Source organism: Boleophthalmus pectinirostris, unplaced genomic scaffold (assembly GCF_026225935.1).
Source record: "Boleophthalmus pectinirostris isolate CB_2022bp ecotype Guang Dong unplaced genomic scaffold, ASM2622593v1 HiC_scaffold_20, whole genome shotgun sequence".
Taxonomy (NCBI): Eukaryota; Metazoa; Chordata; class Actinopteri; order Gobiiformes; family Gobiidae; genus Boleophthalmus; species Boleophthalmus pectinirostris.
The window spans coordinates 19554525-19625750 of NW_026571153.1; the positions used below are offsets into that span (position 1 = coordinate 19554525).

Sequence of the window (71226 nt, forward strand, 5' to 3'; positions counted from 1 at the left end):
CTGGTTCAAGATCTGACCCTGGTGCTTTGTCACTGTCCACAGTCACTTCCACAGGCAAGGTGTCTAGTATTGTTTATAATTAGCTATTTACATTGTTAACAAGTAGCAACAAACTTTAAAGAAAAATGTCCTTTTAATTATTGGCAAGAATAAATAATAATAAAAAGTGTTTTCTTCATCCCTTGTTTTGCCAGATCTCTTCATTTTAATAGGGAAAAACTACCAAAGTCAAAGCAGTGGGCTCTAGACAAAACCTTTTCACACTGTTACAAGAAAGCTCTATTAAACAGCAATAGGCCACACCAAATGAAAAGGGTAACAGCTTCATGAGTGAACGTTTAACCTATGGAGCTCTGGCCTACTACATTCATCTGATTTCCTATAGTTGCTAAGGAAAGGAAAGGATAGCACAGTGGCTGAGTGGTTAACACTCCAGCCATTCAACATGAAAGGTCAGGATTTGACTCCTGGGGCAATTCTTCAATTTCTGTTACAATGAAACGTGACTCTGACTGATCATTGGAAAAAAAACAACAACATCAAACTGATACCAATAGTCCAGGAGTTTTTTACTCTGACCTCAACAGCAATAGGTGTTTCCTCAGAAATAGTATTATGCATCACAGTGTGCCCCTGGATCCCATGCGTTTTTAGAGAGGGACACAGTGCAAGAAAGTACTGACATGAACATTTCTCCCAAGAAGCTCTCAAAAGCGCCAATGTGGTATTTGAATGTTTGTTCTGGTAAATTTGAACAGTTTCAAAATGTGGATGGTTCTTCAGTACACGTTTCAGTTTTACTTCATGGTCAAGGTCTCAAAAGTCTTGTTTCCACTGGCACGGTTTGCTTGGGGCTGTCTTGGCAGGGAACAGTTAGGAGGGGTCACCACCAAGGGAGCGTTTCCATTCTTAGCTATGTGATCTTGTTTGGCTGCATCTTTATACACAAGCGCTCCACACTGGATATATACACCGAGTAAATTTGTTATTTTTAAAATTTTATTTTATTTACCTGATTCCAAGCCAAAAGGAGGAAGCAATATTTAAAAAGCTTATTACATTTATAAAACTAATTTACTAGCTTTCACAAACCCTCTGGAATATCACATGCATACCCATAGCTTCAAAACAACATAAGTGAAGGTCTTTTATACAAAAAATTATTAATTTATTTTAAAATAAGTTTTAAATTATGTTTGCAGTCCATTGACCTGATTAACATAAAAACCAACCCCTGATTTTGTGAAAGTCACCTGCCAGATAAACAGCTGCATTATATTGTGCTGACTGTAACCTTTTTATATCCTTATATATCCTATCCTTTATATCCTTTTATATATCCTTGTTATGATGAACACAGCATTAAAATATCAGAGATGGAGAGCTGGACACTGGTGACATAAATCTACATACTCTTTGGACCCAGATATGATTTTTTATTACTTTAATTTCATAACCCATAAAATCCCTTAATTTCAGGACAACACCATTATGCAAAATCCTTAAAACTAGGTGGTTATAACTAAATGTGTATATGTAGTGTCACTGGTGGAACTGAACACTGTGGTGGCGAATTATGTAACTGAGCTGGAGAATGTGGAGTATGAAGAGGAGGGGGTCGAGAACTGAACCTTGGGGAACTTGCAGTGGTTGATATGAATGAACTGGTGTCTATGAGTGAGGTCAGGGGTGAACCAGGAGAGGGCAAAGTCGGTGATGTTGAAGGTGGTCTGTAGGTGACAGAGGAGGATGGAGTGGTTACTGGTCTCAGTGGCAGATGTGAGGTCCAGGAGGATGAAGAAGTTGAAGTTGTGAGAGTCGGAGGAGAGGAAAAGAGCAGGAGATCAGAGCAGGGCTGTCTCAGTGCTGTGATGGAAACAGAAACAGACTAGAAGCATTCAAACAGGTTAATATGAGGTGGGATTTAATTTGTGTGGCAATGATACATTCAATAAGTTTGGAGAAAAATGGGAGGTTAGAGACAGAGCTCTAACTGGCATGGATTTTTTTTTTTTAAAGAATGTGGGTGATTTTATTAATAGAGTCATGGGGATATCACACTCCCTCAGTACACTTCTATATGGTCAGATCATAGACTGCATATATAAATGGACATAACCTGCATCATCAGCATGGGCAGAGTTATAAAGGATATTTGTAATGCTTTGGATGTTTACTGGAAAATGTCAAGTTCAATTGCATATTGCTGAAGGACAACTGAATCATCAATCTTTTAAATAAAGGGCTATTGTGCTGTAAAATGTTTTGTGGTTTCTCAAAATTAAACCAGGTTGTGGTATCTAAGAACATACAAACAAACTGCTTTACACAGAAGTGAAAAAACAAATAATACTTTTAAGAGTTAAGATGTAAGTTGTATTTTTTAAGGCACCAAAACTAAGAATCATCACATAATTTCAAACCTGTAATTACCAATGTCTACTGAACTAAAGCTAAAATAAGGTAGCTGTTAACTTGAAAATGACCACTACATGACATCACAAGGTGGAGCATTTTGAGCTTTGGAAACCTAATTAAGTTATTTCACTAACTTATGTGTGTGCCTTAAAATGGTTGTATCATTTTTACTCTCCAGATGCAATTCCTGGGGTGGCATTATTTTCATAGTTTAGTCCTTTTATGTATGTTAACCGTTTCTGTTAAGCATCACAAACTGACAAAAAAGCATGCCTTTCATTTATCAAAATTGTAGTATTTTTCCCATAAGCAGCAAATATCTGCAGTAGTATTTAATGGCAAAATATATGTTTTATCTTTTTAAAAAATGAACCAATAAGCAGATTTTTATAAGGCCTTTTGGGACGTACTGGGAGAGGATCTGTTGGAGGTCATTAGGGACAGTCTGCGGGGTGGCCGCCTACCTCTGAGCTGTCGCAGGGCAGTGCTCGCCCTACTGCCAAAGAGGGGGGACCTGCAACTGTTGAAAAACTGGAGGCCGCTGTCGCTGCTCTGCACGGACTATAAAATCCTGTCCAAAGTTCTGGCATCCCGGCTCCGGGAAGCAATGGCTTCCATAGTCCACATGGACCAGACCTACTGTGTACCTGGCAGGCTCATTAGTGATAACATCACACTAATTAGGGATGTTTTGGAGGTCTCCAGCTCATTGGGCATCAACCTGGGTCTGATTTCAGTAGACCAGGAAAAGGCGTTTGACCGGGTTGAACACCAGTACCTTTGGCGGACCATGGCCGCTTTTGGGTTCAGCCCTGGTTTCATCGCTTACATCCGGACACTGTACAGTGACATCATGAGTGTACTGAAGATTAACGGGGGTCTAGGTGCTCCTTTCAGTGTGGAGAGGGGCATCAGACAGGGCTGCTCCTTGTCTGGGATGTTATACACTCTGGCCATTGAGCCGCTCCTACATCGACTCAGGTCAGACCTGCAGGGGGCGCAGATCCCCGGGTGTCCGTTCCCCTTTAAGGTCTCCGCCTATGCTGATGATGTAATGTTGTTTGTGAGCTCACGGAGGGACATTGACTGTGTAGCTCACATAGTTCAGCAGTTTGGCCAGATTTCCAGTGCCAGGGTTAACTGGAGTAAAAGTGAGGCCATTTTGGTTGGGGAGGGGCTGCAGGGTGTCACATTGCCAGGTAGTTTAGTTTGGAGCACTGGGGGGTTTAAATATCTGGGGGTTTTCCTGGGCTCTGACAGTCTTAAGAAAAACTGGGATCAGACAGTGGAGAATGTCCAAGGCCGTCTGAACAGGTGGAGGTGGCTTCTACCCAAAATGTCCTACCGGGGGAGGGTGCTTGTGATCAACAACCTGGTCTCCTCTGCCCTGTGGCACAAGTTTATGTGTGTGGACCCACCTCCCTCTCTCCTGTCTGCAATACAAAAAATCCTCGTGGACTTCTTTTGGGACAAACTGCACTGGGTTCCACAAGCGGTGCTCCACCTCCCAAAGGAGCAGGGTGGACAGGGACTCATCCATCTGGCCAGTCGGGGAGCTGCTTTCAGGTTGCAGTTTCTCCAGAGGCTCCTAACAGGTCCAGAGGAGCTGCAGTGGAGAACTTTGGCTGTGTCCATCCTGCAGAGGGCATGGGGACTGGGCTTTTCTCTGTTTCTCTCTGACCACCGACCAGACTCCCTCCCTCCTTTCTATCGTGGCCTGCTCTCTGTGTGGAACATGCTGAGGAAGCAGAGGCAGGGGAACATCTCACTGCACTGGCTCTTAAAGGAGCCCCTGGCTTATCCTGGCTGGGTGCAGCCTGCGTTGCGTGACCGTTTCACCTCAGGGGGGGTCCTCACACTGGAGCAGCTGCTGGAGAGAACTGGACCTGATTTGAGCAACGCAGAGACTCTGGCCACTCACCTGAGCCTGAGGTCTGTTCACACCCTGGAGCGGCTCCTGTGTCACTGGAGGCAGCGGCTGACGGAGCAGGAATGGACTCTGCTCAGAGGATTCAGCTCCAGGTCACTGTCTCCAGCCCCTACTGACCCCTTCCCTGGCGTCATCCTGAGTCCTGACTTCATGGACTCCACTGGCCCCCTGTTGTCCTGCCCTGTGTCTGCCTCCCTGGAAGCAGCCTCAGGAAAGACTTTTTACAGACTGATGGTCCAGGCCCTGAACCATCACAGACTATGTGCTCGCCCGGACACTGTGTGGAGAGCTCACCTGGGCCTGGCTCCCACCCTCAGTCCAGCCTGGGGCTTTCTGTACAAACCCCCCCTCACCAAGAGACAGGGAGACCTGCAGTGGAGGCTGCTGCATGGAGCTGTGGCAGTCAACTCCCTGGTCCATCGCATGAACAGTGATGTGGGGGAGGACTGTCCTTTCTGTGGGCTCAGGGAAACTGTGTTCCACTGTTTTTGGGAGTGTGTGCGTCTGACACAGTTGTTCCAGCTGCTGGGGGCAGTGTTCAGGAGTGTGGGGCAGGTGTTTAATGCTCAGGTGTTTGTGTGTGGGCTCAGGTTCTCTGTGAGGAGTAGGAGGAGGGGCCAGCTCCTGAGCTTCCTGATAGGACAGGCCAAGATGTCTGTGTACATGAGCAGGAGGAGGAGGCTGCAGACTCAGAGCTGGTCAGTGTGAGACGTCTGTTTGTCAGGACGGTGCAGGCCAGGCTCAGGCTGGAGTTTGGCCTCTACTCCATGAACAGTGATGAGGAAGGATTTGAGGAGCGCTGGGGCTTTGGGGGGGTGTTGGCCTCTGTTAAGGAGGGGCACCTCTGTTTTGGACCCCTGTTTTTGTAAATATTGTAAATAGTGTAAATAGTATGTAATGTCAATATTTTTATATGTAAATAGCACGAGGTGTGGATGCAATTTAGTGTAAATGTTTTTTGACAGACACAATAAAGGTCTGTTAAAAATCAAATCAATCTCTGTCTTCCTCTCTCTCTTTCTTTCTTTCTCTCTCTCTCTCTCTCTCTGTCTTCCTCTCTCTCTCTTTCTTTCTTTCTCTCTCTCTCCGTCTTCCTCTCTCTCTCTCTCTCTCTCTCTCTCTGTCTTCCTCTCTCTCTCTTTCTTTCTCTCTCTCTCCGTCTTCCTCTCTCTCTCTCTGTCTCTTCCTCTCTCTATCTTTCTTTCTTTCTCTCTCCCTCTTTCTCTTTCTTTCTTTGTCTCGCCCTCTCGCTCTCTTTCCCTCTCTCTCTCTCTGTCTTCCTCTCTCTCTCTTTCTTCCTTTCTCTCTCCCTCTTTCTCTCTTTCTTTTTGTCTCTCTCTCTCTATCTCTCTCTCTCTTTCTTTCTCTCTCTCTCTCTGTCTTCCTCTCTTTCTTTCTCTTTCCCTCTCTCTCTCTCTCTCTTACAAATAACCTATATTTTTATGGAATCATGCAGGTGATGAAGAAGAAGCTTGGATGAGCAGTGGTACACAGTGGCAAAATTGTTGCTATTTCCTTAAACAGGAATCTTCACCCACATTTCCTAGAGTCTACGTGTGTTGTCTAAAGGGCAATTATTAATAATAGGTGTATCTTAGGTCACATTTACTCCCATGTCCAACTGAAAATGTTGTACATTATTATTATTATTATTATTATTATTATTATTATTATTATTATTATTATTATTATTATTGTGGTGTAGCTCACATATCATGCACCTTAAGTTATCTGAAAAGTTAACAGTTAATCTATCTACCTAATAAGTTAATTAGTGTCACTGCTTATCTTGAGTAATAAAGCAATTAAAAAAGCAAACATGATAGTGGAATTTGAACTTGATGTTGCTATGTTCAAACTAAAAGTAAAACTAAAGTTTCTGTGTGTGTACAAACTAAAAGTAATGTGAATGGAACAGTGCTCTTCCTCTTTTCAAACTGCCCTGAAACACTGAGACCTTTAATTAAGACACAAAGGCAAATAAGAAGTGCAGTGGAAATGCTGCAGCAATCAGCTGCAACTTGCCTGGACGAATCCAGACTCATCGCTGTACCAGCGGCTGAATATATGGAGCTGTACACTGTAAACCCGAATTAGTAATCATTACTTAAACTCCCAGGGTAACCCGTTGCAACGAGATGTTGAGTTTTTGCAGAAACAAAAACTAAACAAATCAAGTTTTCACAACACACAATTTTGAGTGCAAGAAAACAAATACTAACAAACTAAGATTGTAACTACTAGTATTTACAAGTAATTAACTTACAAAAACTAATGTTTATTAGTAACTAATAATTATCTTTTTAAGCAATTATAACTTTCTAAACACATTCTGGTTGCCTTGTTTTATTACAATTTTAATACTAGTTAATTATGGTGTTTATTACTGATCTTTTTAAGAAAACCAAGCACAATAAGTTTCTTTTGTTTATTGCAAAAATAATGCATTCAACTCTGAATACAGTTAACATTGTACAATACAACAGTCTTAAACATTGCTGTAACTTTACCTTTTAATTAAAAGTGCCATTTTAAAACACTGTTCTAAAAGTTTTTTTTCTCATGTAAAAATCAAGGCAATGGCAGCAAATCAAATAAATTTACAAACTAAAAGTCAACTTTTAGTTTGCGTTTTAGCCACCAACATACAACAAAAATAAAATACATATGTTGGATTTTACAAACAGTTTGAACCTTTACCTTGTGTATTGCACAACACAGTATATAGCAGCATAAGTTTTTTTTTTTTTTTTTTAAACCATTTACCAGCAAAACTACAAATTAGGTAAAAAAAAAAAGTTCTGATCAAAATATAATTGTAATAACTAAAGGAAAAAAGTTTTCAAACAAATTAAGATCTTTTTAGTTCAATCTTTTATAAAGTGATACTTTTATATGAAGTAAATGGTTGCTTAATCACAAAACTTATGGAACTAAAACCATTCTTAGTTGAAACTGATTTGGAACAATAAGCTAGTCACAAATGGCTTACACTTGTAGTTGGTTTTTCAGGGTTTGAATTCTTGACCTCAACTCAGTGTTTCCCAAAGAGAAGAAAACCTGCTGAATGAACAAAAGTGTATTTCGGAACCTTTTAGGATAGTCGAGATGCAGTCCGTACGTGAGACCAAAAAGGAGGCAGATAGTCTCTGGGAGGTTGGACAAATTGTCCATTACAACTTGACCCTCAATGACAATTTTTAGACTTGAAGGTCGAAGAGATGGGGATCCACTTTCTTTAAAGAGCATCAGGATTCCAATGTCAGTTTGATCGAAGGACTCATCGCCGTCCTACAATAAAGAATAAAGTAACTAAATGGTATTGTTTGGTTCCAGAGCAATGCGTCGTCTCAACATTCACTCTTTGAAATTTAAAATGTAGCTAAGAAAATCATTTGTGGAATATAAAACCTATCCTATAGAGCAGTGATTCTCAACCCCTATGAGTAGGGCTGAGCAATTTGGTGATAATTGAAACATGATCTCAAATCTGTGACAATCTGCTTTTTTGATGAAATGGTCATATCGTGATTTCACCTTTTTCTCAGTTTAATGCAGCTCTCTGTTCAATTAGAGACCATTTTTACCATCCCGTTTGCCCACCCTTACCTATGAGGTAAGGGCGAAAAGAGTTCTGATGGTCCCCAGAAGGTATGAATGAAAATTTTAAAATGATATGTCTTAAAGAAGGTTTTTATATGGAGTGGCAAATGTAGATTCCCATTTGAAGGCTTACAAAATTAATTAATCTAGGCCTGTATTCTTAAAATAAAAAAAACATAAAACATAAAGCTACTTCAACACTTCGTTGTAAACCTGCATTTTATGTTTGGGGGTCGTGAATGCCTAAAGTTGTTATTTTAGAGGTTAAGACTGAAAAAGTTTGAGAACCACTGCTAGAGAGGAACAGAGGAGTGTTACAAATTCAAAAGTACATTTAACAAAATATACAATTAATACTGCACATGGGTGAATAGGAGTATAAAGAAGCGACAGAGCGAGACAGGAGCGAGAGACAGAGAAAGAGCAACAGAGAAAGAGTGACAGAGAAAGTTAGCTAGGCAGAGATATAGTTGACAAGATAGTAAGAGTTAGAAAGATAGCAAGAGAGACAAGACATAGCTAGGTAGTTAAAATGATTTTGCGTTAAAGAGCCAAATAGAGAAAGAGACTGATAGTTAAAGAGATGGAGAGAAAAAGTTGGCTAGAGAAAGATAGATGGTTAAAGAGATAGAGAAAAGAGCCAGAGAGTTAGGGTAAGAGAGTTAAATTTATATACGAGTTAGAAAACCAACTAGAGAAAAGGAGATGAATAGAGTAAAAGAGACAGAAAAAGAGTTAGCGAGATAGTTAGAGATGGTTAGAGATATAGAGAGATGGGGAGTTTGAGATACAGCTAGACAAAGACACAGAGAGATAGCAAGAGAGTCAGAGATAAATGCATAGAAAGAGTTGGAGATGGCTAGAGCAAGAGATAATCAGAAACAGGGAAAATATATGGCGCTAGAGAAAGAGCTAGCCAGAGAGAGAGAGAGAGAGATTGAGTTAAAGAGAGTTGGAGATGGCAAGAAATAGAATGAGAACTTACAAAGCTTGCTTTGAGAAACTCCTCAGGATGGTCTCCTAGAACATGAGGAAGTCCTTGGAGCGCCACAGTGCGTTTTTCTGTTGGATCTTGTGACTGACAGATAAAAAAAAGGTTAGTATTGATTGCAATCTTTATTTCGCTTATCGCTTCACCCTAAAGTCATTACCTGCATTTGTTCCAAAAGTGAGGACAATTTGGCACCCACAGTTCCTTTTTTGCATTTAAACATTTCCAGACGACGGGGGGGTATGCAAATCAAGAGAAGAATAAAACCCCTGCTTCAAGTCCTTTCCAACTATTCTTCTGAACTCTAGGCAAATCTAAAAACACACATACAATGAGCAAACCATACTGAAAAATAATAGTGAACCAAGAAAATGTTACGATTTACCTGTTCTTGTGAAAACAGAGCTGGCCAGGGTTTCATGAGAACGCCAACTGGTGGTGCTGTCCCCAATCCAACTCACAGGTCTTAAAGTGCTGTTTTAAACGTCACCAAACAGAGAGAGATCATAAATACATTAACATCCGAAGCTGACACTAAACATTTAGCCAACTAATATTACATTTCGTAAGTGGACAAAAATACTGTACATTAATATTGAATTTACAAATCCCAACAAATAAAAATAATCAATGTTATTTGCAAAAATGTAATTCCCCGAGCCCTACTCTCATGAGCCACTTTAGAACAAGAAAACGCATACAAGCTCAAGTGTTTAGGTTTACGTCTGTCGATAAGACGCCCTGCCCAAGATGGCGGCCGCATTTCTCGCGCTCAGACAGCCTGTTCGGAGTCTACTCTTTATATGTAATAGAGCAAATCTACACACACTCGCTCCCTCTCTCCCAGAGAGCGCAATCAGTGTAATGCTAGTAGTACAACTGCACCGAACTCGACTTTAACCCGCCTCGCAGTCAGTGTACGGGAGGCGCAGCTCTTCCGGACAGAACTTTCTCGTGCGGCCGCTCTGCTCCGGTGGCTGCGCGCACTTGTCACATTTCTCCCCCGTTTACCTCACACATGCCCCGACACCGTAGCGAACACTTAAGCGCTGGAGAGAGAGACGAGCCGTGTCTACAGCTGTGTGCTATATCTGACCATGTAAATTAAGTTTTTGCCTGCACGGCTGCACCAAAGACGTGTTGTTTAATGGCGGGCGTAGATCACATAAAGCTACAAGCGAACACAGCTAGCACAGCTAAAGTACAATTAAGTACCGGATATTTTAGTTCAAGATAACTCCAAAACGTTTTGCATCAAAATACAAGTTTACAGCATGAAGTTGAGCGCTTGCAATTTGTATTTCCACGCCATGCTGCCACGCTCAATGCTAACGATGATATTCGGGGCTGTAGTCGTTTCGCAGCAAAATGCATTTTATAACTTCAGCTGTGACTCTTTGGGCGAATTTAGACATCAAAAGACACATAAGACGTAATGTTAGCAGTGAAACATCTGTGTACTTACCAAGTCAGACACTCATTCAAAAGGACCGTGATTCTGCCGTCTTCTCGGCTGTTCAGCTCACAAGCCCCTCCCACCGCGTATAAAACCTAAACACCTGAGCTATCACCACTTAGAATGAATAGTGCAGGCAGATACCTGATTATATGAGCATTTACTACTTGTTTACTTTAGTAATGGTCCCGCCTTTGTAAAAATATGAAATTATAAGCAATGATAGCTTGATTTGTTATGCTGAAAAAATAGTGGGGTTTACAGTGTATAACAAATACAGAGAAATATCCTTCTGGATTTCCAGGCAAAGCTGCAACAGTTTGCTGCAGTAAAACTTTAATTTCCCTCAGGATCGATAGAGACTCTCTCTCTCTCGCAAACATGATAGTGGAATTTGAACTTCATGTTGCTGTGTTCTTGTTGTAGTTTAAATATTCATAAGTAAAATATAGCATATTCAAACAGTGACAATTTTTTGTGGGTATAGTAAAGAGGACAGCACTGTCTCAAAATCTTCAATTGAAAAGTATAGTCAAAATGAACAAAAATATGAAGAGAAAATATGACTTATTTTGACAAAAGTACAGATAACTCAAAGGGTTTCCCAGAAAACATGTGATCACGACAAATGACCACTCCCTCTGACAAAATTAAAAGCGAAACCCTGTGACTACCAGACCGAGTGAACCAGACTGCAGAAACAAAACTGTGCACTCAGGATTAAACAGTGACATGGAGCGTAAGTAGAAATTTTGTACCTTTTTGGTGCTGTGATTATTTATTATTATTATAATTATTATAATAATAGTTATTATTATTAATAGTAGTAGTAGTAGTAGTAGTAGTAGTAGTAGCCGTAGTAGTATTTTTCCCATAAGCAGCAAATATCTGCAGTAGTATTTAATGGCAAAATATATGTTTTATCTTTTTAAAAAATGAACCAATAAGGATTGTGTACTGAAAAAAACTTGAGCAGGAAAACGCAGCTGGGCAAAAGTCATTTCTGGAGAGGAAGGAAAGTTTTAAGAGAGAAAGTTTTAAACTGTGAAACAAAACCAAAAGCATAAATGATTTGATCGACACTTCAGGTTTATCCAATACTGAGCTGAGTTGAGACATTCAGGTGTATGGGTTGATATGATAGTTTACTGAAACATTCCCAGAGGCTCTGACATTACTTTAATCAGTCTTTTTTCACAAATTACGTATTATATCATATCACTGATAAGACATTAGCCTTCTTGAAATTTTGTTGACTTTTGTAAATTTGATTACTTTAATTAAAATCATAATCATCCAGTGTGTGCAATAACTACATAAATAAATAAAAATATTTCTTTGGCCATATCGCCCATTCCTGATCAAAAAGTAGTAGTAAAAGTAGTTCATTTTCATTTTTGTAGTAGTCCAAAGTTATTCCTCACTTACTTTACGCATTCTGAGAACCCTAATTATTCACTGCAATTCACTCAGATTTTCTAAGTGCTTTTCACAGTGGAGTTTTTCTGTCACAGTAAAGCTAACAGCAACTAGCATGCTAACTCGCACTTCTTCATTATAGCACAATATGATTTTGATGTTAGGAGCTGCTTATATACAACATCTGTCACAGGGCAAGAATTTCCCCAGATAAAAAAATCTGGTACAGGACCGTTGAGAGAAGGCAAAGAGAAATATTAGGTCAACCTATATGTCTGTAGTGTTGTGAAACGCAACCTGTTTTATTCTGTTCAATTAATGAGTTTCTTCTTATGTGCAACATTGTGAGGACTTTTTAAAATATAATGTTTTGTATAATTGTTAATCGCTATGGCAATAGTCCTAATTTTTCAAACCTGTGGATACAACTTCAAATTTTGTGTCAGGCATAAATACTCATAAATAATTCTTTCCATCATTTCAGAACAAGAGACAAGGATTATTTTACTGGGAAAAACTGGATCAGGAAAGAGCAGCCTGGGCAACACTATATTTGGAGAAAAAATATTCAAAGCCAAAAGTTCACCAAAGTCTGTGACCAGTGACAGTAAGTTTGATAAAAAAGTGATTGAAGGTAAAACCATTCGTCTGATCGACACTCCGGGTGTTTTTGACACAGACCAAAACAAATCTGATCTAAGTGAGAAGTTTTATAATTGTGTAAAAGACTGTGCCCCTGGACCCCACGCATTTCTGCTGGTGCTCGAAGTTAAGAGATACACTCAACAGGAGAAGGATGCAGTCAAAGAAACACTGAAATATTTCTCAAAAGAAGCTCTGAAATTCACCACTGTGGTCTTCACTCATGGAGACCAGCTGGAGGACGAGAGGATTGAGGATTGGATTAAGGACAGTGAAGCTCTGTGCGACCTGGTGCAGAAATGTGGAGGTCGCTGTCATGTGTTTGATAATAAATACTGGAACAACAGTCAGGACCCATACAGGAACAACCAGTATCAGGTCACAGAGCTGCTCAAGACCATCGAACAGACTGTGGAGAAGAACGGAGGAGGATGCTACACCAATGGCTTCTGGCAACATATTAAACACATGAAAATAAAAGGGGTCCCAATAAAATACCTGTTGTTAGCTTTACTTGGTGGAGCAGTGGCTGGAGGAGCTGCTGTTGTTGCTAAATTGGTATTTGATGCCTCATGGGCAGTTACAGCAGCAGCGGGCATAGGGAGCGGTTGTGCAGCAGGTGCAGTGGGTGCATATGTTCTGGCACCAGAAGAAGTGGGTGCAGTGGTTTCTAGTGCAGGCAGTGAAATGAAGAAGGTGACAGAAAATGCAGTGAATAAAGTCCTTAATTTACATAAAGTATCAGGTAGTTCCTGCATGCTCGAGGCAAACAAATCAAAGACAAACTAACAATCATATGAAAGGAAATAGTCCACTCTTGTTTTTTATAGTAACCACACTGACTTTATGTGATTCACTCATTGTAATCTGTAGTGCCATCATTAAACAGGTGTAGTTGGAGGGGAAGCTTGGACAAATGGAAAACTTTACTCATAACACTATATTATGATTATTTGTGTAAATGAATACCAAAATTGTGTATAACATGATCATAATCTCCTGCCTCTGTACTATTTAATCAAACACACATTATGTAGAGTAAAAATTTAAAATAAAATTTAATTCATTTTTATTTTATTTAAATTTATTTACATTTTCATTGACCCTGTATGAATAGAAACTACTCACACTATTAGCCACAGTTACTTTGAGATCATTGCCATATAAAACACAATTTTTCCATTTTCAGCAATGTTATCATGTGACACCCAGGCAGTAATGAGATTTCTAGACTTCACTTTATTCATAATCAATGAATATAAATCATGTTCATCACTTTGGGACCATAACAGTTCAGTTTCTACACCTATAGTCATGAACACATGTTTATATAGTTGTTCAGATGAAATGTATATTAATCCTTTTTATATTCTTACTCTTATATGCAGTTTTAAACTGTGGATGTTTATTGGGACACTTCTGATCTATGCTTTTTCAATACTGATGTTATGGCGCAACAATGGAGGGACCCAAAAATGGACTTCAGACCGGTTAAAAAAAATGGAAAAGGAGAATTTATTTTACAAAGGGCAAAATGAGGGCAGAAGCAGGGCTTGGAGGAGGGCAGGAGGAGGGCAGAAGCAGGGCTTGGAGCAGGGCAGAAGCAGGGCTTGGAGTAGGGCAGAAGCAGGGATCACTGAAGGGCAGAGAACGCAAGTAAGAAAAATGTTTGGCAAAAGGCAAGCAGCAAAAACGTAGAATCTAGGAGCCAAGAGGTTCACCGCGTGCAGGTAGGAACAATCTGGCAGAGTCTCACAGGTGAGCAGGTGTCAAGTAGTGGCTCTTGATTGCTTGCAGGTGCGATGAATCAGGACCAGGAGACTCCGCCCAAACACACACACACACACAGGGAGGGGAGCACCAGCCATGACAACTGAGGTCTCAATAGTACACCAATGCTACGCTGTGGGACATGCAACAACAAATGACACATTACACACAATCAAAATCAGTCTTCATTTGGATGTTAGATCTAAACTTTAAAGGGCCTATACTACACTCTTTTATGATCTATGTGATAATGTTGTTTCCTAATAAAAGTTATAGCTGGACTTGTGTTTTGTTTCATTCACACATGTTGAACACACAAACCCTACATATTTTGGCTGAATTCTTCTCTCACGCAGAGAACACTCACCTTCACCTTGTGATGTCATGTGGTAATACAGGAAATGCTCCACTGTGTTTTTAAGCTCCATACACCTTCACTAGATTCATTTTGATCATTTCAGCTTTGGAATTGAGTATCTGTATGAACTAAAGGGAAAAGCTGTTGACTTGGGTGTTGTTCTTTTTCTTTGTCTGTATAAAGTGTTAAAAGCCATACTATTCTTTCTCTAATCCTTTCTCTCACAGGAAGACTCTAGATACTTTTGGGTTTGCGATTTACATGTCTGCTGTTTATTTCACATGCTAAGTGTTTGATCATCCTGACCTGTACTCAGATGCTAATGTAAAGGTGTTAATTAAAGGTGTTACATTGCTGAGCTAAGAAAGCCAAATGGCCGGCCAGACTGACCTAAATGCAAACTGTTCTTGGGGCAGTGCTTGGACCTCAGAGAGTATTTAAGTGTTGTTACCCCATTGCTCTGGGCTCACTGCTATCAGAAACTTTGTCTGTCAGTAATGGGACTGTTTGGTGCAAATGTAATAAACCAATATAGACAGTCTTTTTGTATGTATTGATATTATTTTACAGATAATTTTCACAACACTTGAAAACTACCAACATATGACATCACTACATTCTAACATGCTTAAAGAGTCAATGTTGCGTAATATAGGATCTTTAAGTAATTTTAAGTGTCTGATACAAAAAAGACTGGTTATAACTGAACAAGCAAAAATGATTCATTGGGGAACAATGTTGATTATTCCACTAAATACACTCGTCTGTTCATCTGTAAAGCACCAAACACTGATGTTAGAGAAAGAGCATACATCATCATTAGATTTATTGTGACTGCTGGTGTCAAAAGTCTGCAAAAACATTTATGACTGTGAGTTATAAAAAACATTGATGTGTTCTTTGAAAATATTATAAAAGTGAAACCACAAAATGTTTCAAGCAATACTCAACCAACATTATTAGTAAACAGTAAAATGTATGCTTAAATAAAGAAATGAGCATGTGTAGTTAAATGTTTATTGCAAAAGAAAATGTAATTCTGAAGACAAATAATATTAAAATTTGCATTTGATTTCTTCATGTTGAATTTGTGCATTGTAATTTATACTAAAATAATAAAAAATGAAATGAAATAAACATTTATGTGTAATAAATATAACATAACAGTCAGTCAGTGTTTTTTTCACCACTTGAATTTTCCTGAGAATGGACCTACAAAGTGAATAAAGTTTGTTTTAGTCTCATTAAAATAAAATACAGAATCCATTATAGAACTCATAGTCCAGATTTCCTCACCTTGTCCATCATTTTTCCGGCGTCTGTTTCGGGGCAGAGTCACGTCCAGACGGTACAAAGATTCTGCAGTTTTTAGGATCTCCTCCAGTTTACACTGCTCCTCACAGTCCTGCAGAGAAACAGAAAAGTCAACTATAGATTGAGCTATTCCCTTTTTCAGATGATTTCACAGCCTTATATCAGTCCAAAGGTGGAGTATTAGACTTTATTCTTATGAGTAAATGTAGTTTATAGTAAAGGCAGCACAATTTGTTACAATTATGTTATCGGTTTCCTCTCTTCAAACTGCCCTGACTGAGGCTGTAAGAGGTATGCAACTGGGTTTGAAGTTTAAATATTGTTTTCTAATCATATGAAATTTAGTTTACCTGTGTGTTTGATAGAAATCGGTTCCTCCTCTCCCTCTTTGCACTGCTGTTCCGTGAGCTGATTTCTTCCCTCCCCTCTCTCCCTCTCTCTTTCTCCCCCTCTCTTTCCCTCTGTCTCTCCCTCTCTCTCTCCCTCTCCTTCTCTCTCTGCTGGAGGATGGTCTGACGTGTGGCTCTGTACTCCAGTGAGAAGTCACTGATAGTTTTGCAGAAATCCTCTGCTCTCGTGTCCCGGACCATAGATCGAGAGTAGCCCAAAAACAACAGGAACGAGTGAAACCTGCAGACACACACACAGAGGAGAGACATGCACACTCAGAGACTCCACTGTTAATCTAAACCACTAAAATATTTTACTGTAATTTTTGTCAGTGCCATATTTTTGCTGAAACTCCATAAAAGCAAGATAAAAGTGATGGGAAAAAAATGGTATCACCCCCGTGTTTACATTTGTCCTAGATAAAAAGAACAATGACGCCAAAGGAGAAGCTGCAGTTTAAAAAAGCAGTGTGACAATGTGAAATAAAGAAAGAAACAAAATAAATATATACACTACAATAAAAAAGAGGATGGCAAAACATGTGAACTTAACTGAACAATTTACTTCAAAATTATGTCAAAATCTTATGGAATTTTTGTCTTGACCCGTATAGAAACAACCCTTTCCACCTCTTGATGACCCTGTGCTTTGAAGGTCTCAAATTTTAATTTCAATGACACCACAATGTGACGTTTCGGGCCAAGCCATTCTTCAGACATGAAAGATTAAGTACCACACATGTTATAAATAAACCCAGGTTTGATCACTTGACCTACCATGTGACTACAGTATATATCCAGGATGCCTCTCTTTTTATTTATGCATACATGGGCGTTAAACAAATAAAACAACCTAGTCGAAGTGGTGATGTGAACTCCACTCCTTTAAAAAGAAAGGCATTCTAGATATTCACTCTGGGGACTCTTGCTCAAAAAGGTCTCAATGAAGATTTTGACCTAAGTGTTTTTGTAACTTAAAATGTTGACATAATCATCACTCCTGTCTGTGGCTGTATGTGTGCCAGTGCTGATGTAAATATCATGGTCTTGTGATAGAAATTCAGATTGTGGAAAGATTTCTCTCAATCTGTCTTTGTGTAAATTAATGTGATTTTGACCTGAGACCAGACCGCCACAGGAAAATATTGATTATGATTGATTAAATTAAAATAGTGATTAGTTTATCTTTTAGAAACACATTTGGTCTTGTAACTAAAACTCACCCTGGAATTCCTGCATGTTTATGGTCAATTTAACACTCAAACACATGACCTTAAACCTACAGTTACCTGTTGATGACCCTGCGGTGCACAGCTCTCAGAACCTTCAGCCTCTCCTCACACTCTTTAAGAAACTTGGGCAGTCTTCGTCGCATCGCTCCATCTGTGGAATGCTCTTCATGGCTCCTCCTCCTCTCTCCTCTCCCCTCTTTCCTCCTCTTCTCATCGGCCTTGTCCAGCACCTTCAGCTGCTCCCATGAGGCTTTGCACAGAGCCTCCAGCTGAGTGAGGTTGGACTGGACCAGCGAGTAATCACACTTTAGAATGAGAAAGTAGAAACTATCTTTTATTTGAATTCATTTTACATCAGCAAATATATATATATATATATATATATATATATATATATATATATATATATATATATATATATATATATATATATATATATATATATATATATATATCTACTTGTCTATGGATGTTCTTATTTTGCCCGTAAAGTTCCACAGTATGGTATTAAAATAGAAAGAAAGGTTTAATGGCAAGTTTGATGGAGGATTCAAAACTTGAAAAAGCGGTAAAATCTTGAAAATTTAAAAAACTAAGTGTATCCTTTACCAGAAAAGTTACACAATGCCCCTTTAAATGAAAACTTCTAAACATGTATTAATCTTGACATGATACAGTACAAGACATGAACAAGGGCAAAGTACTGACCTTTCCTGCTCTGGTTACTGAGGTGATGTCAGAGAAGAAGTCCGAGGATTGTGGGTAAATCTGGGTGAGGAGGGAGCAGACGTGATGGAGGAGCGGCTGTCGGGAGTGAGTGTCTCTGACCTGAGACAGTTTCCCCAAGTAACTCAGTTCAAAGCCTCGTGCCTGGAGGAAGAGACAGGACCAGAATCTGAACTAGTGTCAACTTGTCTTTAAAGGTCCTATACTATACTAAATGGATTCTTTTAATATACAAATAAATAAATAGCAACAAAAAATATACTTACCCCAACTTGCAAAAAACTGTGTCTTGAGTATCTTCTCATTTTAAGAATCAGTTTATTAGAGTGAAGTGGCGCCATCTTGTGGCAAAGAAGGTGCATAAACTAAAACTATAATTTGGTACAATGGACCTTACACTAGTCCCCATGTTCTGCTCCCTGTTTTGTTGTGCCATTGTATTTATATTTTGCAGCTAATGTTGTCACCATTCTCTGGGGGTCTGATGCTAACCGTAGGCACTGCTCTGTCTGAAGTTCTGTTTGTTAAACTTAAATCTGAGTTTTATTTTAATACAATTTGACCATAAAGGACTGATTTAGAAAGTATAACAGGTGAGCAAACAAACTGCAAATATTATCTTCTATTCAAACCGCACACTCACTTTGCATCCGTTGAGGAAATTCCCGATGGCCAAGACAGTGGCCAGGCATCTGAAGGTGGCGCTGCCCGACAGCTGCTCCATGGCCAGTTTCAGGTGAAAAAGAGGCTCTGCGATTTCCTGTTTACATAAAATAAATGATATACATGTTTGCTTGTTTCAGTGGCTAAACAAATAGATAAAAGAGTGGTGAATAAAAAGTACAAAAATATTTGAGGAAACTTGTTAATCAAGCAAGAGTAGTAATGTAATGAGTAATGTGTACAGAAGTTTCACAATGTCAGTTTCAAAATGCTTTAAAACATAACAAATGCTTGTTAATAATGACTTTTTAATTTCCTTTTAAACTCGATGTGTATCTCTATGTGAGTGATGTACCTCATCATCTCATACATAAATAATAGCAAATAAATCAATCATCAATCAAACACAAAATTGCATTTGATGTGTCAGTGCAAGTTTCAAATAATTTGATATTGTCAAGATACAGCTTTGTCACTTGTAGTATAAACAAAACTGTTGTGTTTAAGTGTGAAGTGAGTTAGTAGGAGCACCATTTGAAAACTACTGCAATTTAAAAGATCGCAAAATAAATGTACTTGAGTAAATTGAGTAAGAACACGCCACACATCTGGTTGGACAACTCGAGAAATTGGGTACATCATCTTTATGTTACTTTAGTTGTGTTGGGATTTACTCTCTCCATGGAGTCGTAGTCGAGAGCAAAGGCCCAGAGCTGGAGCCTGGTGTTGAGGTGAGGCAGCTCCCCCAGGGTGAGGAGGCACTGCTCAGCCGGAGCCAAGGGGCACAGGGGGGTCCGGGCCTGGGCCTCTTTTATCAGACACATCTCCTCCTCTGTGGGCACAATGCTCTGGAGACGCTGGGACAGGAGTGAAGGTTACCAAGCTGAAGCATCAGTTCCACCACAAAAATAATTGTGTGTCCAGACATTTGAATAGGACGTGTTATTTAAAATCAACTTTTATGATCATGAACCACATTATAGTAGTGTTCCCTCATCAGTGGGTGAAGTGTCTTGCCCAATGACACGAAGACATTGTGCATCCCTTCATATTAAGCTCTGTTACCTGTAAGTCCTCGCGGTCCAGTACGCTGTTGTCCATGCTGTAGATGGCGGGCGGCAGGAGGCGAGGAGGGGGCAGACTGCTCAGAGCGATGGTCACGATGTTTGAACGTTTCACCCCCAGAACGCACACGCACGGCTGCTTCTGAGGACACAAAAACACTGTGTTTAAACAAATACAACTGTGCAAGCAGCACTGGGACCTTGTTGCTGATAGTGATCGTAACGCAGACTGGCAGCCTTGCTTCTGTCACTCTGCCCCAGGGCAGCTGTGGCTGCAATAATAGCAAACCATCACCAAGTGTGGCGTGAATGAATAATATAATGTAAAGCACTTTGGGCATTTTGAAAGGTGCTAACATACATTCAGTGCATCATTTTTATAATAATGTGGGTGTATGATGCTAACTGGAGGCACTGCTCTGTCTGAAGTCCTGAAGTGTCTGAAGTTACTCAAGTTAGATTTTAATCTGCACTTTGTTTAACACAGTCGTTAACTTAACTCATTATAGGCACCTAAACAGAACCATGAACACCTGTATAGATGACAGTTAGTCTGATTTCTTGCTTTGTTTTTGTTGCTTATTCATCAAACAAAACAAAAAACAATTATCTTTTCTTTCTGCATCTCACTCTGATTCCATCACAATAGATCCAAGCTTATAACCTGGCTATCTTAAACAACTGCAGTCTATGTTTACCGTGAGATGTGTTGTCGCTAAAAAAAGAGGAAACTGTAAACATGTTCATTGTTTTCAATCATCTGATGGACAGATTCTGATTATCTGACCTTCTGTGCACAAGTGACACTGAAGCTGGCCCCGCCCCTTTTGCTCTCAAACAGATACTCCAGTCTGTTGGTGTCCACCTGCACCGGCTCTAGTCCCGCCCATATGGTCTCCGCCCCAAAGCGTGTGAGTCTGGGCAGGGCGGGGAGGACTCTGCAGCGCCCTCCAGTGTAACTTTAGGGTGTTTCCCTTATCCAAGGATGGGACAGGGACGGGAGGGGGCAGAGGAGGAGGAGGTGGTGGAGGAGTGGGAAGTGAGAGCCCTCTGGAAGTATCGCACTGCAAAAATAAATTATGAGTTAGAATGACATGCATTGGGAAATTGTTTATTGTTAAGACATCTGCAAGTTAGAAAGTTGCAGTTATCAAATTGCAAAATACAACTTAATATAATGTTGTGTTTTGTTTCATACAAATGTTTAGTTCTTCTCTGTTTCACCTTGTGATGTCTTGTCATAATACAGGAAGTTCTCCACTGTGTTTATTAACTCCATACCATTTAACTAGCATAATTTGTAAACATTTCAGCTCTTAAATTGACAATCTCTACACAACAGAAAAAAGTAGCCGTTAACTTGAAGACGGTGGAACAGAGCATTTTGAGCTTTGGAGATATAAACAGACTAATAATAAATAGTTACTCAAATGTGTGAATGACACAAAACTACATGTATGTTTGTGAGGAGGTAACACCATTCTAACATGACATAAAGCACACAAGAGCCAGTTTTGTGTAATATAGGAGTTTTAACTGTTTTGATAGTAGACTGACCGGTGGGCAGCTCTCCTCTTCGGTGCTGTCCTCTTCATCCCACAGGTCGGTGAAGTCCAGAGCGTTCAGACGGAGATGCACAGACGGACGGAGGAAGTCCACAGTCTGCTCAAAATCCCAGCTTAAGTTCAAGTCTCTGGTTTGGTCTGATTCCTTCATTGTCTTAAAGTATACTCTGTACTTCAAAATGCAACCTATGATTTTCAGGGTCTGATGGAAGACACAACAACAAATATTTTGTTAAAAAAAAATCTAAAAATGTCCAAAAATGTCCTTGTCTCTTGGTTCAGCTTTGAAATAGTTTTCTTGATCAATTTCCTTTGTCCTATCAAGTCATCTTTGGAACACAACAATTGCCTTGAATCATCACCATCTGTTTTCAAATTTCACTTGCAATTTTTAATATCTTGCTTTTAAAAATGTCCAAAATTTACCTTAATTTCAATATGCAGTTTTGAGATTACAATAAAAAGCTTCTTAGTCAAGCTATTTCCAAACAAAAGGGAACCTTAATTTAATATTTTGAGCAGTAATATTCTCTCACAAAATTGGGTAACACCCAAACCAAAAATTATTCTTGAAGTGTTTTTCTTTGTTGATGCTTGGTTGATTTTAGATTTTTTTTCTTTTTTCTTTTGGTCAAGTAAAGTCATAACTTACATACATATCTTTCTAAATCTTCACCTTGTTCTCAAATTTTACCTATCAATTTTCATTTTCTTCTTTAAAATTCTCTCCAGCTTGGCATTCATTAAGTTTAATCCTTGGTATGCAGTAAAAATTTGCACAAAAATCTCAGATCTTCCTTCTTCGCTGCTGTCATCTCAGAAATGTTCCATGGAATCTCTTCTCCGTTTCTTTGGCAACCACAAAAATGCCGAGATCACACGTTCAAACTATTTATTTTCTTTGCACTGCCACTACCAAACCTGTAATTGTCCTGCATTCAAATCTACTGTCCTTTTCTAGGCCAAAAATAGTTGTTGCAGCCTTCTTCGTCTTCTGATTGTAGAACACTGCACAGTTGAGACATTTGTTGATTTGTCCATTTGTTAATCTTGGTCGCGCCCTTTCCTTCATTACATTACCTTATCAAAGTAGCATCTCTTGTTTGTATTGGGGCTTGGGTTTACAGTGCTGTATCTGTCTGAAAATCTGAAACTTCCTCTATTTTGAACACATTAAACATAATTATTTCAAACATCTTGCCTATTTTTTTGTGGAGTTTAGCTATAATTTTACTTTCTGGTTGGACATGGGCAGCAACGGTTACCAAGCAAGCTGGAAATTGCACGACAGTTATAATTCAACCAATAAATAAAATAACAACGCTTTTATTTATTTTGCTAAATCAGAGTGTGTAGAGTTCAGGAATTTTGGATAGAATTTCCGTGTTGATTCCTTTGCTGTATTTTTGTACTTTTCTTATTTCTTTTCCCCCACAAACTGCCACATAACTGATGTAAAACTGTGATAAATATTTACCACAAGTACTATCCCACTTAACTTTAAATAATAAGTAATAATTAGAAAGACCTGAATACCTGCCTTATAAATTTTAATCAGCTGAGAGCAAACACATAAATAAGTTCATTTCGAATCTCACTAAAAAGACCAAAACACAGCCAGAGCCTCCAGCGCTGTTCAAAGTTTCCTGGTCATGGGTTATTTAGCGTGTGGACGTGCTGCAGTGGTCAGTGCAGTCTCTCTCTCTCTCCTCCTCCTCTCTGGCCCCTCCGTAATGACTCTTATCAGGCACAGGCAGCAACACAAGTCCCCAAGGATGCTTCAAAAGAGATGAGTTTGAAATTATTATTGCTAAACATTCTTTGTTTGTGTGTCTCTGGTTAAAAAAAAATAATAAAAAAATAAAAAATGCATACAGTGTTGAGAGCTGCTTCAGTATAATGTGAATTTTGTATTTTGTGTGAGCAGGTATTCATCACATTGGGGACTAAAATCTGTACACATTCATTTTGTATTATGGAGCAAAATTCAGATCCCCATGAAGCAAATCCTTTATTACTATAGTTTAGATCCGGGTTAAAATAAGTTCACTGTGGTTACAGGGGCAGTCACCACCCCCACCCCCAGTCCTCACTGGTTTTCGGTCGGGGGGGAGACCCAGGAGGGGGTCTTGCCCAGGGTGCCCATCTGTGTAGGATCGGCACTGTATGATTATTGGGGTCAGCCTCCAGAAAATGAATGGAAGATTATGTAATGTCTGTCAGCTTCTCCTGGAGGCGGCCTGAAAAGAGTCTTAAAAGAGAGTCCATAAGAGTTAAAGTAGTTCACAGACATGTCTCTTTATTGGCTCCAGTAGGTACAGGTCTCAGTTAATTTACATGATTTCCCCCCCCAAAAAAAAAAAAAAAAATTGACTGAGGGTATAACTGTTTTTTGCAGGAAATTCACAGTAATGTTGACCCAGACAGTGTTATCATAGATTGGCATATGTTACAGAGATCAGACACTCCCCGTTTATGTCTCATATACATCACAAAGTCCATCATAACACGTGCCAACCTCATTGACACTTTAAAATTCAGACATTGACTTCTCTTTATGACACATGTCAAAGGACATTACACAGCTTCCATATTGCATGGTGAATTAACATGAATGAAACATTAAAAACACAGAGAATAATTCTCACATGTCCAAAAAAAAAAAAAAAAAGCTGTTACATAATAAAACAATAACATTTTAAAGATGATGTCGATAAAAATTGCGTACATGCCAATATATGCTAAATGATAGTAAAAGATAGTTTAATGTCATACTGTGGAAATTTGATAACATCTTTGTGGAGATAATGTATACTGTGGGTGGTATACTGTAGTGCACCTTTATGTTTACAGTTATTGTGCTGCAAATCTGGGTGTCTGGTGTAATGACTCGTGTATTTTCAAGCACAGTTTTGATATTATTTGAAAAGTTATACTCCTTTATTTTGACACTCTCAAACGGAAGTCTCTCTTTCATTCTTCAATTCCGTGGACGCGCGTCTGGTCCGGCCGCGCGCTCCCGCCTCCTCTCTGTCTCTGCTCGTGCCCGCGCAGTCTCTGGTCGCGCTCGTTCACGTCTCGCCGCCGCGGATCCGCTGCTGCTACGATGCCCCACATCCACCACCATCACAACAATGTCCATCAGTGCGAAAAACGTCACCTTTACGACGCTTTTTACACGCATTTTACACGTTCGGACGGGATGCGTTTGAGGTACGTTGTTTCGGTTTCTATTCCCCGACCATCCTGCAAAATCGTTACACTTTTTTATCGGTGAAAATATGAATCAGCAGCACCGTCATTCATGCTCATCCTCTCGTAATGTCACAAGTTCCGTCGGATGCCCTGGGCTTACGTAACGTGGCGAGTGGTGCGGACGTAATGATGTTTTAGACCCAGGTTTTGTTAATATATACGACTTCGCTACACGGATTATTGTGGTGATACGTCTGGGATTCGTCTGTGCATAAAGAAGAGACGTATAATATAAAAATTCGCGTTAAAATAAAACACCTTTATCACGTAAAGTGGACTGGACAAGACAAGTTCAAAGCCTCGTGATTGGTGAAGAAAAAACTGATATTATGGAAAACAAATTGAACCAAATTGGGATACTTTCAGACATGTCCTGGTTTGGTCCTGGTTTGAGTCCAGTTTAGTTCTAATGTAGACTTGGTTTGGTCCTGGTTTAGTTTCATATATTGATTTATATTGATTAATTTGGGAGGCTATACATTTCCTTTGCTGTATAATGCAATTCAGACATGATTGCTATCCTTGTACAGTGTCTGTCTAGAAATTATATGTTGGCTAAATTAAAGGTACACTGTGTAACTTTTCCGGTAGGGGGACTGGTTGGTGTGTTTATTGCTCAGGCCTATTAAATACCTTGAGAAACATGTATTCTTACCGTGAGCATACTTGCCTCACAGATCTGACCTGTCACTTGGTCTGGTGGTGTTATCTGCTTGTCTCCATGAAAATATATACTTTTAATGTAATACTGTGGAACCTTAATGCAAAGTAATACCATCTCCATGGAGACAAGCAGGTGCTGCACCCTCAATAGTGCACCTTTAATGTAATAAGATTGAAAAGGCCATACATTTTGAGCACATTTTCTTGTGTGTGTTTACTAAAATGTGAGGCTTTATTTTATTCATACCTAATGTGCCTATATATTGTAATATATTATAATAATTTATGACATTTGTCTCTATTGCCTTGCCCTTATTAAATATCAAATATCAGGCATTAAGATTTCAATAATAAAAATTTATACAATCAAAATATCAGATTCAAATAGGGTTGGGTATCATTCAGAAGTTGCCGATACGATACATACCTTGATACATAGGCCACGATATGATACAAACAGTATGTCGATACAGTGAGCTTACGATTCAATGCTATTCAGTATGATATATTTCAAATCAATTCAATACAGTTCAGTAAAAAAAAAAGGCTAAATCATGGCTGTAATACTAAAAGTCTTTGTTAAACCACTTCTTGTGTAAAGTTCACATGAAACACAAACATTTTAATCATCAAAACAGTGGAAATGTCAAATGTGTCGCATAAACAAGTTTCCTTCCACTAAACAAGCAACAAAACTGTAGCTCTGTTATTTAGTAAAATATACTAAAAAATACTCTTGGAGATATATCAACACAGGAGCCCACAATATTGATACTGTATCATCACATTAAACGATATGATATATATTGTCTATGATGAGAACACTAAAAAAGCACGAAGAGCAGCCTGGAGAACAGCCTTACCTGATCTGTGCCTTGTGTTTGTTACAGGTGTGTGAGTGCGTGAGAGGTCGGGGGTCATGGAGAGGTCAGGGGTCATGCTGAGGCGGGAATCGGACTCACGTGGTTTATTTTCTTCTGGAGACACGTCAGACAATGACTATGAGGTGAGGTGTTGCTATGACTATTTATAATAGAAATTTAAGGTTATTGCAATAACTTTTAAGTAGATAATTATATTGAAACATCATGCAACATTAGTTTACTGCAGATTTCATCAAGTAATCTGATTTGATGATATCGTTTGAAGGTTCTATATTACACAAAATTGACTCGTGTGAGCTTTAAGATATGTTAGAATGTTGTTACTTTCTCAAAAACATACCTGGAATTGTGTTTTGGTTCATTCACACATGTTTGAGTCCTAATAATGGAAATTCCAGGTCTGAAATTATCCAAATGTGATGAGGAAACATCATAATATAGTTCAGAAAATAGCGTAATAATATACCCTTTAAACCCTTATTTTGTTCTTGTAACTCACTGGTTTAAAATCTAAATTTGTGACAATCTTATGCCCCGATAATCTTGTGTTTACCAATGCAAAATATTTGGACAAATAGTGTTAGGTTACTCCACACATGCAACATTTGAACTTTGAACATATTTCCACTATTAAAACATGAATAAGCCAACCAGAATCACACTTTTTGACAAAACTTTACAAAGATGAGTGGATCTGAAGCAGAGGGTGTGATTGACAGGTGATGTAACCAGTCAGAGAGGTTACCTGTATATATTTTCAAAAGGAGACGTGTTCTAAATGAGCAGCAGTGGTTGGATCGTCTTAAGTTAGGACAGTGGTTTTTCACGCTCTGTGGTCCGGTTCCAGACCCTTCTGGACTCAAACAGAATGTAGAAGGGACTGGCTGATCAGGCAGGTGTATAAATGTATGTGTGCAAATGGGTGAGTGGTTCCTTCATGTAAAGTGCATTGAGTGCCTTGAAGATGGAAAAACACTGTATAAAAATGTGACCATGATCATTTCTCACAATAAATACCACTTCATTATTACACACAGTTACTGCATATTGCAGGTTGAAGACATAGGTACAATGCAACACGATTTCTCCTCCAAGGCTGTGCCTGCTGCAGGAGTGACTAACACAGTGTGAATGGACAGTGAAATCAGTCATCATGATTATTGCCTATTGTTTATCTTTGTCCCTGAGCCTTTATGTAATCATCTTCATCTTAAATATACCTGAACTATATGAGTCATACTGTATAGTTCAATATCTACGCAAACACCTCACCTTGGAAAAGCACAACCTATAGAATCCAGTGACAATGTGATCTCATGGTGGAAGTAATGCATCATCATCAGTGTCAAATGGAGGAGAAGCAAAAATAGAATATACAATAGAGAACATTAGAGCTAGAACGTTAGAGCTACATTAAAAGGCCCATATTACTCTATTTTCTGATCGTTGTAATGTTTCCTCATCACAAACATACCCAGAGTTGTGTTTTGTTTCATTCACACAAGTGTAACGCACAAACTGCTTATTTCTTGAGTTCCTCTCTCAAACAGAAAACACTCTGTTCCACCTTGTGATGTCACATGGTAAAACAGGAAGCGCTCCGTTATGTTTTTAAACTGCACACACCTTCAATAGAAACATTTGGATAATTTCTGCCCTGGGATTGACAATGTCTACTGAACAAAATGTAAAAAAAAAAAGAAATAAAATCTACAGCTTCATGACATCACAAGGTGGAACAGAGGATTTTGAGCTTTGTGATAGAAAACTCAAAATACAACAGGTATGTTTTGGAAAAGGAAAGTACAGTATAACATAAGATCAGAGTTTTGTTTAATATAGGACCTTGGTTATAATAAAAACATGGAAATGATCTAAAGTTACATTATGGAGCTTTACTGGAGGGGGATCTGCCACCTGCTAGTTTTCACAGAGATTTTAGCTTTAGCTGTACTGGTGAACATCCCAGCCAAAGCAACAGTATCTCCATGGAGACGAGGAGGGGTGAACTTTACGTGAAAAAAATGTGGTTCCAGATCTAAGACAAATAATTATATGATTTGTTTGTGGATTTAAACTGAAAAACCAAAGAATTCCTCCACTATAGTTATTACAATTAATGAGATGTTGGAAAATTGTAAGAAAGTTTTTGCGTCGACCTTAATGTGAGTTGTGTGTGGTTGTTTCAGATGGGTGCTGGCTGTGGAGGGGTGGAGGGGGCCTGTCTGTGTGACCCCAGCCCCTGTACACTGTATTCAGAGGCCCACACCCCCACACCACAGAGGCCCTGGAGAAATGCTGCAGGAGAGGTTTGTTCAAGTCCTGGTTTAGTCCTGGTTTAGTCTTGGTTTAGTCCTGTACTCAGAGGCCCACAACGCCACACCACCTAGGCCTTGAATACAGTAAATACTACAGGAGAGGTTTGTTCAAGTTCTGGTTAAGTCCTGACTTAGTCCTGGCTCAGTCCTGGTTTAGTCCTGGCTTAGTCCTGGCTTAGTCCTGGCTTAGTCCTGGTTTAGCCCTGGTTTAGTCCTGGCTCAGTCCTGTTTTAGTCCTGCATTCAGAGACCCAGTCCCCTACACCTTAGAGGCCCTGGAGAAAAGGCCCTTGAAAAATACTGCAGGAGAGGTTTGTTCAAGTCCTGGTTTTGTCCGGTTGTAGTCCTGACTTAGTCCTGGTTTAGTCCTGATTTAGTCCTGGCTCAGTCCTGGTTTAGTCCTGGTTTAGTCCTGTATTCAGAGGCCCTGGAGAAATGCTGCAGGAAAGGTTTGTCCGGTTGTAGTCCTGACTTAGTCCTGGTCTAGTCCTGGTTTAGTCCTGGCTTAGTCCTGGCTTAGTCCTGGTTTAGTCCTGGCTTAGTCCTTGTTTAGTCCTGGTTTAGTCCTGGCTTAGTCCTGTTTTAGTCCTGTATTCAGAGACCCACGCCCCCACACCTTAGAGGCCCTGGAGAAAAGGCCCTTGAAAAATACTGCAGGAGAGGTTTGTTCAAGTCCTGGTTTAGTCCGGTTGTAGTCCTGACTTAGTCCTGGTTTAGTCCTGTATTAGTCCTGGTTTAGTCCTGTATTCAGAGGCCCACAACACCACAACATCTAGGCTTTGAATAAATACTACAGGAGAGGTTTGTTCAAGTTCTGGTTAAGTCCTGGCTCAGTTCTGGTTTAGTCCTGTATTCAGAGGCCCTGGAGAAATGCTGCAGGAGAGGTTTGTTCAAGTCCTGGTTTAGTCCTGGTTTTGTCCTGGCTCAGTCCTGTTTTAGTCCTGTATTCAGACACCCACGTCCCCACACCTTAGAGGCCCTGGAGAAAATACCCTTGAAAAATACTGTTATAATATTGTTCAAGTCCTGGTTTAGTCCTGTTGTAGTCCTGGGTTAGTACTGGTTTAGTTCTGGTTTAGTCCTGGCTTAGTTCTGGTTTTATCCTGGTTGTCCCAGCTCAAAATCTCATGGTTCAAAGTTCAGTATGGAGGCCGAGTGGCTGGCAGCACTCTCACCTCACAGCAAGACAGTTCATTGTTCATCTCCTGTGTGGAGTTTGCATGTTCTCCCTGTGTGTGTGTGTGTGTGTGTGTGTGGGTTTCCTTTGGGCAGTCTTTCAACCCAAAACATGCAGCATAGGTCAAATCCTCCAACTATGGGTCAAATGCAGAGAACTGTACCCTAAGTAAAAAGTCCATACAAAGTCTTACATGTGTATTTATGGTATTTTTCTGTGGTTGGTAAAAAAAAAAAAAATCCTATAATCCACATATAATCAAAGTTCAATATTTAGTGTTGGAGTTTGTTCTGGAGTAAAAGTTGTATTTTTTGCTTTTTCAGGAGACATTTCTTTGCGAACACTGTGGAAAAAACAGAAAAATTATGACGAGGTACTCGGAGGGATACGGCACAGAGGTACTGTGAAATAATGCAGCTCAATAGGAAATTTTCATTCATGTTATCATCTTTTTAGACAAACTAAATCTAAAGCTTGAAGAATGACCAAAACCTTTACTCAAGTAAGAAAACTAAGACAGTGCACAATATACCCTACCAGCAGGCCCACTGACAGATATTTGGGGCAAGAAGCCTCATATGAGCCCCGCTCTAATGTTAATTAATTAATAGGCAGAGATTCCAATTCCAAATCCAAATTCAACTAACTCTTTTGTTCCACTTCAACTCCCCTGCTACCAGTCAAAAGTTTGGGCTTTTTGTTTCTTTTTTCTTAATACTTTCTGCATTTGATATACATAAAGAAAATACCAAATATATGAAGTAACATATATGGAATTATTTAGTAAAGAAAAAAAGTTAAATAACTCTAAATACATTTTAGAATAAATAATGTAGTTGGGTTATTTAACTTTTTTCATTGCTACATAATCCCATTCATCTTACTTAACATATTTGATGTCTTCTGTATGTATATCAAATATAGAAAGTAGTAAACATATAGAAAAAAACATCAAATGACTCCAGTCTTTTGACTGTCAGTGTATTGCTCAAGCAGGAGTAAGTATGGTATTGGAAACTTCCAAAAGTACTAATTTAAAAGTTAGTTAAAAGTGCATTGTGCAACTTTTCTGGTGAAGTCAAATACTTTTCTCCATGGAGATGTTATTGCTTTATCTGGAATGTTTAAACCTTTCTTCATGGAGACCAAACCATTCTTAAGACTTCCACAGACGTCCTTTTTAAAATGTTGTACTGTCCCTTTAAGCCCGCTCTCCAGCCCCATAACACACAGGCCTATTACATTGCCTGTGGTCTATTTGTGGATTAGCAGGGCACCTTAATATGAGACCTCTATTAAATGATCCAAGCATTTCTTAAAGTGTACTTGACAGGTTAGACTACTCACTTCAATAAAACATAAGTTGATATAATTATATTTAACATTTAACATCGTTTTTTTTATCTGTTTGGTGAAGTTTATAATTTTACTTGATTACATATGCAGAGGTAACCTTGCAACCAAAATGTTAACAAGGGTCAAAGCTCTTAAACTGCCTTCACTGCACATAAAGTGTCCCTGTGTTTTTGATGGACTTTAGGTAGAGTTTTTTGTTGTTGTTGTTGTTGTTGTTGTAGAACACACCTCTATTTCCTGTATTTTTCTGAGACTTAACTACTAAAACTATGTAAAGTATGACAATGATTTACCACAGGCATTGTCCCACCAAACCAAGTAATAATTAGTAAAAACATGAAAACCTGTCATCTGCACTTTAAACAGATGATAGCCAAAAACAAATGAATATAAAACCACATTTGAGTCATTTGTGTGCTTATTGTGTATTATTAGAAGGTGAAGCATGTGTGGTTAGATTAGAAGGAACATTCAAATACAGACATATTGTGACTGTTTCTGACACATGGTGCTACAGAACAGCTAATGATGATTCACAGGGGACTATTTTGGATAAATAGAACATCACCTTCTGAGTAATCATGTTAATAACTATTATACTGCGATATTACGATGATTAATACAATTACTAGGGATGAAATGAGATCATTTCCAACAGATGAAATACATGACTGAAAGGTTTGACAGGAAGAAGAAAAGATGAGATTTTGATAATATTATAATGATTAAATTGTTCGATTTGGTTTAGATTAGGCCTCACAATTCTATTATTTATTTTATTTTATATTTTATATTTTTGTTGTCATCTGATTTTTAGAACTACGGCTTCTCCAACTTAACCCTTTTTTGTCTAATACAAATATAAACAGTTAATTTTACAGTGCTTTCTTGTTTTACTTACTACACTTGAATTTAAACGACCTTCACTAGAACATTGTTTAGAACGTTTTTTTTGTGTAAATTTTTTTGCAGGAGGAGTGTGGCTTGTCAGATCCTCAGGGCGACAGTGATGCAGACGCTGATATAGAGGACACAGACAGCAGGCAAGTCTAAGGTCCCATCCACACTAGTATGTATTCGAGTTGTTTTCGTTGTGGATGCAGTGTTCGTAGGAGATCTAGTTGCGTCCTTATTGAACCACGTCACTGTGACTTGTGTCTTCCTGATTCACTGGGTTTGTGACACTGGTCATGTGATGCTATTGCGGAAAACAGTTTAAACAAACCACAGACAAACGGGAAACAGCGTAGCTAAAACTACTTGCACAGAACAGACTCACCAATAGCAGAACACCCCTCTGTCACAGAAAGCACACATATATTCCACTTTTAGTCTGACATAAGCTGAAAGTGTCAGGACACCAGGAGCGAACAGTTTTTTGAGCGCTTAGTTTATGCAAATTAGCCATGCGGTTTTAAGTTTTGTTTCTGTAGAACGTAAATAAATATGCACAAAGTTGTGCGGATAGGGCAGGTTTGCAGACACAGAAACAACGTGTCTGGATGCAAATCGTTTCCGATACAGTGATGCATTGATTCGTTTCAGTGTAAACGTAACCTAAAGCTTATTACAAAAAATTTACTCTTGTGAATTAATCCATGTTATAATGTTGTTACTTCATCAAAAACATACCCAGAGTTGAGGTTTGTTTCACTCACACATGTTTGAGTAATCCTGGTTATTAGTCTGTCTAAATCTTCAAAGCTCAAAATGCTCTGTTCCACCTTGTGATGTCATGTAGTGGTGGATATCAAGTTAACAGCTACATTTTATCTTTAGTTCAGTAGAGATTGGTAAATCCATGGCTGAAATCGTCCAACCTGTAATACTCTCTTTAAATACACAGCTGTCATACACACATTGGTTGAGTATGCTTCTTGAGGCTGTGTTCTGATTGGTGCAGACTGCAGGAGCCCGGGTCTCTGCAGCGAATCAGCTCTCGACGTCGGAAGCGTCCAAGAATCGCGCGTCAGGACACGACCGAGAGCGAAGACGACGGTGGCCATAGCAACCGCACGCACCGCTGGAACCTACGCCTAAGCCCCGCCCACAGCCGACCCATCCTGGAGGTGAGTGACTCTGACTTTACTGAGTAAATGTGGAAAAACAGAACTAGTTCACTTTAAACCGTTTGCAAAGGTCCAAAGTTATTCCACAATTACCTTATGAATTCAGAACATCCTAATTAGTCACTGTGATGAGTTTAAAAACAACTTTACAACTCTCCAGAGCAGAGTTTTGCATTGATGGTAAAGCTAACACACACTTCCTGATACTTTGCATCTGATATCGTCAACATTCCTTGGGGGTGTGAAGTTAACTGAGGGCACTGCTCTGTCTGAAACTCTGTCACTCAAATTAGACTTAGAATCAGATTTTTGTTTTCACACAGTCTACCAGAAAAAGCTGACTTAGCTGGAACTACTTTTTTTTTTTTTTACCTTTTTTGTTTGTTTGCAAATGTGTGCTTTTTGTCACCATGGTAACTTCTAAACATTCTGCCAAACAAATACATGCAGAACACCCCCACTGCGATATCAATCTTCCTACTAATTAGATATGGGCAGCACACAGCAGAGTGAAGAATGCATTTCACTTTCGTCTTGTGTTTTCCAGGAGAGTATCTCACAGGTGCGTCCCCTGATCATCTGTCGTCCGGGCGCAGACAGAGACGCCGTGATGGAGTCCAGACGATCCAAGCGGTCACTTCCTCCTCCTCTTCTTCTCCTGCTGCTCCTCCCACTCTCCCTCTCCGCTATCATAATCATGTCTTACCTTCTACCCTGGACAAGCGCTAGATGAACAGTTTAGTTTTTTCCTTTTTTCAGTTCAAATGATTTGGGTGATTTATATACAAAAAAAGCTGTGTTGATCGGGTTCTCATGCATACTGGAAAAGCCAAACCTACATTGGAGTTAACCAGGCCTTGGAATGGTCAAAATGTTAACTAATAACAGATTTTTTTGTGTGTCTTTTTTCCTAAATTTGTAGAGCCAATTCATAATTTCTTATTTTGTCTTTGGAGACTGTTAAATGTTTATCTATTTATACTGGCCCTTTAAAGGTACACCATGTAACTTTTCTGGTTGGCAGCAGACATGTTGTTGCCTTATCAGGAATGTATAACTTATTTACTTCTGTGGAGACAACATCACCAGGCTAAATTACAAGCCAGATGTGTTGAAAAGTGATGCCATTCACAGTTTTTTCTATTTATTTGATACGTTTTAATGCTGTGCAACATTCCGGCAAAACAATTACAGCTGCACAGAGACAAGCAAGTGACGGGGACCCTACTAGAAAAGTTAAATTGTGGACCTTTATTGGCTTAAACCTTTAACCTCCACTGGCTTACATAAGACATAATACTGTATGTTGTTTTTCTGGTATATTAATGTATTAAATGTATGTACTAATAGAAAGAGACTGCAAAATTAATACAGGGCTGTGGGTGGAGATAGGGGGTAGGTGAAAACAGGAATTTTCTAAGCACTCAATCTTAAAATGCAGGACAATTCAGGATTACCCAAACATACTTGAATCAATGAAATACAAGATAATAATGAGGAAAAGGTTAAACACTCATATAAGTTAATTTAACATAATACATTTCAATAAAGCTAACTTAGAGGTGTGTATATCAAACAATAATGAAAAATTAGGACTGTTGCCATAACGATTAAAACAAAACATGATATCTATGGAACAGGAAAAAAAAGCTCCCAAAAGTTGCATATAACAGGAAGCTGAAATCCATGAATAGTTTGTCTGAAGAGCAAGTAATAATCTGGGGCTAATCTGCATGTATTTTCCATATTTTGCAGTGTGCGTGGGAACTCTTTCTGAGGCCATTATAAGTGCTCAGTGATGTTCTTATGAAACCTGCTTCTCAGACTGTCTCTCACCCCCACAGCTGTATAAATAGACTGTTCTCTTCGTGCTATAGTTCTGATGGTGGGATTCAGGACAGGTAAATTTACACTGCAAAAAATACATGTTTAGATTAGCTAAAATGGTTTGAATTCAGGATTTTAATCTTAATTTAAGCAGCTATAATTGATTTACTTGAGTGGCCTTGATTACTTCTTATGACCTACTTTTATTTCAAATGTCACGCAAAATTACTTTGTAACCAGTAAGAAATGCCATGAAGTTAAAGGTGAACTATGTAACTTTTCTAATAGTTATTACTCATCTTCCTCCATGCTGTTATTGCTTTAAACTTGTCTATTATTTTTGCATGGTGTCACATTTGTATCTCTGTTAAGATAGAGAATTTAAATTCCATAATGTGAAAAATGTAAAGCAATAACATCCTCATGGAGAAAAGCCTCCATCAGACAAAGCTACTTAGTGCACCTTTAATATTCTATCCTAGGTAATATTCATGGGTTTGAGACAAGCAGCCCCTTCCTGATGCCTGAGCTCGAAACCGATGAATAAACAAGTAAAGCTAATCACGTCCAAACAACTGGAATCAAGAAATAATATCTCTGAATTCAAGTCATTTTAACAAAGGCTAAACATTTTTTGCAGTGTGTACAGTAAATACATTCTCAGATGGAAACTAAACCAAGATGCTGTTCGATCTATGCAATTTATGTGTGTTTATATGTTTATAAAGTCAGAGATGACTGGTAGTAGTTGTAGTAGTTGTACTAGTAGTAGTAGTAGTGGTACTTTTTGAAGAACTCGCTTTACAAAGTTGTAGTACCACACTATATGTTTATTTCTTATTACTTTTGAAGGCTTTTTACAAATTGATTTTACTTTATTTTGTGTCCCCAAATCAATATTCATTATTTTTATTTAGCAGTTTGACAGCTTTTTTAAAATCATATGTTTATTAATACTAAAACATAAATTATGTTATGTTTTAGTTATGTCCAGTTACTAAGTTACTCAGTTACTTTAATAGTACTTTCACCTACTGTACTTTTTTACTTTTCCTACTAATATTATTTTGAAAGAACATAGTGTAGTATGCGTCCTGGTGTCGGGGCACTTTATGTTAGCAGGCTCCTATAGTGAGTTTAAATAGAGCATGGCCCAGTTTATAAGCAATAGCAAGGGGAGGGCAGATAGCGCCTTCCTGTGGTCAATGATGTAAATAGCATCTAGTTTTAACAAATGTAGTGAACTTTAGGTCGCTACAGACTGCATTTTTTGTAACTATAATCCCTGGAGTTTAGAGTTCACTTGTTGTAACATGATGGACTTTAGGACTGTACAATATCCAAGAGGCTTACAGGTGCACCGTGTAACTACGTAACTGTAACTTATGGGGTATGAAGATGTGACTGCTGTGCCTGGTATGTTCCATCATAGGGCATTAAACTTATCCACCTTAGATTTGTTTCAATTAGGGCTGCAATTAATGATTCATTTAGTCAACTAGTCAGTGATCGCTCAGTGGACTCATCAAATGATTATTTCTATTGTACATTGAGACTTTTTCCGATTTATTTTTAACAACATAAAAGTTTAAATACAATGATGCAGACTTCTAGAATATTTCCAAATATTTACAAATTACAAATTGGTCTATTATTGCTGGAAATCAGATTTTTTTTTTTTAGACCTTTAATTATATTAGTCAGACTGGCGCCACCTAGTGCCTCCGCTCAATTTTATTTCTCTCCAGCAACTAGATCAGGAATTGGAATTCACTAGACGGTTCGGAAAAACCTTGGAAATGCGAGTTCGAGCACCAGCCAATCACCGAAAAGCCATACATTCTGTGTTGTCAACGATTCCAGAGATCGGGGATTTAAAGCTGGAATAAAGAGAATGTTTGGTGAATTTTATAAAGGGGAAAGACGTTATTGCCCTTCTTCCTACAGGATTTGGAAAAAGATTAATATAGCAGTTAGACCCGTTAATGGTGCATTACATACGTCATGACCAAATAGCAGCGATTGGTTAAATGATAAAAAGTAACCCTCTACCGTCGAGAGAACAAACTCTTAACAGTGCAAGGTTGATGAATCACGCTAAAATTATATATCCAGATAGTTCTAAAACTACTCTTACATTTTGATCTATATACAGTATGTTTGAAGCTTTTATTCCAATATAGATCTTGATTAGTTTTAGTGTCAGTTAGTATAAGAGTATTGATTTTTTGACAACGCAAACAAAAGTATTGGATATTGTTCTATCCCAAAGATTGAATATAGTGTAATTTATTTATGTATTATAATTTTAGTTTAGTTTTCATTAATAATAATAATAATAAAAAATCTCTAAATGCCACAGTACTAGAAAATAATAATATTAATCTTAAAAAAACAACAACAGAGCTTAACCTTTTATACAGATATATTTATGTTCATCTGGGGCTTCCGTGCTCACTACAGCAGTGCTTTCACATAGCAGAGCACGTGGGAATACCAGGACTTCAGCACTTCTCATTCACATTCTCTGCATATGTGCCCCGTCTCTATCCACACCTCTATATATCGCACAGCCCTCATTTACTCTAATGTCATCATGGTCATTGTGGAGGTCAAATAAGCTAAGAACGACAGTGCGATGAGGGACATTATAGACCCTTTAAAAATAACACTTTGCAGATGATAGGGGTGTGATGCTACCTGGAGGCACTGCTCTGTAAAATGTGTTAGACTTTAATCTGAGTTTTATTTTCACACAATCTGAGCAGGGAGCTGACTTAGTTGGAACTACAGGTGAGCTGATATGTGCTGTTAAACAAGTCTCTCACTTAAAATTATAGTTAGAGCTAGCAAGCCTGACCCGGCCAGCCTTTGTAGTTGAAAATCAAACTCCTAAACAGGACTATAAATGCTTTTATTGATCACAGGCTCCTGAAATTTGTTGTTAAAATGCATTTTGGAAGTTTCTTGAGTTTTAAGTACTTAAACCAGTTATTTATGGTTATTTGTGTTAAAATAAGGCTCAGATTAAAGTCTAAGAGCTTCAGACAGAGCAGGGCCTTCAGTTAGCTTCACACCCCCAGGGAATGTTGATGACGTGCAAAGTAGATACTGACTGAATGAATTCACAATGCACTTTTTGGGACTTTTGAATGGTACTGATATGAAAGTAATGGGCTGTTTATATATTTAATTATAGTTAATAATATGTCATACTCAATAGTAAACAATCTATTATCTTTTCTAATAATCATACTTAAAGATGCACTGTGCAACTTTTCTGATCGAAGGTCTTTCACCTACTTGTTTCCATAGAGATGTTAGTGCTTTACCAGGAATGTTTCATAATATTTCATTATACTCCTCTCCATGGAGACGAGCTCACATATATTTTTTATCTTTTGAAAACAAAAACACCAGTAAACAGATGAATGAATGAAAGGTTAAATGCCATACTGTGGAACATTTCAGGCAAAAGAATAACCTGTGGTGGCAAGCAAGTGGCACACCCATCAAACAGAAAAGTAGTGCACCTTTAAGATATTTTCTGTTGTTATTTTTAACAAAATAAATACAAAAACGATAATAATTCTCAGTGTTGAATATAGTTTAAAATAGAATTTCATAGCGATTTTCGTTCCATCATGAAACTATAAGGAACACAAGAGAAGAGTTTTGCAGTTTGCCTTGAAGAGATTTGCGCCTCAAATTCTGACAATCAATTTGTGCACAAAATTGCTGTTTAGAGAAAAATATATTTTATAGCAAAATCATGTTTTTCAATTGCAGTTTGTCATTGGCTTCTGAATCTCAGCACAATGGTGGTTTTAGGTTTTGATGTAATGTTAAAGGCGCTGTACCTGATTTTTAGTCTTACACAGCTTATATTATGTTATTTATCTGATGTAAGTTATAACATTGTTTCCTCATCAAAAACATACCCACAGTTGTGTTTTGTTTCATTTACACATTTTGAGCTTTGGAGATCTAGACAGACAGGATTTATCAAACATGTATAACCCCAGGTATATTTTGAGGAGGTAACAACATTATAACATGACTTAAAGCTCACAATTTTGCATAATATATGACCTTTAAAAACGTACTGCATACGCATTCTGAACATCTAAATTATTCACCATGATGAGTTTATAAGCACTTTTCTCAACTCCAGACCAGACTACAGTTAATGTCATACTCAGTGGACTTATTTTGCTCAAATACATGGGAAAAAAATTGGGTACAGGGCCTTTAAAGAAAGTCTGACAATCAATCCTCTTCATTGGAATTTATATTTTTCCGAATTTATGGAAAAAGCCATTCTGCGGTGTTCCATGTTTGTATATTACGGTGTTAGTTGTTGCTTGTTTTTACCTTGAATGTTGCCTGCATTGTTGTGGACATGTGTTAAGTCTGCGGTGAAATAATCCTCTAGAGGTGACTTGGCAAAGACAGTGGCCATCTTGTGACTGTAGGAAAAGAGAAATTTGAAGGAAATGAAAACAAAAAGATAGATTTGCCCAAATTTTTAATGAAATACAGATACATTGAAAGTACATTTTTTACACTGGTCAGATATTGGATAATGGTCTCACAATTAAAAAAAAAAAAAGAAAGAAAGAAGGAATGACAAAAACAGTATCAAAAATATTCAAGGAAAATTTTAACTAGAATATATTTTTAAATAACAAAAATATAAAATTATAACAATAAAATTTGTTTCTTCACACTTGCACACACACCGCATCAAAAGTGGGACTAATCTAGGACAAAACCTGGAACTAAACCAGGACTAGACCCGGATAAAACCAGGACTTCAGCGGAACCAAACCAAAAAGTATAGATTCAGGGCCAAACCAGTGTGAACATTGTCTTTCTGAAATACATTTGTAGAAGTAAATGCTGAAGTTACAGTCTCAACATGGCCACCGCAGCTGTCAGTAACTGCAGGTTAGCGTGACATAAAGGATTCCTAGAGTTTTATTCCCCCACTTTGGTTTGTTAATATTAGTTTATACTGTACAAGCGATGTATTCCCAGTCCTGTCCTTTTCCAGCCTGCTTGTGTTCAGAGTCCAGTCTAAAAATCTGTGGTTAAACTTTGATGTCTGTTTTTTGTCTGTGTTTTAAAGGAGATCATTAAAGCTAGATTGTATTTTGAAATTTTTGAAAAGAGAATGTGTTATTTTTTATTCAATGTGTATTTATTTTGCAGTGACATCATGCTGGAGGGCTACTGCATGTATAGCTATGGTGATATTTTATGTTATTAGGTTCTTTTTTCAGACCAAGAGTTTGTTTTCATGGCTGACAGTTTCGACTGCTCACTCGCCGTCTTTCTCAGAGTGGTCACGTGATGTTACTGTCACGCGTCCGCTCAGCTGATTTATACAAGTTTTGGCGCTGTCTTCCTACCAGTGGAGGCAGGACAACAGCGCCATCTGCAGCCTGACTTCTGAAACTATCATGTATGAAAACAAACTCTTGGTCTGAAAAAAGAACCTAATAACATAAAATATCGGAAGACCAGATGAACCTCATTGGTCTATGGTGATATGTTCAGCAGTTACCATGGTGACACAAAGCACAGCAAACACAGCAAATTCTCTGAAAAGTCAGCGGGAAAAAATACAAAATGAAAAAACACATTTTCAGGAGCTTGTGCTTCATACGAGGTTTATGGTCCTGTTTAGGTGTTTAATTTTCGACTTAAAAGGTGAGGATGGCTAATGCTAACTAGCTTATGCCTACAACAGTACAAACTCAGCTCACCTGTTGTCTTTTAAGGGCAGTTATTGCTCAATATACTTTTTTACTACATTGTAATTGAGCAGTACATAATGTTAAGATAAGATAATCCTTTTATTGTCATGGGAGAAATTTGTCTTGGGACAGGGGATAACATGCTTTATCAAAAAACAGGACAACACAACACAAAGCACCACATAAACAAACACCATAGAACAAAATAAATAAGAGACCAAGTATGACCATGAGTGATGCACCAACAGGACCTTTAAATCATTTTTTACAGGCAATCCCCTGCATTCTTGTATTCTATTAATAATTGCACACCCCCTGAGCCTATGTACAGTTTTAGTTGCACATGTTAAAAAACAATTCCTTATTATACTCCACCAGATGGCGTTTGTTTGTTTTGAGCAATTTTAATATGAGCTAATAATAAGAGAGATCGGAGAAAAAGAACAATGACTGTGAACAGTGGAGTATAATGAGATCTGATTATAAATCTTATTATAGACGTGAACATGAATGCAGTTGCTGCCGCTGTCTCCTAGTGATAAAACCAGTGTAAATCTGCAGAACCGGCCTCGTCTTAACAAGTGCCACAGTTGGATACAGAAGACCAAGTCCAACGTGGCCAGACCAGTATTAAAGTAGTGAGATTATGTTTCCACTGCCTACTTGAGTCTTATAACCCCAGAATAGTAGCAGAAGTAAACCTGCTGCAGTAGTTAAAGTGGTGCGATTGTATTGTCAGACATTTGATATCACCGAATTCAAGGTTACACACGTGCCGACCAGATCAGCTGTTTTCCTTTCTCTCACGGGATAAAAGAGGACAGGTGTAAATATGTTGTATTCATGAATGTGCTTTGGCCTCCACTGCTCCCTTCACTCTGGTCTCAGATACATGCTGACCTACATTTAGAACTGGATCTGAAGATTTGACCTGGTAAAGGAGGGGCAAAGACATCAGCACAAGTAGAAAACAACAATATAAAGGGACAGATAAAAAAGGTTAATTGTGTAACTTTTCTAGTGGAATGTTTGCTACTTGCTTGTTTTCCATGCATCTGTAGGATCTGGCAACCCAAAGTGAGGAGCTCATTTTGCTTTCTGATTGGATTATCAATTTGAGAACCAAAACTCAAAATATAAGCATAAGCAACAAATTATTTAAAATGTGTGTATCTTTGTGAATAAATCAGCATTTGATTTGAACACAATTACTTTATCTGAATCCTATACCTAAAGTAGGGCTGCAAAATTAATCACAGTCAAATTTAAATCATATCGTTGTGAAAACGTGATTCTTGATTTCGGATTTCTTCCAAATCAGTCAACAAATTCAATAATTTCTAAACCACACAATCATTCACAGGTCACACTAATAAATATAACGTGGTGCTATCTCTGTCTTGACCTCCACATCTCCCTGGACTCTGGGCTGGCCCTGTCCCAGATTCTTGTTCAGTGGAGGAGCTACGTGATCCCCCTGGCGACTCCTCAGGTATTTAATGCAGCAACAGGGCCCCAGCCAAGCCCCAGGAGCAAGAGGGGTCAGGAGGCTGCTCTGTCTGCCTGTACTCTCAGCTGTGACCCTCGGCACTAAACATTTAACACGAGAGCACATGAGCGTCTACTGTACCAAAACAGAATGAGGTCATCTCTATATCGTAATATCGAACACGTTTCACGTATAAAGGTCCTTTTTTGGACACTCAAAAACACTTACTGCATTATTTACTCACATGTTGATGTTGTATTTTTATAGGCTGTTGCACTAATGTTTCCTTTTATAGACTTTTTCTGTGTAATGTTATTTGATCTGTCTTGTAGTCTTGTGCTTCTTTGGCACAATCATTTCCATTGGAATAGTGATATCATATCTTATTCACTCAGCAGGTGATGATGGTATCAGGCCTGGGTGCAGATCAAACTGACTGTGATCGCGTAAAGAGTTCAAAGGGGGGCAAAGACAATATTCTTCAATTATGTGTCATTCATTTAATGAGGGTGCAAAAACTATTTTAAATGAGACTACAATGCACTGCTGTCGCCACAGCTGCCCTGGGGGTAGACTGAGAGAAGCAAGGCTGCCAATCTGCACCATCGAACCCTGCGACCATCAACAACACTCACACACACACATTGCATTCAAACTAGTTAAGATGGCTGAAGTGTCTTGCCCAAGGACACAATAACAGTATGCACTGAACCAAGAGGGAATAAACCCTGTCACCTTTGGGTTTTTGAACCAGCGCTCTAATCACTACTCCCCACTGAACACTGCCCCCCGTTGTGAGAGGGAAGGGTCTGAATACCAAAAAAGGAACAGTCTGGTGGCGCGCAGCTCTTGGGAACCCATCACCAAATTTTCCTAGAGGAGTGAAGGCCTGTTGTGTTATCATGTTTGGAGGTTGCAATAGTGAAACAGAAATATCAACCTGTTTTGAATTATAACAATATATTATATTAGATGTACTCAGCAAATGAGTTCATTTCATTGCTTATTTTTGGTGACACGAAGATGCTAGCAATAAATTCCACAAATTCCACAAATTTGTCATACGTCGTCAATAACTGAGACAAAGAAGCGGAAAGGAAACTTTAAAATGACAAATCATTCTGCAAAACCAGCAAACATAGTCTGTCAAAATCAAATGATTTTATTTCGTCTGCTCCAGTAGCCAATGCATTGCAGGTGTTGGATTTTGATTACCCAGTGATAAAGAATCCAAGTTTGGCTGGCTATCTGGGTTAGGAGCGCCACATATGAGAAGGGAGGAAGAGAGGGGGAGGAGGGATTGAGGGAGGGAGGGAGAGACTGAGGGAGGGAGGGACTGAGGGAAAGAGGGACAGGTAGAGGAGAAGCGGGAGGGATGGAGAGGGAGAGAGAGGGATCGAGAGGTGGAGAAAAAGAGAGAGCGAGACAGAGGGAGACAGAGGGGGATGGGGAGAGAGAAAAACGAGGGAGAGGCAGAGAAACAGGAATAGATGTAAGGAGGAGAGTGAGAGAGAGAGGAAGGGAAGTAAGAGAGAGATTGGGAGCATGAAAGGGTGTGAGGGGAAGAGAGAGAGCAGGGAGGAGCGAGAGCAGAGAGGGTGAGAGAGGTAGGAGAGATAGAGAAAGGAGAGAGAGAGAGATGAGGGAGACAGATTGGAGGAAAGAGAGGTCAAGGGGGGAGGAAGAGAGGGGGAGGAGAAGAGGAGAGAGTGAGAGGGGCTTAAACTCTGCAGCTGTCTCAGGATGAGATAAATAAGCAGGGCTGCAGGCTACACAAACAAAACAACATCAAATCGCATTGGACAACTCTCTCTTTCTTTGCATAGAAAGTTCAGTCACTTTTAAGCAATCCGAAAGATTTCATTGCTTGGATGTCTGGAGAGGATTACAAGGGTTTTTAGCATTACACAGTTAAGTTGTAAATAAATTATGGCTGTGGCTACTCCGTGGATGCACCAGAGTTGGAGTGAACACCAGCAGGAGAGAGAGGAGGGCAGACAGCGAAGACTTAGCTGGATGCAAAGAGTCATGGGATGGGACAAACTGAACGGAAATGATCAACCTGACCAACAGACGGATGAAGACGAGGATGAAGATACTTCTGATGGAGAGAGTCAAGATGAAAGGTTGGAAAAACAAGATGAAAGTCTAGATTTAGAGGAATACATGCACACAAAAAATGATAAAATGTCGCACAGAAATCACGATAATGATGAGGAGGTTGCTGATGCTTCCAGTGGTGAGATTCAAGAGAGCAGGTTAGAAGAAGATAGAAAAGTAATGGAAAAACAAGAAGAAAGACATGATTTTGAAGAATTTGCGCAGATGAACATGGATCAGGTATTAGTGAAATCCAATGACTTCGAAACCCAAGACAAGGAGAGCTATTACCAAGAAAACGCAAGTGGAAGTGATGATTTTGACAGAGAAAACTGGTCTGAACTGAATGAGTTTGAAAGTTTAAGTTATAATTCAGATCCATTTAGATGTTACGAAGATAGCGAATCCAGGCAATCACAATCGGAAGAACAAAATTACAATATTGATTATGTTAACGACAATTTGGAAGAGCTACGCCTTGATTTAGCAATGGGGGGAGCAGAGGAGGTTGTGAAACAAATGGAGAACTTTGTTTTTAAAGATCACGTAGAGCAAGAACAAAGCCTCACCAAAGAAGACTTGAGAGAAAATGGGCAAATCGAAGAAAATTATGCAAAAGAATTTAAACACAATTCACAATTCTCAGGTCAAAATTTGACTTCTGGTAGTTCAGAAAATGGGGAACTATATTATGAAGAAATCTACAATCAAAACATGGAGGAAGATAAACAAGTTAATAGATTACACAATTTGGCAGAAGGTGGGGCCAGGATGCAAGATAGTTGAAGATCTTGCAGCTAAACCAAAAGATGATCCAGAATTTGACTACTCTGATCAAAATTCAGCCTCAGCTTGTTTTGAAAACTGGAAACATTTTAATGAGGTAGCCTACAATCAAAATACAGAGGAAGATAAACATTTAGACGATAATAGATTTGAAAATTTGCTAGAAGACGGTTCAGAAAATGATGAACTAAATTATGAAGAACTGTACAACCAAAATACAGAGAAAGCAAAAGATTTAAAAGACTTGCTGGAAGATGGTATGGCTGAAGTATCTGTACAAGAAGAAGCTGATGAAGTTGCCAAACCAAAAGATGAGCATTCAACAGAAGAAGAGACAACAACAACCGATGAAGACGATGATAATTTGGGCGACGCAGATATCGATTATGACTTGGACGAAATCAAAATTTACAAACATGACAATCACACAAATGAGATTTTCCAAACTTTAAATGAATTTAAAGATGCCCAGATTCTGACCGATCTCGAACTGTCAACATCAGATGGGAAAAGTATCTATGTTCACGCCATTGTATTTTCGGCAGTAAGCTGCACAGCAAGGAGGTTTCTCAGTAAGCAGAGCGGCTGGTTTTGGGACAGAAAAACTCAACTAATGAAACTTGGTGCAGAAGTGGAATACGAAGCCCTAGAAGCAGTGGTTGAATTTGCCTACACTGGTGCAATCCAAGGTCTTAACTCTTCAAATGTGCTGGAAATCAAAAAAGCAGCACGATCTTTATCAGCATCGAGAATCATGGAAATCTGTGATAGACAACTGTCCAAAAATAAAGAAAAAAATAAAGATAAAATGGTCTCTGCTTCAACTGAGCTGAGAAGAAATCTCCAGAAGATTGAAGAACTTTGGACGAACGAGTTGGGCTGTGATGTCACACTGGATCTCCTAAGTGCATCATTTCAAGGTACGTTTTAGACACTATTTTTGGTCTTTGACCTTTTGCAGCTTAAAAGAACACTGCGTAACTTCTCTGATGGAAGGGCCATGATCTGCTTGTCTCCATGGAGATGTTGCTTCACTTGGAATGTTCCACAGCACAGTATTATATCTCCATGGAAGACAAGCAGACTATGTCACCAGGTCAAGTTACAGGTCAAAAAAGTATGTTTTTCAAGGTACTTTTGAGCAACAAAACAATTGTAGTTGAATAAATGTGACATATATACACTTAATGCTATACTGGGCAATATTCCAGGCAAAGACATTGAAACAGCTGATGGAGCTACCACCATAAAAGTGATGTAGAGCACATCTAAAATAAATGATTTGTATGCTATAAAATATTCAGTAATTAAACCCTGAAAATGCGACAGTTGCCAAAGTGAGGAAAACACACCAATAGCTGTTAGCTTCAGTTGTAATGTATAATAGTGAATTTGAGGATTTGATGATGAAATTATTACACTGGGCCTGGTGAAGGTGTGTGGACTTTAAAGGAGGAGCATTTTCTGGATGATCACTTCATGATGTCACAAGGTGGAATATTCAGGATGTGAGGGAGTGTTTTGAGCTCTGAGGAGGAAGGCAGCCTGTATATGAAGAATTACACAGACACAATCTATAAATACAGTTATAGGCTTGTACATGTTATTTCATATACTACGATATCTGCTAGAGCTATTAAGTGCTACTAGACTCCAGGGAGGAATATATAAATAAAATCTGGCCAGATAAACACATCATAAGCCCGAAGATATTACCAAGACCTAAAATAAGACTGAAATGATGTTGCCTGTCACAAGATCAGCTGGAGTAATCGCAGAAGTAACTCCATACTTGATAGTAATATAAAAAAAATCATGCCATGTGGTTTCTTGGTTGTGTAAAATTGTGGTAAACAACATGTTGTGTTACTCTTTAACAAGGGATAAATCAAATTCAAATTCAGATTCAGATGCAAATGTTTTATTTGATGTCAAAAACTTGCCTGGGATCCAAAATATACACTTTGTCATTACTTTACGAGAAGCTTACGATGCTACCAGTTATAGGAGCAAATTTCGAGCCAGGTCCGTATCAGGAATAGGAATTTATATACATACGAAATAGCTAAATAAAAAGCTAGCTATAGTGTAAAAAGTTAGCTATATTCATTTATGTATACAGTCTATGAACCCAACTCAAACTGACACCAGGCACATTGATAGTGAAAGATAACTGGATTTTAGGGACTTCCAAAATTCTCAATATTTTTTCTATTTATTTTTTACAGTGCACAAAGTCATGTTGGCAGCCTGTAGTGACTATTTCCGTGCCATGTTCACTTTGGGTATGAGGGAATCGTCTCAGTCCAGTGTTTACCTCCAGTTCCTCTCGGCTCCAGAACTCGAAGTCCTCCTCAACTGCTCCTACACCGGGTCCATCTCCCTCACCTGGAACTCCATTTTCGAAACTACCAGCACCGCTCTTCAGCTGCAATACCAACCAGCTCTCAGCCTTTGCCTCAGCTTTCTTCATCGAGAAATCAACCCGTTTTGTTGTCTCGATGTTGCGTCTTTTGCAGAAGCTTTTGGTATCATCAAACTGCTCGATCACGCTGAAGATTACATCCTACGTCAGTTTCAGAAAGTAGCCCGTACGCCAAAGTTTAAAGATCTCCCCTCAAAGCATCTGCTAAAATATCTGAACAGTTTTGCTTTGTGCGTACCGTCTGAGTTAGTCGTTTTCAGAGCAGTGGTTGACTGGATTCAAGCAAAACCAAAGCGAAGATTAAAGTTAGCCAAAGAACTTATGAAAACCATACACTTTCCTCTGATGACATTTAAGGAGTTCAAGGAGGTCCAAGCTCTCAAAATGTGGTCGAATCATAGCTTACAAGAATTGTATGAAGCCATTTTTGATGATTTCTGCTCAAATGAAATCGAAACACAAAATCAATGTCGTATTTATGTACCAAAGGAAAGTCTGGTCCTGAGCGGAGGTGATCAGATTTCAGAAGATCTAGGAACGCGAAGTATCAGTAAAGATTTGTGGTTTGGGAATTCACTGAGGAACCACATGGGGATTAAAAAGGCGATGGAGTGGAGGAAGCTGGGGGAGATGCCGCAGCCTGCCCGGTTCAGCCATGAGGTCACAGTGATCGAAGGAAAACTCTACCTCCTCGGTGGGAAGAAGTATTACGGCATTGGAGACACTCTAAACTCTTTTTTCAGGTACATTTTTAAAAATACAAAATGTAACTTCTCTGGTTGGGGGTTCCATCACTCGCTTCACTCCACAGAGATGTGATTGTTTTACCTGGAATGTTCTATAAAATGGAGCTAAACCTGTCTTAAATTTATTCACGTTTATGTTGATCAAAAAATACCATGAAAAACATGATTTTTCTTACTGTGAGTGACCTCGTCTCTCCATGGAGGATAGATATATATAAGTTTAATGCTATACTATGGAACATTCCAGGCAAACCAATCTCTCTGGAGACAAGAAGGTGGTGGAAACTCCACTAGAAAACTTGACTGTTTAGTCCCTCATTCTACCACCGCCAGAAAAGTTACATAGTACTGTTTTAAAGCTGTTCAGCATTCTAGGTTATCTTCCTCATCTTTACTACAACAACCAAATTGCTGTCCTCTAATTGTTATTCATGGGTTTCATTTTCCTGTTAAAAGCACCATTTTAATCTAATTTCTATGATGATCATCCTAATTTGTCATCACTCTTAAACCCTTTAACAGTTTGTTAAATATCCATGACCAAATTGCTTGACTCAGTTGTTTCTTTGTGTAATGTTTCAGATACGACCCTCTTGAAAACAGATGGGAGGAGCTGTGTCCCATACACCAGGCCAGATGCTCCTTCTCTATGGTCGTATTTGAGTCAAAGCTGTTCGCCATCGGAGGACAGAGTCACCCAGACTACCTCGAAACAGTGGAACAATACTGCCCCTCTACTAACTCATGGAGGTACAGCAACACACTAAAAAATAAAATGTAGACCCTGTTTAAACTCATTTTGTCACTCTTTCTCAAACCATTTAAATATTCCATATTAGATCATATTAGAGTTAAATTCAAAATTATTTGTTTTGGATCAACACAAAATAATACAATGGAAACATAATGTTTATTTTAATTTAAACTGGGTGAACATTTCTTTAGTTAAAGTGAAATGAAAATATTACAGTAGTATTAACTGCACCGTTTGAGCACTTTGTTGGAGCTGAAAGGAAAGGGTGATGGTTGTGCATCCTGGACAGTCGTAGAAGATCTCATGTTTCAATTATTTTCTTCTTGCAGTTTCACCCGTCCTCTGGATTTACCACTCGGGGGCCACGTAGCGAGAGTCTTAGCAGGGCAGATATTCATTTCAGGTGGACTCAACAATGACTATGATTGCCTCTCCTCCATGTTCTCCTACCACCCCGAAAAAGGCAGCACATACCTGGAGAACATGGCCCACCCTCGTGCCCTTCACTGCATGGAGGTCCTGGGCGACTTCCTATACGTCGCTGGTGGACTCTCTCAGGTGGATGATGTTAATATCGTTGATATGCTATCTTGTGAAATGTACAATCCTCAAGACGATTCTTGGACTAGTTTTTCACCGTTGCCAGTGCCACACGTAGGAGCAGGGAGCGCTGTTTTGGAGGGAAAGTTTTACGTTTTGGGCGGGTACAGTCAGGAGGATTACAGCGACACAAAAATGGTTCATCGCTATGATCCAGCCACACTGCAATGGGAGAATATGGGGAAGATGCCAGGGCCCAACAATGATATAAAAGCATGTGTACTGTGCTTACCAGAGCATTTGAGAATATGTCCAGAGTAGATAGGGGTGATTAGTACATTTACTTGAAAAACTTTTAAATAAAATTGTACTTCTTGGAGTAGTTTTCAGATGCCATACTTTTACTCCTACTTGAGTAATATATTTTACAGTGTAACTTAACTAAAAGTTGTGGTGACAATTTGAAATTAAAGGTGCTTTATTTAATTTTACTGGTGCTCTATGGCGCTTTAAGGGGCCCTAAATAAAATTTAGCAGAGAACCTGTAGAGAGGCTGTCGACAACATGGGACTAAGTAAACAATATAAACAGCATAGCTTGAAATATATAGTAGTGAATTGGACTGAATACTCTGTGACTATTTTTGAGGGTTATAAGCTCTTTTAGAACAGAACAAAACTGAACTGAACTAAAAGTGTGTACCGTATTTTCCGGGTTATAAGACGCACTGTCGTTTTCCCGAACTTTTGTCACATATAAACCGCACCGGACTATAAGGCGCGTTAAACGAAACACAACAGTTAGGTAAATCAGTCAAACTTTATTTAACGCGTTTACGTTTACGTTAACTCTCAACTTTGTTCATTTGTAACACGTAAAAAACTAAAAATTGTCTGAGACCCATAAATTGTCAGCGTATTCACAATAACTCATAATTGTTCGGTTATAATTAAAAATAACACATTAGGGCGTTTTCACACCGCTAGTTCGATTATTTGGTTCGCACCAGGCAATAAAATTGTTATTATGTAGCAGATAGACTCCAGTGTGGTCCGCGTTCACACCTACAAACAAACCAAAACTGGTTCGATTGACGTGTCTCTGTTTCCCGGGAAAACAGCGATACCTCCAGTTATCAACACCGATGTTCCTGGCCGTCCTCATCTCAAATTATCATCATGAACTCATAAAACAGCAACATGTCAAACTTTGTACAAACTCACCGCATCAGCCCAGAGTTCGGGTAACAGCAGCAGCCAACAGTGCTCACGGTAGCGCACAGCTCCTCAGGACGGGGCTGGGGTCTGGTCCTTGGTCTTCTGTCGTCCTACAAGCGCGTTGGTCAGATGGTCCGGAGGCTCCATCCTCCATGTGCTGGTTCCAAACGGTGGCGAGCAAGACCAGTGCTTGATGGACTGAGTCCGAGCGGGTACGTTCCGTCGTCTGCGCGCTGGTTCCGTGCGGGAAAAGCAAGAATGCGCTGTGGACTACAGGTCCGGACGGTCCGTCCGTCCTCCGCGTATTTGGTTCTTCCCAGGGAAAGCGCTTCCTCTGGTCGATGCTCCCCGCTCCAGCTCCTCTGAGCCCGGCCTGAACCGGAGTCCCCCCGTTTCGGGACTCTGGTTTGGATCTAGTCAGACTGTATTTCTCACACTAGGCTAAAAGCAGGGACTTTTTGAAGTTGCATCAATTGAATAGGCTATTGCCATAAAATTATTTGATTAATTAAAGCCTAAAATAACAAATGCTGGTTGGTACATGATCATGGGGAACACCGGGACCTCTCTGTGCGTCCAGGTCCTGAACAGACGTACACACCCCCAATTTTGACTCACTCTGGAGCCACATGTTCGCACACTGGTACTTGCTCTGATCTTCGTGTATTACATTCTCTGTATTGGCCATTGTTGGTAAAATAATTCGAAAATGAATCGCGGCTGCGTCTGGACAACAATCTGTTACTGCGCTGGAGTCGCAGATCAATAGGGACGGAGATGTGTGGAAAAAGCCATCCGGTCTCTTAAGGTAAACTTCTCGCAGCCAGTCGCTCATCTTTTCCTCGTCCACAGGAAAAATGAGGAATCACAGTACTTATTACTCCGCGATGCTCCTGACTACGGTCGCCGTAATGCTGCAAGTGGTGCGGCTTTGTCGTTTACTGAAGTTGTACTGGAACACTCGTGTAAATTCATTTAAAAGGCGCTCCGGATTATAAGGCGCGCAGTCGTTTTTGGAAGGCCGCACCTAATAGCCCGAAAAATACGGTAGTATTTTGTTGATTGTAATGTGCAGCGTTGCCTCCAGATTTCCTCACCTCATGATATTGAGTCTGTATAATGTTTAGATTTTACTGAGTGGTCGCAAAGAGCAAATGATCAACACTCAAACTGGCTGATACTCATAGATTTATTGTACAGATTTTCTTGTAATAAATTTTATTTGCAATTTTATGTGTAATAAAAGAAATAAACATGTAACCTGCGTTTTGACTTATTATTAGTTATCTGTAGCTCATTAAATGTAGTAGTAGCATCTCTGGCCATAATAGTGATGGAAGAAGTAGTAACAGCTGTACAAGTAATACAATATCTTTTGTGTTTATAATAACAAAATGTGAATCAAAGAAAATTTTTAAACATTAGTGAGTTATTTGTTTCCTGTGAACCATTTACTTAATTTCACTGCAATACTATTTTTGTTGAAGCTTTATTATGAACTCAAATGCATATTTGAGTATTCAAAGTAGGTCATTTTGCATTCACAAATAAGTGAATAACAATTGTTGAAAACAAGACACATCTCTTACTTCACTTTATTTCTTATTATGAGGATTAATCCCATAACCCAAAACATCTATGAAATCCTCCAGTTAAGGTCATCCTGGAGACGTCCAGAAGATGGGCCATTGCTCCCAACAGGTTGCACTAGTGTCATTGAAAGATGGGTCAAATGCAGAGGACACATTGTGAGAACAGCAAATTTAGTTCACCTTAACACAGCCTGCCCATTATGAAGGCTTTGATTAAGCACAACTGATATCACATTTATAAGTGCTCTATTTAGTTATTGGAAAAACAAGAAACCCAGTGAAAGTGGTGTGTGCGTTGGCGTTGTCAAAAACCCGCCCGTTCTCCCAGAGCTGCAGGTGCAGAGTGTCTCCTGGAGCCAGAGTCAGGAGGACTGAATTGCTGCTACTGTCAGCTCCATCTGAAGACACTCCCTCATATGTGGAAATCTGGAGGTACAGGTGCGAGATATGGAGAAAAAAATTATCACTCAGTCTTTTTGGGATTATCTTAATTATGATATTCTGACAATATAATGGCAATAAAGGTCTTTGTTTAGGTTCAGATATTGCACACAAAATGAATGAATATAGTAAGAAAATAAAAGTTGTATTTGGGATTTCATAATTGCAATAAGACTTAACTAAGATTTATTTAGATAGAATTTCATCCACTTACTGCTAAATATTCTCTTTATATGAAAAATCTGTTCTGAAATGCATGTGATTCTTGTATTAGTTTATCAATTTGGACAGTCCTACCTTACTTTTTATTTATTTTTTTGCACTCCTTTTAAAATAGATATTATAGGCCATACTGATACTTTGACAGGACACAAATATGGGACTAATGGATTGTGTAAAATGAACTGTTACCTTCACACCCCACGGGAATGCTGATGACATCAACTGTATCTGTTCCAAATTTTTTCCCATTATATTTCTCATTCTTACCTGGATATCGTTGTTTTTGAACAAAATGGCACCTGTGGTGTGACTGTTGTATCCAAATGTGTTGAAGGTGAAGAAGTAAGAGCCACCCAGAGGGGCTGTGAAGATTCCTGTGACAAGAACAGACATGAGCCCAGACCTTTGTAGATTAAGACTACAATAAGACTAAGATTATGCTGTTTTATAAAAAGACAAATTCAAAGTTAAAGGTGCAATCAGTAACTTTTCTAGAGGACTGCTTGCCACATGTCACCATGGAGATGTTATTGCTTGTTTAGTTACTTTATTACTTTCTAGTGACACTCAAAGATGCATCATAGTTCAAGACAAAAACACAAATGTTCCACGGCATGGCATCAAACTTATCTGTTATACATTTATTCAATTAAAGGGGTGCTTTATGGTTAAGAAACAACGTCAAATTCTGACTGAGTGGAGTTCGCCTCTCCACAGATGTGACCTTAAACTTGGCTTGGTGATGCCATCTGCTTGTCTCCATGGAAATATAAGTTTAATGCTATACCGTGGAACAAGCAATAATATCTTCAAAGAGATAGACAGGTGGTAAACCCTCAACCAAAAAGTGACATAGAGCACCTTTTAACCTTCATAATTTGGTAATTTGGTAAAACATGGGGTAATTAATTATTATTTTTCTTTAAGTATTATTAGTTTAATTTAATATTACATTGTTTTATTTTTAGTTTCTTCAAATATTCCCAAAAATTTGAAATTTCTCATCTTTTATCTTTTATATTTTTTTAAACTCATGTAGATTTGTGTTATTACAGTGTAGTTTGATCCAGCTCCAGTCATTGTTTGCTTTTATTGTGTCCTTCACCCAACAAGCCTAAGGGCCAAAGAGCAGCACAGTATTCAGCACGCACCAGTGTTGGGGTTGTAGGCATTTCCTATGTTGGAGAAAACTCGTTTAAACACCAGGGTCTTATCTGCACACGGGCCTTTGTACACCTCCTCAGAATCAGCCAGAGACACAGAGAAGGCCACCTGTGGAGAGCCTGGGGACATTAAAGGAGACATGGGCCTATTAGAAATGTTATATACGTAGCAGTGGTGGGTGCTGCATGTATGTCTGTGGCAGAATGTTCAGCATTTACCACGGTAACACAATGCTTACATACACACATATGTCTCCTGTGGACAAGACACGTCAGTCTGCCACAAGTCATAGACAAATACATTAAAATTCTAAAAAGAATTTCAAAAAAATACCTTTCCCAACAATCTTCCTTAGTTCTGTGAAAGGAAAAACAAAGCACTCTTAGTTTGGACAAAGTAATTTCACAATGGAACAATCTTTGTATACTCTAAAAATATCACAGAAAAAATCATGGACTTGTAAGGCAAGAAACGAAAAGTCAGTAATTGGGCCTAAGAGATCCTCTAATACACCTTTAATGGTTTCAGCTTCCAGTTTTATGTGACACTTTGAGAATTTGAGGACCAGTTAAAAGATATACTATTATATACTTCTATTGTTAATTACTATGGCAACAGTAATAATCTCTCTGAAACCTACCTTCATTCTCCTTTTTGAGTTTGTCAATGTCTTCTTTCTGCCTCGCAAGCTCGGCCAAAGTAGCATTCAACCTAAACTCCACATCTTCCACATTTTTGCAGCATTTGTCGACGTTATTCATCCGCTCCTCCAGTTTTAAAATCAGGTCAAGTTTGCTCTGAAACCAGTCGGGCATCGTGAAGTCTCCTCTTTGAGACTGAACTGAGCACAACCCAAAAGCCAACACCAAAACACATGTCTTCAGGTCCATGTTGTGTGCCCTGCTCCTGCTGCTCTCTGCACTTAAATGAGGGAGAGGGGCCTATATGTTTTCTGGCCTGAAGTGTTACAGGTTGAGTCTTGTCTTGTTCCAGAGAAGGGTGGATGTTCTCTCTATATGTTTCTTAGGTTAACATATAGGATGAGTTCACATTTATCCTGCTTTATTCCTGGTTTGAGCCCAATTAAGTCCTGATGTAGACTTGGTATGGTGTGGTTTAATCCTGGATTAGTACTGGACTATTTCAGATTTAGGTCCAGTTGTACTACCCAAATTCAATGTGTTAACACAGTGTGGAGTGTGAACAGTGTAATATTTGTGGTGGGACGGTCACCTTGTAGAAATGCTTTGCCTGTCTGTATATAGACAACCCTCCACAAGAAAAGTTACAAACTACACCTTTAATGAGAGAAAGGCTAAGCGGGAAGTAAGTCTACAAGTGACAAAAGCTTTATGATGACTTGAATGATGAAGATAATACTTTTTCCTTTTATGTATATTCTTTCCAGTTACTTTTGTTACAGATACACTTGTTGGATAATTTCTTCAACTACTATATGAGTAAATATTTTGGCTACTTTACTGCAAATGGCACTCAGCCTCCTCAGTTATTTGTATCCACACAAATATTCTAGTCTCTGACCTCATACAAATAATGCAAAAAAAACCCAAAACAAAAACATTTTACTGCCTTAAATGGTTTGGTAGAGGTATTAAACATGCTCTGATGTCTGTCACAGCTCCTGGAAGCCGACCCATATTCTCCCATCTATTCATAGTGGGGTCAAAACGATGCACTAGCCCGGATTCACTGTAATCCTCCTGACAATACCCCCCCTAAAATATACAGTTTATCCTCCAAAACTACAGAGGGCGCTCCAACATGTGCAACAGGCAAATTCTCAAAAACACTCCAGGAATCAGTGCGCGGAGAGTAGATTTCACACACAAGTTGGTCGGTGTAAAATTTTCGCAGATTGCAAACTCCTCCGGCGACATAGAGGCACCCACGGAGCACCTCCATGGAGTGCAGAGCGTGGTCAAAGGTCATGTCGGACAGGTAGGTGGAGCCCCCTGCAGGATGGTACATGAACAGTGACACAAGGCATTCATATTTGCAGTTGAAGCCTCCGGAAATAAATATGGCACCATTACAGACAGCAGCAGCTTGACCACTCAGGTTCTGTTTCAGTGGATGCACAAAACTGGAAAAGAAAAACATTTATTATTGGAAAAATGCCAACTATTATTTATCTGTAAATTGTTTATCCCCAGAACACAATGACTGCTTATTTTTTCCCCCATGCTGTACAGTACACAACACTACACTACATACTTCTGTATAAGCAGCTCTAGAAATAAGTAGAAACAAGTCCATCGTGTGCTGTCTGCATCTACTGTAATTATAAAGTGTTTTTTGCAAAATGATCAGGAAGTGTGCTGTTAGCATTGTAGTAGTTTTTTAGCTGTAATGACAAAAGCCCAGTCTGGCCTCTGAAGTGAGATGTGAATAATTTAAAACTCCTTGCAATGAATAATTAGGACCACAACAAACAGTTAAAAGTAGGTCTAGTTCTGTTTTTCACATTTTGAAGACAATAAAAATCAGGTAAAGTTGCAACTTTTGAAGGAGAAAGCACATATTAAAATGTATCTAATTTCTAGCTCTCACCAACATTGCTAGTATTTATATGCATTTCAGGCACATGCCACAGGTTTTGAAAGGTGAACATTTTTACCTCCAGCTGTCAGTGTCTGGGTTGTACACCTCCACTGAGTCCACATTAGTGTTGATCTCCTTGTCTCCACCAATCGCAAACAGTCGTCCTTCATTTGCGATTAGAGAGAAATTACTTCTAAACTCATTCATGTCTGCCAGTCTTCTCCAACTGTTCTGCTCAGGATCATATCTGGAACAAAATAGAAAGATCTTACACTATACATCATACATACATGAAAGTTTTCAAGATTTAATTCATGGCAGAGGCGGCGCTACCATTAGACAAAAGTAGGCAGCTACTTAGGGTTCCCAAACCTGGAGGGGCCCCCATCCAATCAGTGCCACTAATGGCCGAGGCCTCATATTGATTTTCTCTCAATATGACATTAAATGGGAGTAGTTTACTTTTAAGCAATAATCATAAGAAATATTCTAATAATCATATGTAATGGATGTGAACAAAAATGTAATTGCACTAGCAAAAAAATATAACTACTTTCAATTCTGGTTATCTAGTAGGCTTCCTAACTAATAAGACAAGTTTCCAATCCATCATAATTCAAATAAATAGAGATGTGTATGTCTCTAGAACAATGGGGAAAAACAGACAATAAATATATTAAAAAAACAAAGCAAAACAGAAAAACAGTGCATTATAGTGAAGGCCCCAAACTCAAGATTGCCTAGTGCCCCCAAATTGCTAACTCTGCCTCAAATTGTTGGTGAACTTCATTTTTCTGGAGCCGAACGCTATGGGTGAGTTACACTCCTTCATTTTAGATTTGTGATGACTTAAAGGTGCACTATTTAACTTTCTGATTGCAGGTTTGCCACCTGCTTGTCTCAATGGAGATTTTATTGCTTTCCCTGGAATATTCCACAGCATGGCATTATATGTATATACAGGACATATCTGTGGAGGTGACCATAGGTTTTCCACCTGTCAATCACACTCTCTCAAATCATGGAGACAGGATATAAGAGAAAACGTAGTTTTTGTTTACATCTGGCGTTTCTGCACATGCACAGTGGCTGGTAGGCAAAAAGTCAGTGGGGCCGTTTATTTGTGATGACAGCTGTGTTGCGTATGTCTGTCATGAGATAACTAATTTTGAAGTAGGTTTTGCATTTAATTGTTTTGACATGAGTTCATCATCTTACTCTAAGTCACTGAATGTTCAGGATCAAAAATGTTGCTTTGAAAAGTTAAAACTCGCCGATAACTGTTGACGTTGTTGATGTTGTACTGTTGATGTTGACTTGTTGTTGCTTTTTGCCTACCAAAATGGCTGACGTGACATCAACGTGTTTTGTCGTATGGCTTCAGATACATTTGTCTTTGTAAAGTTTTGTCAAACCGTGTTGCTCTCGCTGGTTTAGGTGAGGTTTAAGTGTTCAGTGTTTAAAATGCAAAAACTAAACTACTACTGTTTTTCACGTTTTTTAAGGTTTTAAGTGTGTAGTTGTATTTGTATGCATGTAATTACCTGTAGGCTGATTTCATGATGTCCTCTTTAGTGTAAAAGTAGCATCCACCGATCACATAGAGTTTTTCTCCCATGGACGCAACACCGTGCCTAAACTTTGCCTGATCCGGAATCTCTCCGAGTTTTCTCCACTCAATGTCTTTAACTAGCCCTGTGCCGCTTCGAAGACAGTTAGCAAACCATACTTCTCTGCTAGCAATCTGCTGCCCCATATCTGGATTTAACTGGTCGCCTCCCACTACAACCAATGCATTTTTGGGCTTTCGAACTCTGCATTTTGCTTCTGTGTCCTGGTTCCCAAATTCTTTCAGTGCAGCTAGGTACAATTCAACTTCTTTGCTATTTTGAGCACACTCCATTCGCAAGTTGATCGCTCGAACTTCACGAAACTCCCTAAATGTCATCAAAGGAAAACGAACGCTGGACATAAGTAAGCTGGCTTGGCTTAGTCTCTCCTCTGGGCTAGCTTCAATCCAAGAAATTACCGCGCGAAATACTGTTAGCTCTGAAGGTGCGCACAAACCGTCACATTTTAGAAAATCAACAAGTTGTTCTGCAGAAAGATCGAGAAATTTTGCAGTTTCAGACACTTCCCAGAAATTCCTTAAAACAAAATCTGTAGCGTGGTCAAGTAACTCGGTCATGCCATACGCCTCAGCAAAAGAGATGAGATCCAAGCAAGAGTTAGTGTCAATTTGTTCATGCATGAATTTTAAACATAAAGACAAAGCTGGTGAAAATTGAAGCTGGAGTGCAGTGCAGGCGATTTCAAAGACGCAGTCCCAGTTCAGGTGGAGCTGTCCGGTGTAGGCGCAGGCAATGAGGGCCTCAAGTTCTGGAGCAAACAGGAAAGGAAGAGCAATGCAACTTTGACTGGATTCCCTCATTCCACTGGTGAACATCCCACGAAAGAAGTCACTGCTGGTAGCCAGGATCACTTTGTGCACTAGAGAAGAAGGGGATAAGTTTAACATCACAACACTTTAGGGCCTGTATTATCCATTTTAGCTTTTTACACAGTACACCCCAGCATTGTGATTCATACCTATAGGAGAATACTTAGAATACCTTAGAAAATCAATACATGACAGCATAAATAATAATGTATTTGTCTTTCACTACTGGTCAAAAGTTTTAGAACACCACACTTTTTCCATTTTTTTACTGCTTACTGTTTACTAGGGGTGTAACGATATCCAAGTCTCACGATATGATATCATGGTATGAACCTCACAGTACGATATTTATTGCGATATTGTTGGAAAGCTCATGATATGGTGGGGAGGCTCATGATTAGGGATGTAACAATATCCAAATCTCTCTGTATGATATTTTCATATATACATCTCATGGTACAATATTTATTGCGATATTTTGTGGAGGCTGATACTGTGGAGGAGGCTGTGATACTTTCTCCTGTTAAAATGCCTTGACAAGACTTAATCCAAAGAACGAAGACTTAAAAGTGCTTAGAAATGTTCTTTCATCTTGTAGTCTGCACTGAAATGGAGCAAAGGATCATGGTCTATGTAGTTCCCTCTGTCTTTTTTTTAGATATTGCTGCACCATAACTCTTAATTTAAGCAAAGAGACTTGATACAATATCACGATATTTCAGTTATTGTTACATCCCTACTGTTGACCATAATGTATTCTGAACTTTTGATTCATCAATGTTGCCACCTTTAGCAGATATAACAGCTGAACACACTCGTGGTTCTTTCTTTTTACAATAGAAATCAAATATTCTTCAGAAAGTTCTTCCCAAGTCTGTAACAGAAGTTCCATAAATGTGTGGCACTTGTAGGTTGCTTGGCTTTATTCTTCTGTCCAGTTCATCCCAAAACCAGCTCAATGGGGTTTAAGTCTAGAGACAATGCTGGACACTCCATGTTTTTAAGCTCACCATCTTGTTCTTTTTTCCTGAGGTAGTTTTGGCAGAGCTTGGACTTGTGTTTTGTATCTTTTATCTTTTTTTTTAAAACCTCTGGTTGTTCAGTTCTTACCGTTGTAATATTTCAAGATTTTCATTGGACTTGCACGACTTGAACTGCAATAAATAACTGGAAAAATTATTGTGTTCTGAAACTTTTGACTGGTGGTATATATAGTGCTATATATAGTGCTTTTTCATATTCAGAGTCACTTTGTGTTTTTATACATTTTCATTCACTCTATAACCTGTTCAGTGGAGCTACTATTGCAGCCACAGCTGTCCTGAGGTAGACTGATGGGAGTACCCAGTACATATAGAGTACATTGTACAAACAGATCTTGAGGTCAAAATATGTCTGCGTCTAATTAGAAATCATTTTATTTATGATAATCAGAGAGTGTGCTAGCATGCTGGTGGTTGTTAGTTTCATGGCGAAACTCTGCACTGGTCTCTAAGAGTTCTGAAAAGTGTTTATAAACTAATCACTGTGAATAATTTAAATGCTCAGAATGTAGATGGTAAGTCAGGAATAACTTTGGACAAACTTTTTAAGATGAACTAGTTTTGTTTTTCATGTTTTTAAGAAGCACATTTGACCACTCACCATGACAGAAAACTCCATTGATGTCTAGTACAACATCACAGCCCACTTGTTCACCACTGAGCTGATAAATCTCTTCTAGGGTCTTCTTCAACTCTTCTCCTTCTTGGCTTCCATCTTGCTGCTCACTTTTTGTTGTCTTTTTACCACAAATCTCCAGTACTCTCTGTACTTCCATGACTTTAGCTGCAGCAATAACAGATTCTACATTTTCCTCATTCAAATACAAGATTACACCAGTGTACGCAAACTCCAGAACAGCTTGTAGTCCAATGTTATCCACTTCAGAACCCAAATTTAAAGTCCAGCAATGTATAGTTTTCTCTTTAGGAAGTCTATTGCGCACAAATAAGCTGACAGCAGCAAGTACAGCGGTATGCACTTGGTAATTTTGTCCATTTTCCAACACCAAAATGAAGTCAGTAAGAATTCCTGTCCTCCAGAAATGGTTCAAAATCCCAAATACATCACATGGGTAATTTTGGATGCTATAATTAAGAGTTTTATCGTCAAATTCATCTTCATGAACTTGTTCGGAGCTAGCACTGTTTCTCCTGGCACTGGACAGTCCCATCTTCGAGTCATTGTAGGCCACTATTCGTCTTAGCTCTTGCTTGTTCCTCTCTGCACCCTCTCCTCCTTCTTCTACCACTCTTTTCAAACGTTCCTTCTCCCTCCTCCATTTTTCCTCCCATTCTAAAGGCAAATAAGACCTGCTGAACTCCATTTTAGCACTTAATATTAGCGTTTATGTCTTTACAATCTCTGAAAGTTAGCTGCGCTCACTAGCTCTGCATAAACACACTGCTATAAATAACAGACTGGGTCAGACGGATAAAGTTTCAACACAGCCCTCACATGCAAGGGAGCAAGGCACAAAATATGAATAAAATATTATATAGTTTATGTGGATGCACAGTGGTCCTGGACACATCTACAGCCTGTCCGTTCTGGTTTAGTCCTGGTTCAGTCCTGGATACAACAGCTTGTTTGTTCTGGTTCAGTCTCAGTTCCGTCTTGGTTCAGTTATTCATTTGCTTCTTTCCTGTGAATGGGGGTTAATCTGCTTGTTTGTTATTAACCAATGACCTTTTCACGACTTGGTTTTCTAACTTTCTGTAAATAATACTCAAGCCCTTGGAAGTTATGATTTGCAGATTTTGCTGTGTAGACTGTGTAGCTAATCTATTATATTGACTTGTAGACATAGGCCTACTGTAATAAACTCAGTGCACCTATCAAGACGATGGAGAAGATTAGCCACACTGTCTAACCTGTCATTAAACAGGAGCAAAATCCAGCTTGGCTCAGTTTTCCCCAGCGAATTGCTACAGATCATATAGATCGCAATATAAAGTGACCGGGCCAGTTCGTTGGACATGATCTTAATAGGGATGCAACTATATGATTTTCCCATGATTCGATATGTATCTCAATATAAGGGTCAGGATATCAATTTGATTTTGACATGTTTTAAGAAGCAACAAAAAAATCTTGTGTAATTTTTTTCTGCTAATGAGTATAATATAACACTATGATGTTAATGAAACATTACATATATTACATGCAATATATTACAGTAGAACTACTGTGCAGCTGTAGTTTATAAGTGTTTTAGTTCATTTGGTTCAATGATTTACAGCTAATGTAAATTTACAGCTAAATGTTATTGATTGAAAATAAGAATAGTGCTTTCTCAGGCTATTTTATATTTTATAATATAGCAAGTCTGCTCTCATATAGAGTGGTAGGGGAGTCACATTATCAGACTTTTCCTTCTTTGATGATCATTTGATGGTTTCTTTTCCTCCTGAGTCTGTCTCTCCTCTCCCTACACACGCCTGTGTCCATGCTGCGCTGCCCTACAGCAGAGACAGTAGCTCCTTCCACACTGCCCTGCTACACTCTGTGCTCTTACAGACACACTGCGCTCTCCCATCCTCTTTCTTTACATTCAAACTGTCTCAATAGACTGTTTTCTGACTAAAACATCTGAGAGCTGATGTGAAGCCAAAGGCGATTCTAAAGTATTGAAAAGTTAATAACTTTGTCATTCCTGGGTCTATCAACATAAAATAAAAAGTGACTGAAAGATAAAACCCACCTCTGTTAGAATATTTCAGCTGTAAGTCCCTATGGAGCTGTTTTCTTGTTGCATCTGAGGAGGACGCTGCAATAACTGTTCTCCTTAAATGCCAACACAGCATGCATGGAGGGGCACGTGCATATCGACATGTGTATCAAATGAACACGTGAGACCAGTATCGAACAATTCGGTATTATGTCGAATATCGTTGCATTGCTAGACCTTAATATGTTCACATTAAAATGTGAGACTGAAGTTGTTAAATGATTAATTGATTGTTTGAATGTGAAAATATCTTTGTTTTAACTTAATACTTTCTTTTAAAATGTAAAGTTCTGAAGAAGGTTTAATCCACGTTTGTCATTTGTATTTTGTATGTTTGTATTTTTTATTTTATTTTTTTCTAAACACAGATTGAAAATTCTTGTATTTAAAAACATCTCCATGGCAACAGTCCGGTGGTTTGTATGGTAGTATAGTATAGTGCACCTAAGTACAAAAGAACAAAAATAGATAAAGAGAAAGGAGTCTGTTGTGGCAAAGTTTTTGTCTTAAGAACGTCTATATAGGCCACTGATTTCACACACACACAAAAATAAAAATAAAAAAAAAATAAAAAGTTTAAGTAATTTAGAAAATAAAAGCTGGTGAGACGTTGTGTAACTGGCAAATGATTATAGTGCCTTCTGTTTCATTATTCACCAATACCATAAAACAACACATAAATTATTGATAGAAATCTTAACTATAAATTGATTTGATTTGTGCACCTGCAGAACGAGACAAGGAAGGCAAATGAAACTCTAAAATGAAGATCTGTCTGCTTATTTGTTTGGCCTTGGGCTTGTCTCTTGGCCAACAACAAACAAATGACAGCAATGTAACTAGCGCGGACACCGCAGAGAATAAAAATCGACGATTTTCATTCAACCCAAGTTCAGATCTATATATTCAACCTCGAAACTGGCCTGGACTGGGTAAGAAAAACTGCAGCTTTTGCAAATTGCGTCACATTATGATTGTGAATTGACTGAGACTCTTGCAGCTGATGCAGTGTCCTTTATTTGCCAATGTTAATAGAAACACTATGTACTTTTTCTGGTGGAGGGTCCGCCACCAGCTTGTTTTCATGATGATGTTATTTCTTTGATTATCACGTTCCACAGTATGGCATTAAACATATCCATTTCCATGGAGACAAGCAGGTGACACCACTGGGCAAAATTACTGCAAGTCAGATCTGTGGAGTGGAGATCCTACTCTAAAAATGCATGTTTTTCATATATAAAAATAAGTGATGTCTTGCCTGTCTTGCAGAACCAGTGGCTTTTACTGCTACAAATCCCAGACAAGATCCTGATGGCCAGATTGCATTCACTGATGTTGTGACGAACTCTGGCTATGCCTACGACCCGAACAGAGGTCAGACTAACTGTTCAACAGGTTGTGTTCACGTGACATCATCACAATGTTCTAAAACTGCGTTGTCAGATTCTGGTCTTTGTTTCTGCTAAACAGGCTGGAGTGTCCATCCACACCACCATGTTTTGGTTCATCTGGGCATGTGATTCACCAGAGTCAAATTCAATATGACTTAGATGCTTCTGCACATTTAGTATGGCAACACATACATGTACATTTAGTATACTATCAATTCATTTTAACTGCTAAAAAAAACTGACCAATCAGATGAGCCCAGAGAACAATCAAGGTTCTGAGTGTAGTTTGAATTTTAATATTTATTATGTTTTGTGAATAAGGAGGTACAGTGTTTTTCTAAAAATAAACGTGATGAACTACTGTTTCAAGTGACAGATAACATTTTTAATAGTTTCTGGTCAGTAAAATAAAGAAAATAAAAATAAAGTCAACCCTAAAGAGTTGTGTGTGGACAATGCTGTGATTTCACGTGAACCCAGCCTAATCTAAATACAGTATGATTTGAATGTTACACTGCTTTTAACACATTGCATACAATTTAGGTGTCTTCACAGCACCATTACCTGGACTGTACTACTTCAGCTTCAATGTTTTCATCAGGGGACGTAGTTTAGGTTTGTTTCGAAATCAAGAGCCAATCATCTCTAGCTCTATTTTTTGGTTCAATTCAGCTTTTGGATCCAACAGCGCAGTGGTGGAGCTGAACCCTGGAGATGAGGTCTATCTCAGTTTGTGGCCCGTCTTAAGACAAATTTACCCAAATAATAAGTCCTCATCATTCAGTGGATATTTGATTTACTCATTCTACTGATTTAGCCATGCATAAAATACATTAAAGAACATTTTCTCTGGTAATTAAAATGTAAAATGAACATACATATATACAAATGATTTTTCTACATTCTGTTAATTGTAAACAGCAATACTGATCTAAAACGACTTAGGCAAGGCAAGTATTTGTATAGCACATTTTGTAATTGTAATTCAAACAGCTTAGTAATGGAAACAGCTCAGTGCCTATAATAATTTGTTTTAAATTGGACAATTACTAAATTTCCTAAAACACAGTTAAGATCATTATATTTAAGATTTTTGTAAACACATCCACACTCATTTTCACAATTTGGCCTTTTTTTTTTTAGCTGTGTTACTCCCTGTTTAGAAATCGTGACATTACATAATTGTTACCTAGCAAAATTCCCTTAATGTACCCATAAATTATTATCTAACAAATACAATATATGTAAGAAAACACCTTTATTTTGTTGAAATCATGTAAAGGGTCAGAAAAAATGTTTGTTCATGTAAATTGTGCCAAATGTCATCTGTGTTTAGAATTCTCTGTAATTTTCAACATATTTTTCAAATTTTCTTGACAGATTCCTTCTTGATTGGTGTAAAACTATAATTTATATTTACAATAGTTAGTAATCCCACTAAATTAAGTAAAAATGAACTTTAACTTGCAAAGAAGCCTCACCTTTTTGTATTGCTTTTCCATTGTCGCAGGCATCAGATTTTCTGTGTTCTTACTGTTGAAAATGACATTGACATTATATAATTTATAACCCTAAATGTATGACCCAGAGTCCCATGTCCCATGCATGATGCAAAATATACAATGTGCAAAGTAATGGCGCTGTTCTTATTTTATTGTTTTACTTTGATTGTTTTAAAATAAAAGAAAACATGATTACATTTACAATTATAATGTCATTGCACTGAGTTTTGATGTTTTCCATTGAGAACTTTGGTACGAGCAAAATAAAACATTAAACCATAAAATTTCCTTTGTTTAGCTTGTATTACATTACAATAAGGAATGTAATTAAGACGAGAACTAAAAATAACTAAAAATAATAAAAGAAATCTTAAATAAAATCAGCACACAACTGTTAAAAGTCGATGAAGCTGTTTTCCCAGATCACGCTATTTAGTTTTTTTGTTTTTTTTTATGTAGTTCTATTAAATAAAATAAAATATAAAAAATAGAAACAGCAAGTCTTCTGAGATTGTGGAGTGAGTAAAATACAGTTGAATTAACATTTGTTTTGATTTGCATAGTTTTAACTACTTAAACACATTATAATATTAGACCTTGATTTGTTTACATCGATATATACTTCCCACAACAGTTTAACATATTATGAACATATGAAAATATTTGGATCTTTAAAGTGGGACTAAACACTAACTTTTTTAGCAACTTAACTGTGTGCAAGGTGTTTTAGCAGCATTCTCGACAGTTTCTACAACATTTTTGCTTTTATATTGTAAACGAGCTAACTTGCGACTTTATCATCCAAAACTAGCCACTAGATTGTGGTAGGCATGTGGCATCACCCTGCTCCTTCACTCTCCTCTTCAGTCCTCCAGACCCCCACCCCATCTCTCACTCTCCTCTTTAGTCCTCCAGACCCCCACCCATCTCTCACTCTCCTCTTTAGTCCTCCAGACCCCCACCCCATCTCTCACTCTCTTCTTTAGTCCTCCAGACTCGGCCCCTTTTCCCTTCTCACTCTCCCCTTTAGTCCTCCAGGCATGCCAAATTTGTACGGCTAATTTGGCCAGTGTCTGGAGTTTAGATGTTTAGTCCCACTTTAAATTTACTTTTATTATCTGATCATCAGAAAGTGCATGTTAGTATAATAGTTGTTGTTAGCTACAGTCATGGTAAAACTTCCCCTGGTCCCAGAGAAAAGTTTGCAGAGGTACAGTAACTTAACCAGTTCTGTTTTTTACATTTTTAAGACAGTAAAAATCAGGCACAGCGCCTTTAAAAAAATCATAAGCAACAATATATAATAATATAATACCTGTTCAATAAAATATTAAAGAAAAGACTTTAAAGAAAAAAGTTGCTTCATGCTTGAGGTTTTTAACTATGGTTTCAAGTGAATTTAATGTGCATATCACTTGATTAGAAGGAGGTACTGTACTGGTCTCCTCACGTGAAGGTGATGAGGTATTCTGGGTAGGCCTGATCATCATGAAAGATTACAAACATTTTGGGACTCTGCAGATTGTCCACCAGGCTGTCGTATCGGTCACTAGGGTCAGTGCCACGAGGGGAGGAGCCGACAAGGCAGCGTTTCCCAATGTGTGGCGTCCGGTCAGAACTCGAGCCACATACATCCGCTTCAGCCCGGCACTGTCAGGTTTGGAGTAGCGGTCATTTGCAGAATAATCAGCGTTGATGGCAAAGTAAACTCCTTTGCCATATACTGAACCTGAAAGCACATTAAAAATTACACATAATGGCGCTGTATGCTGTAAGTTTTTTAAATGCTTTGCAGAAGTCTAAAGTTATTCCACACTTATGTTATTCATTACAAGCATCTGTACTATTCACAATGATGACCCATTTCTTGAATGTGCGTGTTCTTACTCAATTGAAAGAAGTGCTCAGAAAATGTAAATTTCCACCTAAGCCCTATCCCCCACCCTGATCCCTTACTTCGATAAAAAAAAAAAAAATCTACTATTTGATATGAAATGAAAAATACAATGAACCAGTCAGGCACCAACACTCATTGATTAAGTGATTCATGTGTGCAGACATTGACATTTTTTCTTATATAAACCAAATAATTTTAATCTAATCACCTTGTTTTCCTGTGTAGTTTCTGTCAAATCGGTCTCTCTCGATGCAGTTGCAGGATTCAGCTGAGGTTCCGTGGAACAGGTACTTCTCGCCCAGTTCAGCCGCACCGTTTTTCATCATCATCTTCCTCTTCATCACAAAGAAACTGCACCACAGGTAATAGTTCTGCACTCGCTCAATCTATAACAAAAACAAGGAGGTACTACTGCTGTTACTTACATCAGTTCTACTGATAAAAAATAGAGTAGGATACAATAGAAGAAAAGTCACATGATTTTTACTGTCATATAGGGCCTGTACCTGATTACAAACGATGAGTCAGGAAAATATTTTAGTTTGAACTTTTAGCCCCAACCCACTTAAGGCCAATGCACACCAAAACGCGCCACGGCACATCAAGTGTCGTGTGTCAAACCCACTCATCAACACACACACTGAACACCGCATCTCAGGGCTCTTAAAAGGCTTTCACACAACTTGTGTAGTGTTACAAATTAGTGTTTTATTTACAGATTACTTATAAAATAAGAGACACAGTGAGAGCCTGTAGGAGGAGAGGAGGTTATAGTGAGTTTAGCTCCTTTTGTCAGCAACAGAGCACATCTCGATTCAACAAACCCTAATTGTGGCATGGAGATGAGTGTCATTGCTCTGCCTGGAATGTTCCACAGTATGACATTAAACATCTCTACTTAACATTTATTCAAAATTGCTAAAATGATGTTTGTCAGTTTTACCTTGTCTATTTTGCGTTTAGCAGTTTTGTAAAATCTTTGGGCAATATCTTGAAACTCCGGTGATGATTTATCCAGTTCCACTTTCTTAAAGCTTTCTCCTGCCATTGGACTCCAGTGTCCGGGCAACTCAATATCTGAAATCATAAATAAAAGCTTTATTAACTGTTAACCTCTAACTTGATGTCATTGTACACATGTATATACAGAAGCAGTTTGGTCAGTAATAATTCTAAATTGTTACTAAAAGGTAGCATTTTTGAAAGAGGACTATATTACTTTTCTAGTTGTCTCTATGAAGATGAGTACTATAGCTTTGTCTAGAATGATCAGAAATACCTGCATGCATCTTAACTGTTCTTTTGCTGTCCTAAGGTTTACACAGATTTTAGCGCTATTCTGCTACCTGCATTGGCAGGGGAATAGCGCCCTCTGCAGTCCGACTTGAGGGATGCTGTTCTGGAGAAGTCGGACTGCAGATGGTGCAATATGCAGGTAGTAGAAAGGCATAACATCATGTGACCCTTCTGAAGAAGGATGCAGAAGGCATACGAAAGATGTCAAGATACGTGTAATCAACACACTGATCTGTCAAAAAGAACCTTTATTTGGATGGTGGACCACCTGCTTGTCTCCATGTCCAGATTGATATGATATGTTTAATGCCAAACATTCTAGGCAAAGCAATAACTTCTTCTTGGAGACAAGCAGGTCACCAGAAATGTAACACAGTGCATCTTTAACTTTTGACAGCATTATACATTATATAAAAATGATTTCAGTTACGACTCCACTATTGGTTATGTGTTTGATCTCTTTCCTAGTAAATGCAACTGAAAAATCTAAGTTTAAAGATGCAATATGTAATTTTTTTCTGATGGGAGATCTGCCACCTGCTTGTCTCCATGGAGATGTTATTGCTTTCCCTGTCCTGGAATGTTCTACAGTATTGCATTACATTTGCCATGAAGATAGATCTTTAATGCCAAACTAGGAAACACTCTAGGCAAATAACATAACAACTCCATGGAGTCAAGAAGGTGGTAGAACCACAAATTAGAAAAGTTACATAGTGCACTTTTAAACAAAGAAATATTAGTGTCATACTGACATACCTGGGTCTGTCTCACACCGCTTTACACTGTATTTCTTCCCTGTTTTTTTATCGGTCGCTTCTAACGCCGTAAGATTCACTTCCACTTTGTTCCCTTTTATCTCCGTTTTCTTAAACACATCCTTGTTTTTCATCGCTTCCTCCAGCATGTAGTTTTGTTTCAGACTAAAAAGTTTCCAGTCCTCTCCTTCATCCAAATACATCCACTGAACCGTCTGGGCCAAAGTTTCTTCGTGTTTTTCTTGCAGATCTTCACTTAGTGCTTTTTTAATCGCTTTGTTGACTAAATCTGCAACTACCAAAACATCTTCTTTAAGACCATTAAGAATGACGATCTTTTCACCAGAATCTGCTCGATTTTTCATGTCATATTTGCTTGTATTGGTCTTTCTTCGAATGCCATGGTCCAAACTGACACCGAAAGATCTGGCTTTAGCTTGGACTGCCTCCACTTCCATTTCATCCAGGCGGGAAAGCTCTCGTAGCTCAAACTCTTTCTCCAGAAGTTGTTGAAGGACTAAACTCTCCAATGATTTCTTTAAGGCAGAAATATCAACAGAAGTGCAGCCGATCACACTGCAAACAGCAGGCTGAGACTTCATTGCAGGGATATTTGTTACAGATGGAGATTTTTTGAATTTTTTCTTCAATTTTCCTGAAACAATAAGAAACACTTTGAGATTATTTAAGGATTGAGCACAAGTTATCCTAAACTAAAGTTTAAAACGCCATTATGTATCTTGTTTCAATGAAAATGTTCCTTTGGCTGTAATCTTCCACATTATAGCATAAAACATATCTATCTCCATGGAGAAAGTTCAACAGAATCATGCAGGTGACGGGCCACCTCCAGAAAGTTACATACTCTGCCTTTAATTATGACTTTTACCACTCAAAGTCAAAGTCAACATTTAAAACTCTATTGATGCAGGTGAAAATAAAATAAACACATAAGATTACCCATCAGGTTTTGTGGAGGAGCAACTTGTCCAAAGAGGGTGTCCAGCTCAGCTCTGTAATGGTCAAATGAGTGGTTAAAAGGAGTTATACGTTCTGTTATCTGAGGGTTCATGGTCTTGTTTCTAACCTGAAGGCACTGAAGACCGGCTGCAGCAGGATCACAAATGCGGATCACAGAAACAGACTTTGGGCTCAGTTCTGTTATCGCCATCGCCAACGCACCCAACATGGCTCTGCTCGCTACACCGTGGTCCATCTGTCCAATACCTGAACACCAGACACAGGGCAGAGAGGTGTGACACCTAATTCAGTTAAAATT

The 71226-nt window shown here is 38.7% G+C and overlaps 6 protein-coding genes and 1 pseudogene across 7 annotated transcripts; 4 read left to right on the plus strand and 3 right to left on the minus strand.

Moving 5' to 3' along the window:
* Positions 1-11025: 11025 nt before the first annotated feature.
* On the plus strand, positions 11026-15128 carry LOC110172031 (GTPase IMAP family member 9-like). Of its 2 annotated transcripts, XR_008632557.1 has the most exons (3): positions 11026-11137; positions 12302-13904; positions 14338-15128. XR_008632557.1 is itself a non-coding variant. In XM_020937842.2 (2 exons), the coding sequence occupies exons 1-2, from the start codon at positions 11131-11133 to the stop codon at positions 13246-13248; spliced, it is 954 nt and encodes a 317-aa protein (XP_020793501.2). In that variant the 5' UTR covers positions 11026-11130; the 3' UTR covers positions 13249-15128. The 2 variants fall into 2 exon arrangements, 1 of the variants encoding a protein (XP_020793501.2); XM_020937842.2 differs by having other exon boundaries at positions 12302-15128.
* A 468-nt stretch (positions 15129-15596) lies between these two features.
* Positions 15597-20921, minus strand: si:ch211-63p21.2 (FH1/FH2 domain-containing protein 1). Its single transcript, XM_055156450.1, has 9 exons — positions 20763-20921; positions 19977-20117; positions 19586-19768; positions 18892-19008; positions 18231-18392; positions 17580-17827; positions 16252-16531; positions 15884-15992; positions 15597-15799 (listed from the first exon to the last, which is right to left on the minus strand). The coding sequence occupies exons 2-9, from the start codon at positions 20010-20012 to the stop codon at positions 15771-15773; spliced, it is 1164 nt and encodes a 387-aa protein (XP_055012425.1). The 5' UTR covers positions 20013-20117; positions 20763-20921; the 3' UTR covers positions 15597-15770.
* Positions 20922-24551: 3630 nt separating this feature from the next.
* Positions 24552-34614, plus strand: si:ch211-63p21.1 (uncharacterized). Its single transcript, XM_055156452.1, has 7 exons — positions 24552-24753; positions 26349-26464; positions 28532-28651; positions 30160-30234; positions 32165-32235; positions 33096-33261; positions 33809-34614. The coding sequence occupies exons 2-7, from the start codon at positions 26378-26380 to the stop codon at positions 33992-33994; spliced, it is 705 nt and encodes a 234-aa protein (XP_055012427.1). The 5' UTR covers positions 24552-24753; positions 26349-26377; the 3' UTR covers positions 33995-34614.
* Positions 34615-45084: 10470 nt separating this feature from the next.
* On the plus strand, positions 45085-52076 carry si:ch211-63p21.8 (kelch-like protein 33). The gene is made up of 4 exons (XM_055156411.1): positions 45085-46145; positions 47454-48393; positions 48979-49146; positions 49480-52076. Exons 1-4 carry the CDS (start codon positions 45116-45118, stop codon positions 50009-50011), a joined length of 2670 nt encoding a protein of 889 aa, XP_055012386.1. The 5' UTR covers positions 45085-45115; the 3' UTR covers positions 50012-52076.
* Positions 52077-55801: 3725 nt separating this feature from the next.
* On the minus strand, positions 55802-61696 carry LOC129409763 (kelch-like protein 33). The gene is given in 5 exon segments (XM_055156416.1): positions 55802-56062; positions 56064-56430; positions 56965-57135; positions 58433-59378; positions 60973-61696. Coding segments are annotated over 5 exon segments (2361 nt in total). The 3' UTR covers positions 55802-55909.
* Positions 61697-63845: 2149 nt separating this feature from the next.
* cbln11 (cerebellin 11) lies at positions 63846-66107 on the plus strand. The gene is made up of 3 exons (XM_055156455.1): positions 63846-64032; positions 64373-64477; positions 65038-66107. Exons 1-3 carry the CDS (start codon positions 63864-63866, stop codon positions 65304-65306), a joined length of 543 nt encoding a protein of 180 aa, XP_055012430.1. The 5' UTR covers positions 63846-63863; the 3' UTR covers positions 65307-66107.
* A 22-nt stretch (positions 66108-66129) lies between these two features.
* Positions 66130-71226, minus strand: part of LOC110172008 (protein mono-ADP-ribosyltransferase PARP14-like) — a 13564-nt pseudogene continuing 8467 nt past the window's right edge.

Coding starts and splice junctions, on each gene's coding strand:
- cbln11 (XM_055156455.1), top strand. CDS start 63,864: ATGAAGATCTGTCTGCTTATTTGTTTGGCCTTGGGCTTGTCTCTTGGC. Junction 64,033..64,372: donor TCGAAACTGGCCTGGACTGG/GTAAGAAAAACT, acceptor CCTGTCTTGCAG/AACCAGTGGCTTTTACTGCT. Junction 64,478..65,037: donor TGCCTACGACCCGAACAGAG/GTCAGACTAACT, acceptor CATACAATTTAG/GTGTCTTCACAGCACCATTA.
- si:ch211-63p21.8 (XM_055156411.1), top strand. CDS start 45,116: ATGGGGAACTATATTATGAAGAAATCTACAATCAAAACATGGAGGAAG. Junction 46,146..47,453: donor CCTAAGTGCATCATTTCAAG/GTACGTTTTAGA, acceptor TATTTTTTACAG/TGCACAAAGTCATGTTGGCA. Junction 49,147..49,479: donor CCCTCTACTAACTCATGGAG/GTACAGCAACAC, acceptor TTCTTCTTGCAG/TTTCACCCGTCCTCTGGATT.
- si:ch211-63p21.2 (XM_055156450.1), bottom strand. CDS start 20,012: ATGGACAACAGCGTACTGGACCGCGAGGACTTACAG. Junction 19,769..19,976: donor TGGACCGCGAGGACTTACAG/GTAACAGAGCTT, acceptor CTCCTGTCCCAG/CGTCTCCAGAGCATTGTGCC. Junction 16,532..17,579: donor CACCGCAGGGTCATCAACAG/GTAACTGTAGGT, acceptor GTGTGTCTGCAG/GTTTCACTCGTTCCTGTTGT.
- si:ch211-63p21.1 (XM_055156452.1), top strand. CDS start 26,378: ATGGAGAGGTCAGGGGTCATGCTGAGGCGGGAATCGGACTCACGTGGT. Junction 26,465..28,531: donor CGTCAGACAATGACTATGAG/GTGAGGTGTTGC, acceptor TGGTTGTTTCAG/ATGGGTGCTGGCTGTGGAGG. Junction 28,652..30,159: donor GGAGAAATGCTGCAGGAGAG/GTTTGTTCAAGT, acceptor TTGCTTTTTCAG/GAGACATTTCTTTGCGAACA.